Below are 72089 nucleotides of genomic sequence, written 5' to 3'. Positions count from 1 at the left end.
ATTCAGTATCATGTGACATGCTCACATCAGGTGCCTCTGCTCTCAGTCTTCCAGGCTGGCTGTATGTTTCACAGGAAGGCCTACAAGTAAATACCATTTCCAACCTAATTGTCCTAGTCATGGCAGCCAGTCAAGATTCCAAACACTGTTTCAATGGCCACCACTTTTGCACATAATTACAATAGGGCCTCTAGAGTATACCTCATATTCCTAGTTTCCAGATCAACCAGAATGAACATCCTGATCAATAGGATGCAACCACTCGTAGATTATAAGCTTTGCAAGTGAACCTTTCAGAGACATTTGTGCATCAAGCATATTCCAGTACATCATTTCACCTGTTTATAAACGACTTTCTAAGTGTATGTAACTGCATAAACGTCAAAATTACTCCTGTGTCGTATGAAGCTGTCACTGGACCGTCTGTCTCAAATCTGGGAACTTAGGAGTTCAGCATCTGGTGTTTACTGTGGAACTTGCCTCAAGCTATACTCGCTGGACTATCTCGCGTTTGGCCACCAGGAGAGACGGTAACTATTGGGGTTCCCTATTACCGAGTAAATCGCGCCGGTACTCTGGCAACTCCTCCCTGGGGGACCCTGCCCAACGTGCCTAAGGAACCCCTGGGTCTCCTATCTCACGGGAAAACCAACCTCTTGTCCGCCTTGTCTTCTCGTGATCGCTCCTTCCCGCGTTCACCCCCTCACTTTTCTCCTGGATGATGCTGGGCGATTGCGGTAATTATTCCTTGAAGGCAAAACAAAGAGTGTTGGAGATCATCCTCGGCCCGAGGCGATCATCAAATCTAGTGAAAGCGAAATATAAGAGCCATTTCCCACCCCTCCCTTCCTGTAGCCTCACCAGAAGAAACTTATTTCTCCTGGTTTTAAGAATCCAAGGGATTTGGGTTCTTGGGGTCCCCCCAAGGAAGGGTTGGGGAGACCAGAGAGAGGGAAAGGGAGTCAGGCCCTGTAAATTCCTGGCTGGTGGCAGCGAGAAAATATCCAAGCTGGTAGTGAGCTTGGGGGAGGTACAGTAAACACCCAGATTTTGTATGCTAAAGTCCAGATCTGGGACAGACGTTTGTTACAGCCAGAAGGTCTGACTTGCCACAAAATACCTCAGGACATGTTAGCCTTCTCAGAAGTTATACCACTGGTTCCTCAGTCCCTTCCAAATCTGCAAACAGGTCAGTCCAATTGCATACAAGTTGCAACTTGCCTGGTTCCTCTGCATCCACCCAGTATTCCATGCATCTCTCCTCAAGGGCTACACAGAGAATCCCTTCCTTAGACTAGTCTCACCTACCCCCTCCACCAGTTGAGATTCAGGGTCACAAAGAATATATAGTACATGAGGTTCTTGACTCCTATCTGTGATAAGATTGCCTCCAATACTTCATAAATCGGGAATGCTATCCTCCTGAGGAGCTATCCTAGGAACCAGCAACCCACAGCTAGTGAAGAAGTTTCACCAGACTCAGCCTAACAAGCCAGACCTGCACCACTACAGCGGGAAGCATGTGTGAAAAGGGTATTGGTGTAAGGATTTGAGGGTGCAGGTCTAGAACCCAGGGCTGTAGGGGGCCCTGGATCTCTGAGACTGCCGCATCGCCACTGAGAGAGATGGGCAAAGTAGTTTATCACCCCACAGGATGTTCTAACAGAGCACCCAAGGCCTGCAGTTGTCTGATAGCTTCACATCCACTCCTTAAGCCAGGAAATGACCTTGGTGGATTGTCTGAGCAACTGTGCAGACTTCCTGCTGCTGCCAAATCAGACCCTGCTCTTGCTTGCCTCCTACAATCCTAATTCAGTCCTCTTCCTGATTCCTGCTCTGCTCATGACCTGCTCTTCACTCCTAGTTCTTACTTTGCTCCTGCTGCATGCCTGATCCTTGCCTTTCTCTGGTTCCCACTCTTTCAGCCTGCTCCTGACCATCAGCTACCAATTCTAGTTCTGACCCTGGCTCTAATCCTCAGCTTCAATTCCTGGTCCTGACTCCAGCTCAACCCCCTGGCTCTTGTACTTGGCAGGTGACTCTGGCTCTGATACCTGCTTCCGTTCTCTGACCTGGACGCCTGTGCTACCCACTAGACTGGATGCCTGATCTGACCACTAGGCCAGACCACCTATATCATGGTTCTAACAGTATGTGTGTACGTGTGAGGTTAACAGCTTCTTGTGTGGTCCCTTCCGTTTGCACACCTATAGAGCAAATAGTATTGTGATGGGGCACTCTACTCACTGCTGGATGGCAGTTCTGGTGATTCGCTCTGCCAGGCTGATGCCCCTTCCAGATGCCACTCTATCTCAGTCTACAGCCCTTCTCCCACTCCGGAAGCTGCTACTTCCTCTTTGTGACTCAGCCCTCCAGCCAGGCCACTGAACAGTTTCTTCTTCTGGGGTGGTCTTTCAAGGTCTCTCTCCACAAGCAGAGACAGGTAGTTCTCATGCCAGCTGCCCTGACTATATCAGTCCCACAGGGACTCTGGGAGTCTTCCAATTCGCTGTCCTTAGCAATACCACACTGCAATGGATGGTAGGGGAACTCAGGCCCACACTCTACTGTGGGCTCCAGTTCAGGGCCCTGCAGTGAACAGTTAAGGTATGCAGCTATACTAACCTTACTGCTGTCAGCTCTGGACTCCTTCTTACCCTACTCCTGTTTCCCTTACCTCAGGGAGAGACTGCAGGCTTCCTCCACACTGTTGCCAGCCTCCTAACTTTACAGAAGCCTCCTCTGTTCCCTTACAGGTGAGCTTCCTTCTAATTACCTCCCTCTAAACAGCCTAAAGCCCTCCGTTTGCAGCTTAATTGTCTGATTGGGCCCATCTGGCCGAATTCAGCTCTTGCATGGCCAGTGTGTGGAAAACACTACATCACAGGTACATAGCATAAATCTAGCTCTTGTTTACATCACATATGGTTATGTCTCCATCTGGTGTTGTCTTCCACACAAAGTTACCTTTATGACATGGCATCTGTGAGGGTTGTTGCCATTTCTGATGAAGTTGCTCAGTTGTATGCTGCTGGGTGCTTATTGTGTACGATTTTCCTCATTGACCCTGCCGTCTAGATCCAACTACCTTTGGGGACAAGAATGAATTTTCCAGGGTGATTTTCTACCAACCTTTGATTCTACAATGTTAGGGTTTGTGCTCAAGTGAATTTTCACATTCCTTGATGTTCCTGGGATATTTCACATCCATATATTTGTGGCACACCTTGTTCCCATGTCTCCAAGCAGGCAGACCTTGCCAATAAAGCATGAGCCAGGAGAGCAGCTGTAACAAGTGACTCATCCTCTCATCTTGGAGGGTTGGGGGCTATTACTCACTAGCATCAGTAGAATAAAATTTAGGGTGGTGTTGGTAACTCTGCTGTGTGAATGTCCAATGTACTATACCGAACTATTAGCAGTGGAACTAGTTCTGTATCATCAGTTCATGCTGGCCTGGGTCAGGTTTGGCAAGGACTGCCTACCCAGCATTAAGTTCACTTCTATATTTGTTGTCAATAAAAGATGTGACTAATTAGACACTAGCCACATTTCTATCTTTATTTGCAGTCTTCGCCTTCATAATAAACATCAAACCTAGGATGATAATATTTAAATGTCAGCACAGGTTATGTATTGGACCAATACACAGGAATATGATGTATAATTTTGTCTGGAAGATGTGAAAAATAGTCTCCAGGTGCTTGTTTGACTATAAGGTTTGAAAATGTATAAAGGCTGCAGAATTCTGGTCAAAATGTATCAAGCATATACAAGATTTGCAGGATGTCATTGGTTGATTTACTGCAGGTGTTTGCCTTTTAAAGACTGTTGAAGAAATTATATCAGGAGACAAAAAAATTATGTGAGTAGCAAGAACATGCCTAATGAGATAGTGAAGAAAGGAATCTATATCTTCAGTGTCAGAAAGGTTTAAAGGTCTGAATGCATATTTCCTATTATTATGTATCAACTCAGAATCAAAGTTTTGAGCTTCAGTCTGAAATCATTTGTAAATGTGTTACACTGCCAGTTACAAATATTTTGTTGTGTGCTGGGATTTTCAAAAGAACCCAGGGAGTCAGGCAGTCATAACCCTTTGGAATTCAATGAGCCAGTCATATTCTTTGTATACTGTGGTTCACTAGATTCATTTGAGTAGGAATATTGATTTATAGTTCTATAGAAGTATGTCTTAGAGGCCTTCATCAGCAAACACAGCCCTTATAGATTGAAGTGGGAGTCATGCCTCCTTTAGTCCAGAGCTGAATTTAGCCTTTCTCGATATCTAAGCAGTAGAAGTAGTCAGTGGGCAAAATATTGTTGTCATAAACAGATAGCCAAGGGTTAATGTTTCTTTTACCTGTAAAGGGTTAACAAAGGGAACCAAACACCTGACAAGAGGACCAATCAGGAAACCAGATTTTTCAAAGCTTAAGGGAGGGAATTTGGGGGTGTTTCCTGGTCTTGGGTCTTTGTCTGTTCTGTGCTCTCTCAGCTATGAGAGGGTCTATTTCCAGTCCTTCTAATCTTCTGTTTCCCAGTTGAAAGTACAAAGGTAGCAAAAGTATAGTCTTTTAATTGTTTTGCTGTATTTGCATCGTGTATCTGGCTGGTGGTCTTTATGTGTTTTGGCTATAAGTACTTTAAACTGTATTGTTGGGATAAAGGCTGTTTATCCCTTTCTATTGTTTATTCATTTTCTATAAGTGAAACCTGTATCTTACCATCTAGATACAGAGAAACTGTTATTCTCTTCTTCTTTCTTTTTTATTAAAAAGTTTTGCTTTTTAGCCCTGTTGATTTTTTTTTTCTAGTTGACCCACCAGGAATTGGTGGAGAAAGGAAAGACGGGGGGAGGGGAAAAACTGCTCTCTGTGTTTAACTTCTCCTAGTGTCCGCAGGCGGAGAAGCTATAAAGGGGAAGAGAGAGAGAATCTTTTCCGTTTCCTTGTCTTTGGTTTGTCTCTTTGTGGAAGAGAGGAGGACATGCTTCTTGGTATTGTGATGTAAAGAGGTTGCATCAGTAACTGTCAGGTTAGCCAGAGAAAAAATCTGGGTGGGAGAGAGGGGGGCGGGGAATGATTTATTTTCCCTTTGTTAGGAGAACTCAGGCATCTGAGTCTTTGGGTCCCACAGGAAGTTTTGGGGACCCAAGTGTACCAGGCACTGAAATTCCTGGTTGGTGGCAGCCTATCATATCTAAGCTGGTAATTAAGCTTAGAGGCTTTCATGTTACCCAGTCTTTGGGACGCTAAGGTCCAGATTTGGGAATTATATAAGACATAAATCTGGACCTTAGGCCGGTCTACACTATGCGTTTAAATCGATTTAAAGAGCGTTAAATCGATTTAACGCTGTACCCGTCCACACTACACGCCCTTTATATCGATATAGACTCATACGGTCAGAAGGGACAATATGATCATCTAGTCTGACCTCCTGACAAGGCAGGCCACAAACCCTACCCATACACATTTATAAACAACCCCTAACCCATGACTCGTAGTTATTGAAATCTCAAATGTGATTTGAAAGACCTCAAGTCTGCAGAGAATCCACCAGCAAGCGACCCATGCCCAACGCTGCAGAGGAGGGCGAAAAACCTCCAGGGCCTCTGCCAATCCGCCCTGGAGGAAAGTCCTTCCAACCCCAAATAGGGCGATCAGCTAAACCCTGAGCATGTGGGCAAGACTCACCAGCTAGCACCCAAGAAAGAATTCTCTGGCAGTAACTCACGTTCCCATCCCATCCAACATTCCTCACAGACATTGAGCAGACTTATCTGCCGATAATCCAAGAATCAATTGCCCAAATTAACTATCCCATCATAACATCCTCCATATACTATACAAGCTTAGTCTTAAAGCCAGATAAGTCTTTTGCCCCACTACTTCCCTCGGAAGGCTGTTCCAGAACTTCACTCCCCTAATGGTTAGAAACCTTCGTCTATTTCAAGTCTAAACTTCCTAATATCCAGTTTGTACCCATTCGTCCTTGTGCCTACATTAGTACTAAACTTAAATAATTCCTCTCTCTCCTAACGTTAATCCCCCTGATATATAAAGGGCTCTTTAAATTGATTTCTGTATTCCACCCCGACGAGAGGAGTAGCGCTAATTCGATATTAAACATATCGGATTAAGGTTAGTGTGGGACGGAAATCGACGTTATTGGCCTCCGGGCGGTATCCCAATCAGTCACCACTGACCGCTCTTGGACAAGCAATCTGAACTCAGATGCAGCGGGCAGGTAACAGGAAAAGCCCCGGAACTTTTGAATTACATTTCCTGTTTGCCCAGCGTGGAGCTCTGATCAGCCGGGTGGCAATGCAGTCTCAAATCCAAAAAGAGCTCCAGCATGGACGTACGGGAGATACTAGATCTGATCGCTGTATGGGGAACATCTGTTCTATTCAGAGCTCCGTTACAGAACACAAAATGCAAAGCATTTGAAAAAATCTCAGGATACACAGCGCTGCGTGACAAGCGTAACGGGAAGCCAGAGACTCAAATGGACGCTCATGGATGGAGGGGGGTACTGAGGACTCCAGCTAACCACAGTCCACAGCAGTCCTCTGAAAAGTATTGCATCTTGGCTGAGCTCCAATGTCTGTAGGTTCAAACACAGTGTCTGGCGTGGTTCAGGGAATAGCTCCTCAGTTCCCCCACCACCCCCCCGACCACGTGAAAGAAGGGAAAGAAATCATTCTTGACTTCTTTCATGTCACCCTGTGTGTACTGATGCTGCTGTTAACGCGATGCTGCAGCAGTGAAGAGCAGTATCCGCTCCGCTCCCCTCCCCGGGGTAGAAGGTCAATATGACTGATACCGTCGTCGCCATCAGCCCGTGATTCCTGGCTGGCCTCAGGGAGGCTGGCCGGGGCGCCTGGGTAAAATGGGAATGACCCCAGTTACTCCCAGTAGCATGGTACAGAAGGCTGGTAACCGTCTTCATCATAGCAACTGGGGGCTGAGCTTCTCAGCACCCCCCTTCTTCTGGTAAAGAAAAGATTCTGTACTGCCTGGACTGCACTAGCCCGGAGGCTGCCTCCGCTCATTTTTATCTCACTAACAAGTCTCTGTTTCTTATTCCTGCATTCTTTATAACTTCATGACACAAATCGGGGGGGAACTGGACGTAAGCCCAGAAGGTTGGGGGAGGAGGGAAGCACGGGTTGAGTTGTTGCAGGGGCACCTCCTGTGAATACTGACACGGAGCAGCGTGCTCTGTATACACTGCTCCTCTAATACACTTGCCCTATTTCTAGGCAGGACTGACTCTATTTTAGAAACCATAAGGGAGGGATTGACTCAGTACAACTTGGGTCCCCCAAACTCCTGTGGGACCAAGAGACTCAGATGCCCTGAGTCTCTAACAAGGGAAATAAACCATCCCCCTCCACCTCTCTCCCACCCAGAATTTCCTCTCTGGGCTAACCTGACAGTTACTGGTGCAACCCTCTTTACATCACAATACCAAGAAGCATGTCTCCTCTCTTCCACAAAGACAAACCCAAAGACAAGGAAACGGAAAAGATTCTCTCTCTCTTTCCCCTTAGCTTCTTCCCGCCCCTGCGACACTAGGAGAGTTAAACACAGAGAGCAGTTTTCCCCTCCCCCCGTCTTTCCTTTCTCCACCAATTTCCTGGTGGTCAACTAGAAAAAAAAAATCACAGGGCTTAAAAGCAAAACTTTAATAAAAAAAGAAAGAAGAATAGAAGAATATGTTCCTGTAATCTAGAATGGTAAGATACAGGGTTTTCAAACTTATAGAAAATGAATAAAGCATATAGAAAAGGGATAAACGCCTTATCCAAAACAATACAATTAAGAAGTACTTATAGCCAAATACACTAGAAAGACTCCACCAGCCAGATACAACAGATGCAAATACAGCAAACACATTTAAAAACTATATTTTGCTACCTTTGTACTTCAACTGGGAAACAGAAGATTAGAAGGACTGAAATAGGACCCTCTCAGCGTGAGAGAGCACAGAACAGACATAGACCCAAGACCAGGAAACACCCCCAAATTCCCTCCTTAAACCTTGAAAAATCTGGTTCCTGATTGGTCCTCTTGTCAGGTGTTGGTTCCCTTTGTTAACCCTTTACAGGTAAAAGAAACATTAACCATTAGCTATCTGTTATGACAATTGTCCTCAGAGGTTGTGATAAATAAAGGTGTGGGATAGCTCCCTTTCACTGACACCCAGACAGACAGGCAGTTAGCTGCAAATCCCTCTTGGCAGCTGTTCTTTACTGCTTACCTGTAAAGGGTAAAAAGTCCCCAGGTAAAGAAAAAAAGTGGGCACCTGACCAAAGAGCCAATGGGAGGTAGAACTTTTAAAACTGGGAAAGAACTTTCCCTTTGATGTTTTCTCTGGCTGTGGGACACAGGCGGCATGCTATAAGCAGGAATCTGTGTAAGGTTGAACAGGTATCCATCAGATCATACCTAGAATTATTTATTTGGAACCCCCAAATATGTAAGTAAATTAGGGATGTGTAGCTAGATGAAAACAGTTTATTTCTTATTTGGCTGTGTGATCTCCTCTGTGCTAACACCAGAGCTTTTGTTTGCTTGTAAACTTTAAGCTGAACCCCCAAGAAAGCTACTTTGGTGGCTTGATTTTGGAATTGCTCCTTTAAAATCTAGCAAAAGCCTAAGTTCCAGATGTATTTTTTTGTTGTTTTTTAATAAAATTTACCTTTTTTAACAACAATATGGATTTTTGGTGCATTAAGAGGTTTTTTAATCTTCTGTTGTGTTTTAGATGGTAGCCACAGCTAATTTCCTTTTGTTTCTTTCTCAGCTCTTCCCCGGAGGGGCGGGGGTGTGCGTGAAGGGCTGAGGGTACCCAACAGAGGAATCTCAAGTGTTCCTTCCTGGGTTCAAAGGTGTGTTTTGTGTTGTTGTGGTTTTTTTTTTTTTTTTTTTTTTGGCAATTTGTATTGGAGCGTTTACCAAGCCAAGGTCAGAGAAAAGCTGTAACCTTGGGAGTTTAATACAAGCCTGGACTGGCCAGTATTAATTTTTTTAAATCCTTGTGGGCCTCACTTCTGCACTCACTCAGCCTTGACAGAGGTAAATGGTGTAAAGCCAGTAAGTGATAAATATTGACCCACTCACTCAGGCTGGTACAAATTATGCTTCTTTGCCACTTCCAGTCATGTATGCTAGTTTTATTACCATCTCACACCTACTGTGCAAGTCAAACCACCATTTACAGCTGCTTCATTTAGACTGAAGACTGTAAAGTGAACTAAGGGAATGTTTGAGGAGCTTGTTGCTAGACAGATTGCTAAAAACAACACTATCAAGTATTGAAAAAAGAGACTCTTTTCCTAAAACTCAGAAGTCCTGATTCTGCTCTAACTTACCCTAGTATCAAGAGTAACTCCACTGAAACCAATGGAATTACATCAGCATAAGGAAAAGAATCTGGCCCAGAGGCTGGAGCTATGCGCTAGGAAGAAGGCCTAGCACTGCTCCCTCCTAAACAGAGGAGTTTATTATACTGATCAATAAAAGAACAGGTTATAATACTGGACTGTGGTAGAGATTTGTACTACACATTATCAGGCATGACAAGTGAGAACCAAACTAACGCTCCTGGATGAAAGAGACTTAAGCCTGTGAATGACATTTTGTGTAAGCATTAGAAAGCAAAATAATTAGGTGCACCAGTTTCTAGTTAATGTATACAGTAATAAAAAAACAAAATATAGCAAGGAAAAGAAGCCAAGAATTCACTCATCACTACCATCAATAATAAAAACAGCAAAGAAAATTTACTTTTCTGCTACATTGTAAACTTACAAATATAGATGTTACTAAAACATTTTCTTAAACTCTGTTCCAAAAAAATAAATTAAGCCAATGTATTTCTGAACATGACAAATTGCCCTAGACGTCCCAGGAACCACTTAACAGTACACTAATGCGAAAAAGGAACAAGGAGAGTAAAAAGGAAGATATTAACTGAAATGCTTTGGGGAGCTGAGGGGAACTAACATCTTCTTCCTTTATACTTTCCACTGTTTGCGTTTTGTTTTCCTGTTCTTGTTCCTTTTTTGCATTAGTGTACTGTTAAGTGGTTCCTGGGACTTCTAGGGCAATTTGTAACATTCAGAAATACATTGGCTTAATTTATTTTTTTGGAACAGAGTTTAAGAACGGGTTGGAGGAGGGCCAGTCTGCCCCCTCAGTGACAATGGTACAGCACTGGATATTCCCTGGAAACTGTTTCCATCCTCTTATGCCATCAGAGCAGTGTGAATGGATTTCAACGCAAGAGAGTTGAGCTTTGGATGGATACAGTTTTCCTCAGATAAGATGAAGTGAAACCCTCTATCACTTTTGCCTCTGGTGGGAGTGAATTGGGGAGATAATTATTAAGCCGTGGAGAGAAAAACCTGCAGAACACATGCACAGCAGTTGGGTAACTATGTCAGAGTATTCACTGGTTTAAATTACTTCTGCATGTACCTTTGAAATTGCTGTTTGATTTTCTAGTGTTGGTTAAAATTGTATACCCAGGCAAAATGCTCATCAATTTGAAATAGAAAGATCTTGGAATCATCGTGGATAGTTCTCTGAAAACATCCACTCAATGTGCAGTGGCAGTATTTAAAAAAAAAAAAAAAAAAGGCAAAGAGAATGCTAGGAATAATTAAGAAAGGGAGAGATAATAGGACAGAAAATATCATGTTGCCTCTCTATAAATCCATGGTATGCCCACATCTTGAATACTGTGTGTAGATGTGGTGGCCCCATCTCAAAAAAGATTCAAAAAGGGGCAACAAAAATGATTCGGGGTATGGAACAGCTTCCGTATGAGGAGAGGTTAACAAGACTGTGACTTTTCAGTTGGAAAAGAGACGGCTAAGGAGAAATATGATTGAGGTCTATAAAACTGTGACTGATGTAGAGCAAGTAGATAAGGAAGTGCTGTTTCCTAGTGCTTATAACACAAGAACTAGAGGTCACCAAATGAAATTAATAGGCAGCAGATTTGAAACAAATAAAAGGAAGAATTTCTTCACACAATGCATAGTCAACCTGTTGAACTCCTTGCTAGAGGAGGCCAAGACCATAACAGGGTTAAAAAAGGAACTAGATAAATTCAATGGCTATTAGCCAGGATGGACAGGGATAGTATCCCTACCCTCTGTTTGCCAGAATGAGTGACAAGGGATGGATCACTTGATGATTACCTCTTCTGTTCATTCCCTCTGGGGCACCTGGCACTGGCCACTGTTGGAAGACAGGATACTGGGCTAGATTGACCTTTGGTGTGACCCAGTAGGGCCATTCTTATGTTCTTATATAGGACTGCAGGATTTAGCTCTGTATTAATAAGGCTGCTTGGTATTATATAAACAGAACAAGGATTCTGGTGGCACCTTAAAGCCTAACAGATTTATTTGGGCATAAGCTTTTGTGGATAAAAAACCCACTTCTTCAGATGTACCTGAGAGCTTATGCCCAAATAAATCTGGTAGTCTTTAAAGTGCCACTGGACTCCTTGTTTTTTTTATGGAGACAGACTAACATGGCTACCCCTGGTATTATATAGCTTCTTCCTTTTGTTTTGAGTGGCTAAAATGCGGTTTGAAAGTACTAATGTAAACTTTAATTGCTGAGACAGAATCAGCGTTTGCTCTGAGAAGCGTTGCTCCACATACTAATCTAATTTACTGTTATGACACCCACTTATTGTCTATTCAGCCCAAAGCATTAGAATCTTCAGGCTCAGAGACCTGTAGTAGAGATTTGAGGTGTTTTTTTTCTGTCAGACAGAAAAGATGATTGAGCTGCAGAGATTTTTTTACATCTCTTGTCACAAGTTTCATGGCAGAATCCAACTTCCAAACATACTTCAATTCCACAGCAATTTTCACGTTGTTTGTTCTTTTAAAATATGACATTTTTAGGTACATCAAGGAAAAGTGCAGTTATAGGACGTGTAGAGTCAAGTCTATTCATTATTGCTCAAGAAGCCAATATATTTCTGGAAAAGAAATTGCCCAGGGAGTCACATGAAACACAATATTTCACTGAATTATTACTCAGTTTGTGTCAGAGAAGGCAATTTCTAGTCATGGTTGGTAAGCAGTAGAAAATTATTTTTAATTATAGACAGACAGTACCATGCTAGTAAAGGTATTTCAAACCAGCCATTTATCTGTCTACTTAGCATTCTGGATTTGTCTGTTTCTGAAATGAAACTCATCTGGCATTCTTACAGTATTTAACATTATTTTCATCCCCAGTGGGAAGGCAATTTGATTGCAGAAGCTCCATTATAAATGACAAGCTGAATTGTTTCTAGAATCCGGGTGGATTCATGTACAGCATCAGAAGGCCCTTTTCTTATTTGAGAGTGTGAAGACTTGTTTAACTGAGTGATTTGGATTTGCTTGGTTTTATAGCTAAATTAGAGATGGGTGAAATTCATTATTTTTGCTATTCACATTTTCCAGGGAGTCACAACAGAAGAATCCTTGACATTTTGCTACCTCTGTCCACCCTAAAAAGAGTCCAAGTTAGACAGCTCTATAGGAAACAATTCTGAAAAAAAAAATCTTTGCTGACCCTTGTACCTTCATGAAAGCTGTGGATTTTTGTTTGCTGTCATTGGTAGACATTAGCCTTTTTGTTGTGGTTGGTATTCTTCTTTACAATGGTCTGTTCATTGACTCCCTAAAGTCTCCAGTGCTAATACAGCTTCAATTTACACAATATTTTGGAAGAAACATTAAGTTTGCGTTCATTGCCGTGGGGACTTCTATAAATTATCATTTAGTGCATTACAGCTTTGCTTGGATAAGGCACCTAGTACTAGCCATAAGCTAACTGGAGAGTCAGGGATTTGTTATGGGAGACATAACTGAGAGCTGGGAATACAGACCTGGTGATAAAATGTGGAAAAAAACCCAAACAATCTCCAGCTCTGTAACAACTACAAAAATAGGCCTCGAGTTAAGATATTTTCACTGGCCTTAGCTGAGCTGAAAGAGCACTTTTGCTGATCAAGACCAATATTTTCTCATAATAAAACATGCAAGAGAAAATTACACAAGTGATCAATATGACAACAGTTTATTCTGGTTCTTATGCATCTTTCATACAAACATAGGAATAGCCATGCAGCATCAGATTTGTGAAACAAATAGTTCAGTATCTCATTTCTGACAGTGGCCAGCTCCAGGTACTCTAGAGAAAGGTGTAATTAACTCAATAGGGGAGAATCATAGAATATAGGTAACCTGCTCAAGGCTTTCTTTGTAAACCCAATTGGTTAGTGGCTGGCATATGCCCTGAAACAGGAGGGCTTATCTTCTATAGAGGCATATCAATTTAATCATAACTGTAGATGTTTTCATACAGATGTCTAATCCCTTTTTGAATCCTGCTAAACTATTTACCTTAATGTTATTTTGTGGCATTGAGTTTCACAGGTTAATTATCCATTTTAACAATTTCCTTTTGTCTTTTTCAAATGTGTTGCCTTGCAATTTCATTGAATGTCTCCTTGATCTTTTGTTACCACAAAGGGTAAATGGGAGTGTCCAATTCACTTTCTGTGTTCCATTCACTATGGACTATTATTAATCTCCACTATAAATGGAATGGTTCATATCTTTTCACCCATTTGTCTCTTGTTCATCAGGTGTTTCATTATTCTGCTTTTAATTATTGCTTTTAACAAATTCACCTGTTAGTGAAGTAAGTCTCACTCATCTGTAATTCTCAATCAGCCCAGGGCATCTTTTAAAGTTACCTACAAGATTAGCTACTCCCCAGATTTCTAGTCTGATAGCAGATTTCAGTGAGTGATTTCATGTTGTTGCTAGCAGCTAAACTGCTTGATTAAAATGCTTTTAGTCCTGTTGGATGTATAGCATGTGCTCTTGGTAACTTGTTGCTCTTTAAATGATGAGTTTGTTTTGGCATCTCCTCTTTTGACACTTCAGTCAGTAACGTCTCATTGTTTCTAGGTGGAAAAGTAATCCCAAAATACTTTATGGCTGGAGGAAAGAGAGTTTGTTTACTGGGCTGTGTCTCTACACTGCAACCTTGGATCTGACTGCAGCAGGTGTAGACATGCCTGAGCTAGTTTGAATCACAACAGCAATGAAACTGCAGCAGCAGGGTTGGCAGCACAAGCTGTACAAGCATGCACAGGACTTTGGGGATATACTGTGGCAGTGAGTCCATGGTGCCATGGCTTCACTGTTATTGAATAGCTAGGCCAAAGCTGGCTCGCTTACATCAAAATTTGCTGCAGTCACACCTTGGACTGCAAACCTTGAGAGTTAGGAAGTTCTCAGTTAACTTCCATTGACTTTGCTGGGATCAGGATTTCACCCTCTGAGTCTATTCCCACCCTGCCACAAACTGGCCTCAATACTTTGTACTTATGTAGCCACAGCCCTGCTGTGTGTCTGCAGTCTTTCCCCTTTTCTTCTCAGGATTATGGGTCCTGGGTTCACCTACAAGGGTGCCTGGTTCCTCCACTCACAGAAATCCATCTTAATGCAGAGAACACAAAGGGCCTGTCACTGGGAAAATATTTAACACACAGTCTCATACAGAGGAGTGTCATTCAGAGCACACAAAAATCAAATAGCTATAACAATTCCCATGAGTAATAAAATAGTAATGGAGGCATAATTAGGTATGGGGAACTGAGAATAAGAGACACTGCAAAAAGAGATTAGGGTAATAAAAGAAAAAAAAAAACCAACAATACATAAGTCAACCCCCTCAACATTTGTAGCCAGTACACACCACCTTGTGCTCCCTTCCAGCACCTGCCTAGGCAAATAGAGAGTTTAGGCTCAATCTTTTGATCAGTGGTGCAGCACTGAAGTTGCCGGCCATTTTAAAGCAAAGCAGCAAGATTAAAAAAGAGGGGTGTTTTTACAAAGTGTCCACACCAAGGATGGTAAGATTATCCTTGTGGCTCTCTGGTTTGGATTCCAATGTGGAGTTAGGCTGGCTTTTGGTGGTCTGACTTTGTGACTGTTCTTAGCCTCCTAGTTTTCTGGTCTCTGCTGAGATGACACTGTTCAATGTCCCAGAAATCCCGAAAAGACCCAAAGTCCTTCTCCTGGGTAGGAATGTGGTGGATAGAAGGCTGTGATGCTGCTGTTCCTGCTGTACTACAAACACAGCTCCAAACCTGAAGTAAAACCAACCCCTTTGTCTGTGAGTTCTGATTTATGATAGAACTAGCTAGCAACATAAGCCAAACTAATCTCTGTCCTGGACCCCAGGCAATCTGGGAAACAGAGTCTTGAACTTCTGTAACCATTGTGGCTGTGCTCCAGGGCTGATTCCCCTGGAGGGTCAGTGTGGTATTTCAGAAGCACCATCTCCAAAGAGGTTACACTTAGAATTTTACCAAAAGTGTGTAGTTATGATTCACAAATATTGTCTGAGATAGATAAATAGGATTGTCCCAAATTTATAAATTAGGAAATAATGAGAGGCATAATTGGCCTGGCCTGTGCCTGGCCTGGCCCTGGGGTTCAATAGGTAAGGCATGGATGTACTCTTATCTCCCATTCCCAGGACTCCATATTTCTATACAGCAAACACATAAAAAACCTACAACAGCAAGTTTCAGAGCCTGGGTCTACAGACTTGGCCTTGTGCTGTGGTGCTAAAAATAGCCGTGTAGGTGTTCCAGCTCAGGCTGGGGCTTGGGTTCTGAAACCTAGCCTTCTCCCTGTGCTTCAGAGCCCAAGCTCCAGCCTGAGCCAGAATATCTATACAGCTATTTTTAGCACCATAGCACAAGCCGAAAGCTGTAGACTTGGACACTGCGACTTGCTGATACAGGTTTTTTTTTTTTTGTCATGTAGATATAAGCCATAAGATTTTCATTGTCTCCACTTGGTCAATCCAAAACATGGCTGCTAAACTGATCATCTTCCTGCCTGTCAATCCGCACCTCCTTTGAATCTTTTCATTGCCTCTCTTTTCCATACTGTATTGGATTTAAACTCGTTCTTCTTTCCTCCATAATTTTTCCTCCTTGTCCAGCCTTGTCACTTATCACATTACCACCTTCTGTCCACTAATGATGTCAACCATACTATCCCTATTCATTGGCTATGCCCATGAGTATGGGAGCCTTTTGTTCGTGCCATTCTTTATGATTGGAACACCCTCCCTTCTCTCATCCACCAATTCATTATCTTCTTAGTTAGGCCTCATTTAGCAAGGTATTTTAACATGTATATGACTTTAAGCATGGGATCAATGCTTTGAAGTCAATGAGACAATTTACATCAGCTAAGGATCTGCCTCAGTAGGATGAGTCATATCTGCTTATGTATCTTGCTGAAGCAGGGCTTCTGTCATCAGAATGCTCTCTCTTTGATCCTTGTGTGCATATTCATCGTTCATTACCTTGTAACTACTAGATAAATGTTGTTTGTACAATGAACCTTGAAACTAATATTCCCTTTCCAGTGGATGGGCCAGTTCTATTCATTATTTGTTGGGTACACAGTTTGTTTTTCCATCTCCCGTTACTTAATGTTTGCCACTTCAAAGATTGCTTTGAACCTGGATTGATGTTAATGGATGTCAGAACCTTTCTGTAAACAGCTTGGTAAGAATAAAGGCAGGCAGTTTTGTTCCCTGCAGGGGGATGTTTGCTGCCTTTGCTTTTGGTGATAGACAGAAGGTTCCACACTGTTGTTGGGAATTGTAAAGTTCCTGTATTTCCCTGTAATTCTCATTTCCGTCAAATATGAGTTCTTGCAGGTGGTGTACTGTCTGTCACAAGTATGCTAGAAATGACCAAGTTACCTTGCTGGTCAAGTTGTCACCTTAGCTACCTGCTTGTTATGCTATCAATACAACTTTTAAAAACATATTATTTTGACTTTTTTGTCCCCATTTTATACCTGAAATGAGTTTGTATGCCATATGAATAAAGCTCCAAGTCTCTAAGCTCAGATATGTGAAGAAAGAATTAGCACAAAAGTTAAAAATTAGCCAAAGTCATTTTGCTAGATTCCCTCTTCCCTCACCTCCCACACTGTTGCAAACTGTGGTTTATCAACTGAAACAGAGTTAGTGGGCTACACAGCCAGCAGCCATGTTTCTGCTGCTGTTGTCTTCGGTGTTCCAAACTTCCTGAAGGAGAGGATTGTACTGGGTTGCCATCTGTGCTGCACTCTTCCTGCTGCAAAATAAGTGGGGAATATGCTGAGGATTCTTACTGAGGCAGGAAAAAATTGCATCAAGGGGTAATACAAGAGAAGCTCTAAAGCAACTATAGAAATGTACTATGGTAATTAGGCTAACAGGCTGTTGGTGTCCTATGGGGAATAGTGAAAGAAATTGCAGTTTAGCAAACAAAACTGATACTCATCTTGCAAATACATCTTGAATAATTTGCACCAATTATACAGATAAGGCTATTGGTATTAAAAAAACTACTGAAAGGGGATGCACCTGCTGAAGGGGAAAAAGCAAATAAGGAGCAAAAAATCAAGATTCACAGCCAATTTGTCTCTCTTACTCATGTTGAGGAGTACCCTATACTATGGAATGTCCCAGTGAAATCAATAAGGTACTAAATGTAAATATGGCGTAATCTGGCCCTAGGACACTGGAATGTGGAAAAGCAGATACCATGGCACCATACATGAGCCTTAGGAGATAAGTCTGTCCTCATTCTCTAACTATTTAGCAGCATTTCTGAAAATAAAGTAGATATAATTATCGTGCTTAAAAACTTGAACCTTAGAGTTTTCTGAAGCATGAATAGTGAGAGAGTAAGGAGTTCTGGTGGTACAAGATAGGACTGGAGTTGCCAAAAGCCACTGATTTTTGCTATGAGTATTCACAGGAAGAAACAGTTGTTTTAACAAAGATGATGAACAGTTAAATTTGGATATTCATAACAGAGAATAAGCCTTCTGTAATAAAACTGATGGCATTAAAATCCTGGTTCCAAAAAAAAAAAAGTATGACTTTGTCACAGATGTAACTATGGAAGAGGCAGCTCTCTGTGAAATTAAAGTCTTCTGTCAGTGGAAAACTGTCTCTGGTGTTTCACAAAAATAGTTAACTGAAAGCCTGTGGCAACTTTCTTGTTTTCACAGGTGTTGAGAGAATTTTTTCCCATGCAGCTCTAGAAGGTGATCTTTGTGCTCCCATCAAAGGCAAGTATACAATGAATAACCCATCTATCTGATCAGGCTTGAAATAGGAATATTATATAGATGATTGGCTTAGAGATCTTGCCATTTAATGTGGGTAATGGGATGAATAAGAAAAAACGAAGTTAAGGAATAGGGTCTTTGAGCATGACAAGTAGTGGAAATAGCCAGCCCCTCCGTCGTCTCCCCCCCCATCGTGAAATGGCATCAATCAGCTACCTTTCAGCAGCCTGGTCTTGTCCAGTATGTTCATCTGTCCTCCTTTATTCAGGACTGCCCCAGTCTAGAGATAATGAGAAATGTCTCAGGTCACAGTTGTTTAGGATTAGATAGTTGGCTTGCAATGAAAAGGCAAGGAGGTGCTGATGCAGTGCTGTCCTTCTAGAGTCCAAGTGAGCAAGGCCAATTCTGTTTACATCATACCCTTTTTAACAAGAGCAGAGAGAGAAAAATCACTAGTCAGAACTTGGCATACACTGTAGTACAAGGTTCCACTGAAGGCTTCAAGTCATGGCTTACAGAAGCAGTATCTGCCATCAGGGCAACAATTCATGAGCAAATTAATCACTTGATGGTGTCTCCGTCACCAGGAGCATTATTCCAGTGGCTATGTCATAACTGTTGTAATTAATGAAACACTTTCCACCAGAGGGTAGGATTTAAGAGCTATACTGGGGAAATAATCAGTGTGCAGCTAGGCTGACTTTCTCTCTTCCAACTGGTGCAGGAACAAATGGTTCTGACCACAGCATGCAGAGGAGGAGGAGATGATTTACATTGTGTCAACTGGCCATCTTTGTCTTTGACCAAATTAGAAGGAACATGAGAGATTTATAGGTTTATTTCCTGTTATTTTACAGAATCTCTGGCTTCTAAATGAAGACTGCATTTAGGAACGCATCGTAATAGGGGGAGAGGGGGAAACACCACACACTACAGGGCAAATGCATCCATGGCACAATTTCACCAAAGTCAATGGGCCTGACTGCTCTCTTCTGGGCATAGTCTGCATGAGATTTACCCCCAACCACTCTTTTGGGGAGAGGGAGCATTCCTTTCATGGAATAAGCATCCAAGCCCTGACATTTCCAGGGTTCAGAGAGATGTCAGAGCTAGCAGCATGGAAAGGCTTCTGTCCCCATCCTGTTCTCCTCACTCTTTGGCAGCCTGGCTCCAATGAATCCCCACTGTAGAAATGCTATATAGGCTCTGGTGGTATCAGATTTTTCCAATGCAAGGTGGAATAAAGCATTGATCACTCTGCCAGCAATCTCCAGGCATGAGTCTCCCTTGCCTTGCACCTTGGTGCAGTCATTTTCACCTATGCAAAGGAAAGGGGTTTTAAAATGATACTATTCTAATTTGGCTGCATTTGCCTCTGTGCAATGAAAATCAGGCCATGTAAGTCCAGTAATAGAGTCTAGGATGAATTGATGATCTGTGTTCCAATGCCTTTGATTGATGGGATGGTTGGAGCATTTGTGACTTCCTCAGTCTCCCTTCCCCTTTTCCTAAATGGATTTTAAACAAACCGCTCTTCACCTCTCCACTTATTTCTTTCAGGCATTAGGATGACATGGTGACAGTGCCTCAGAAGGAGACATGAGGATGAGGGTTATCCACATACTGCTTTCCCTGGAGAGTCTCACTGGGCAGTCTCATGTAGATGCTGAAGAGGAAGGTCTTGAGCAGCTGTTGTTGGGTTACAGCTGTGAATGGCTGTCTATCAAACTCAAATGTTGCCTCCATTATGGCAACAAAAAGCCAATCAATTGTGATGCCTCAAAGAAACCATACTAATAAACCATGTGCATGAGAAGAGGGGGTTGAATTTTGGAAGGGGTGTAAGGACACTAAAGCTGGAGAATCAGTGTGGGAGAATAATGGGAGAGAAGGGGAATTTAACATCCTTAATTTGAAAAAGTAACACAACGTAACCATTGATGCTGAGCACTTCACTTGTATGTTACATCCCCCATTGTATGTCTTTGTCTTTTTTAGATTATATGTTCTGAGGAGCAGGGATTGTATCTTCCCCTGGGCTTGAATAGCTCCTAGCACATTTTAGGTACTAGTGCACTCTGTTTTTCTTTCTAGTATTGTATTTTCTAGAAATTGCACCTGTATTTGACTTGAAATAAATATCAACAGAAAAATAAAAAAAGGGACAGATGAGCAAAATATAGATTCTTTTCAGTCGCTCTGAATATGCCACCTGCTTCATTTAATTTAAAATAGCCAATATCCTTGAAAGGAACCATTGCATTCCCATTTACTCCTTAAGACAGGGACTACAATACATTATATGCAGCGATTGAGTAGATGTGTTATTTATCTTCCCAGTGACTAATTATAGCTAAAGAGAGCTTAGAGCACAGATAGGAGAAATGAGGAAGATGATGGGGAAAGATGGGATGTCTGTGCAAGTGTATCTTTCCCTGTCACATGTGTATAAAGTAAAACCTCAGGAAGAGACAAAGGTAGATCAGAGGTGAATGGCACTGTGGGAAGCAGATGATTAGTAGTTTGAAAGTTTGCACTTACACAATAATAAAGATACCATGGCATGGCAGGATACCAAAGCTTCTATTTCTTGGCAATTGTGTAAGTTAGATCGTGAATCAGATTCTCTTCCACGTTACAAGAAAATACCAAGTTTCAGGAAGGAGTGACATGACAACACGAATCCAGTGTGAGCCTGCAGATGGACTCTTCAGTGAATGTGGTGGTTCATTTCTACTGTAGAGCAGCAGGGCAAGTTCCCACATCGCTGATTTTTTTTTTCTTTCTTTCTTTCTTTCTTTCTTTGTGACTGGGTGGGGGGAGGAAATATGATATAAGGAGGGTGCAAAATATGGTGGCCTATTTTTGTTGTGATTCTACTACTAATTAGTTAGCCTGAGTAGAGAGATTTTTATTTAATACAGTGTTTCTCCCAAAAATAGTAGGTCTGCAGGTAAAGCTTTCACTCTTTCATGTTTGAAAGTAAGACCTTCAGACAATCAAATCAGTGAGTCTGATCCTTAGTAGTGATATGTGACTGCAGGCAATGGATTACTGTTATAACAGCTGCACTGACTCATGACTCTAGGGCAGCTTGGAAGCTAGATTCTGAAAAATGCAGCAGTGCAGCTCCTGGTTTTGCTTTTGAGAGTATCCCTCATTGTACATAACTGGAGTTACATGTGTGTAGTAAAAGGATTCTTTCTAGCAAAAGCAGCAAAGAATCCTGTGGCATCTTATAGACTAACAGATGTTTTGGAGCATGAGCTTTCGTGGGTGAATACCCACTTTGTCAGATGCACGAAAGCTCATGCTCCAAAACGACTGTTAGTCTATAAGGTGCCACAGGATCCTTTGCTGCTTTTACAGATCCAGACTAACACGGCTAGCCCTCTGATACTTTCTAGCAAAAGATATAGATATGTGATACATATTAATGCAAGTAATAAACCCTGCACTATCACCTCTCCCTTCCCAAGTGACTAAGAGGTAAGCATGATTCAAATGGGTGAAATATTCTATGCAGGACATCAGAGAATGTCTCTTTTTGGGATCTTTATTAATTCATAAAGGGGAGGAGTCCTTTTAAAACACTATAGTACAGTGCATTCAATATAGACTTTTTCCTTCAGGCATTAGTGCATTAAATGAACTCTACTTGGTTTTCATAATAAAGTGAAGCATATGAGACATAAATTTTGCATGCACATTTTAATGATTTAGGTTAAGCTCATAAACAGTCTCTACTGTAGGTTAAGATTCCTCTCTTACAACTGGGTCAACAATAAATTGCAAACATATCACATCAAACTAGCCTTACTCATTTCTTATCTGAGCAGAGATCTTTGGGTTCCACTATAGTTATGAACATGTTGATGAAAGATGGACAAAACAGTATAGTAGAATTTTGTGTTGACAGTGATGATTAAAATGACTTGACTCATAGAAGCTGATTCAAAGATAGATTTTCCATCTCTCAATCCTTCCACTGGCTTCTCTTCCTGTACCTTATCAAATCCAAAATTATTTCCCCAACCTCCATGGACCTTGACAATTTACCATTTCCCCACTTGTCTGCTCCTATACCTTATATTACCTCTCTCTCCTCCACTACAGTATCAGTCTATCACCCACTCGTCCATGTCTCTCAATCACCTTCCACACTGCTTTTCATGCAGGATTCATTTCTGGAGAATGATCCCATATGGCACCACCTTGTCATCCTTCAGATCCCTTCTCAAGGCTCGCCTTCAGTAAAAAGTCAGCTGATAATGGCAAGGCAGGTGGCCAGAAGGGACTACTGCAATCATTAATGTCTCTTGTTTATCTATCTATCTGCTGCAACAAGGTCCCTTTCAGAATTGCAGCTTCTCATATTTCTCCCTCCCACTGGGTATATGAGTTTTAGACTCTTTTTCTTAGCTGTATTTGCTTGCGTATTTTAAATTTGAACCTCACTTTGTTATTCTCTGCCCATACTTCTTGTTCAAATCTGAATTAGTTATCCAAAATTTGGCTCAGATTTAATAGCTATCCCAGCATGGATTCTCCACTGGAGACATTGGAGGATAATTTTTTTCCTACAAAAACTGGGAACCTTTATAATGTCACCTCTTTAGCTGTGTTGGTTAGCCAACATGCATCTGTATTATGTCCAGGCATGCAGTGTCTTTGCTTAGAGTACTTTGAGACTTACAAATTTATTTGGGCATAAGATAGAACTCACTTCATCACATGCATCTGATGAAGTGGTTCTAGCCCATGAAAGCTTATGCCCAAATAAAATTGTTAGTCTCTAAGGTGCCACAAGGACTCCTCGTTGTTTATGCTGATACACACTAACATGGCTACCACTCGGGGTACTTTGAGAGTTAGTCCAGGAACTTTTGGGTCTTGCTCTCCTGTCCCAGTACTTAAAGTAATTTCTCCTTTATCCTTTCATTCTTTATGCAGACATTTACCCACCACCTTATTGTTAAGTTGTAGCTTCCTAGTATTTTAAAGACACTTTTGACACCACATCATTTCCGCTTCTGTCTTCTCATGTGAAAAGCCAACATAGATGAGTAATGCATTATAAAAGAGAGAGAACATTCCACAAAACGTAGCTTGTAATCTCAGTTAATTAATATGGGTTAGGGTTCTGTCCCCCATATTCCTGGCTGCTTATACATACTTAAAGTGTATAACATACACATTCATTTGTTTGTTTCAGAACTCCAGCTTCTTCTGTGCTGGAAATACAGTGTCACTTGAGTTAAGTGAAAGCTTCCATTTCCATTTGCCCTTGCCCCACTCCATTTAATTTATGGCCTGAACTGATATTTATTGAAGCCAATAGGCAAACTCCCATTAACTTCAATGAGTGTTAATCAGGCCCTTAAAGTCTGTCCATCAGCCTCTGCCATTTTCAATCTATTAGTTTTGCATGACATACAGTGCTTGCAGCATTACCAATGTACTGTGGTTAGAATGGTTCTAGAGTAGAATAGAAGGAAAAACAATTAAAATAACCTGTTTAATGGAGAAATTATTCAATTACCAGGAAAAGTCATTTCAAAGTATAACCTAAAGGTGAGTTTGAGCTAATTCAGATAGAGTTTTTATATAACAAACCAAAAATCCACTATGGTACCTTTCAGTAGAAAATGCATTTCCATTGTATTCATGTCAACACACAAGGAGCTAAAGCATCTGATTTAGAAGTTATAGGAAGATCACTGGGCCACCTATATTGGGGGTAGTTTACTACTGCTGGATTCAGCTATTAATTTGCTTCATTCTCTAGCGTTGTGCAAGTCAGTAGTGGCATTTTACTTGATTTACTTGGTAAATTAGTTCCATGGAAACTTCAAGTGGAATTATAAAGGTGGTAAACTTTATAGAAAATTTACCTTTATGTTTTTTCTTTTAATACTCAAACAAGTATTGCCAATCTTTTTTTCTTTAAATGCCTCCACTAGCGTAGTTTTATTTCAAAGTCAACATGTGTTTAAGAACAAACCGAACTGAAATAACTTTGATACCACATCTGCTGAGCTGTACAAACTAATCAGATCTGCTTGATCACAGCTGTGCTATTACATTCATTGCCTCAAGACAGCTAATATTGCATTGGTTTCATAACATTTTGGTGCAGTGCTTTACTCAATGGCCCAGTTGTCATATAGCTAACTTACGCTTGTCAGAATGTGTCAGGTCAGTAGCGGAAGGAAAAAACAAACAGTGGATGGGGTTTTCAGGGCTTTGTGTTTCCCTAAAGTTTCAGAGCTCGTGAGCACAGGTAGTTTAAACAAGTCATATTTGTTTTTAAAAAAAGCCATGCATTGCAAAACCTTTCAACGCAGTGAAATACTTTGAAGATTGCCTGAGACAGACTTGTCAGGTGTGGATGGGAAAGCTATGGCTTGGGTCTGTAAAGGAAATCTGGATGCTTAAGTATCTCAGGCTCACTTCTGCTGTTCCTCATGATGTCTTCTGTGCCAGGGCTTTTCTGTGTTTTGAAGTTTTTACTCAATTCCTGAAAAGCTTTTTTGTTCAGTACAAATATGGAATGCACCTTGTTCTTCAGCAGGCATTCTCTAGGAGAGCTCAGATAGCTGGTAAGTTGTGTGGTACTGTTTGTGTCGTATGTTAGATCTTTACTAGCTTTAAGGCTGTCATACATCTCTTGACAGTGGCCCTTTACTGTGTTATGAAGCAAAGGATGTACCTACATTATTGTAGTATGGGGGTTCTCAAACTGGGGGTCACAAGATCACAAGATTATTCAGAGAGGCTCATGAGCTGTCAGCCTCCACCCCAAACTGCACTTCACCCCCAGCATTTATAATGGCGTTAAATATATTAAAATGTTTTTAATTTGGGGGGGGGGGGAGAGTCTCACTTGGAGGCTTGCTGTGTGAAAGGGATCACCAGTACAAAAGTTTAAGAACCACTGTTGTAGTACTTGTTACTTTAACCCAGTGATACTCAGACTGAGGCTCGGGAGCTGCAAGTGGGTCTTTAATGTGTCTCCTGTGGCTCTTTGCAACACATGATATTAAAACACTGTGTAATTTAATGATTAACTAATCTAAGTTATTAACCAATCAGGATGCCTTTACTATATTATTAACCTATTGTAGAATACTTGGTCAGTCATTTTTCTGTCAGATTATATTATATATAAAAATAGTAAATGAAACAATGAATTCGCACTACTGTGGCTCTTTCGGGTAATGTTGATTGCTGTACCACTGAGCTCTGAGTATCACTGCTCTAATCCAGTCAAACACAGCATACTGTGCAGCCATGGAATAAGAGATGTTTATGTAGTGTTTTGTTCTGATATGGTTAAAAGAGGTCAGTATTGTTTCTGCATTTAGAGCTGCAGGTCTTTTAATTATTACCAGATAGATTTTTCAAAGAATTGTGAAATGTCACTATTATACAAAGTATGTCGATATCTCTAAGCAGCTATATCAATTGGCAAATGGTCTTATTCAAGTAATATGGACTGAACATAGCCAGTCTGCTTGTATTCAGAGGAAGAATAATTTAAAAAAAAAGGTATATTTGCAAACTCTAGGCCTAAAGCATTTGACTTCAGTGAGCTCTGCCTTGGGTATAGTCAGCAATAACACAGTGCTGCTCTTTATACCTGTCTAGTGGATAGGCCATATATAAAGGCTTATGAATCTTCCGCTGGTTTTATGCTACTGGGTTGGGTTCTTTAGTTCAGACAGCAGGCTCCTGTTTGTTGATATAGGTGTCCTAGGTTCAATCCTCACCTATCATTGCCACTTAGGGCATTTTTCTTTCACCTCTGTGAATACAGTTGTGGGTTCTGCGATACTATGCTGGCATATGTAACCTCAGGAAAAAATAGGTAATGTGCTACAGGAATGCACAAAGGTGGTTGCTGGAGAAAAAAAAACCACAAAAAACCCACCTACACGTTACCAGCCTATAGGGGAAAAGAAAACAGAATAATGTCTTCGTGTCAAAAGAGAGATTTCTAAATGCCTGGGTTGAATAACCAAAGCAATCCCTTCACTCTATCTGATGAAAGTCAAACCTCATTAGCTGTTTTAAGCATTGGGTAATGAAAACTAATGTCTAACATGCAAAGTTTAGAGCGGAGTTGCACAGACTTAGCAAAGTGAATCAGCTCACTTTGCTGAAAAATGGTTGAATCCTCATTGGGGAGATGACCAAATACATTCAGGGAACAGTCCTGACTTATAGTTTAACAACAAACAAAAAAATTGAAATTAATTGTCCAGCTGTTATAAGTTTAAGAAAAAAAACTTGTAATTTTACTTGATTTAATTTTTTTGTGCATCAGATAAGGAAGTCAAGCTATCCAAGATGGGATGTACAGAGAAATAAAAAAACCCATATGCCTACTGATTCATAGAAGTAGGTGTGATATTTGCAAGATACCCAATAGCAGCTGACAAAACTAAAACAATGAAATGCCAATATATTTCTAGCAAAGTTATACATTTGTATAATAGTAGAGATTATACATGCATTTATAGACAGCCCCTGTACCAAAGACCTTGCAATCATCCAAGGAGGAGAAGAGACAGATAAATGTTGGAGAGATGGGGAAATGGAGGCACACAGATTTAAGGGGCAGATCCTCAGCTGGTATAAGCTGTCTTTGCTTCAATGATCTGTCAAAGATCAGAAGAAGTCTGTGGCAGAGTCAAGAAGCAAACCCATATCTCCTGATTGTGAGGCCAGCATCTTAACCACAAGACCATCCTTCCTCTATGAAGAATATTGTGATATATAGGCAGATAGGATTAAGGTATTACATTAACCACCAGATGCTACAGTAACAAGACAGTACACGTCTCTTTTTAAGACAACATTTGTGACGGTCAGGAATAAGGACGGTCTGAAATGATCATTGCAATCTTGCTGAATTTTCCTGATTTGAAATCAGTCAAAATTTGAAGTAGGCCTGTGGGCTTATCAAAAGATCCCATGTGTACTGCAAACCTTTCATGTGGACATAAGCCCAGTTTTGAGCAAGCCGACCTTTGTGGATTAGGTGTCAAAACCATGTGAAACCTAATAATTTTCAGTTGTAGTCCTTTGGAATCAAATTTAACACTTGAAAGGGGATTCACTCTTTAAAGACTATTCCTAAAAGGGCTCTATCAATTTTATAGACGAGTCAAAAGCCATTAAGCTGAGGGATGCCCGGGAGAAGTTTGCACATGGAGCAGGCCTTTCATTTGATGGAATTCCATAGAGAGGACAGAAGAGAAAGTAATTTTCCATTATGTTGTGGAGGGAAAATGCTTGAGCAGAGCTCTTGGCTATCGTCTCTGAGATGCTTCATGTCCCAAAAACAAAGGAAGACAGAGAGGAGAAGATTCTGGAATTGAATTGATGAGTAGGTAAGTGGTGGAGGGCTTTGGTTTTGGGGAACATTGGTCCACCTTCTATGGGGAGCGAGGGCTGTATAGCTTTGATGGCTTCCACCTCAGTAGAAGGGGGACAAAACTCCTTAGGGACAAGCTGGCTAGTGTCGTCAGGAGAGGGTTAAGCTAATAGCAAAAAGGGAGTGTAAGAAGAGGGAAGATATGAACACTCAGCACAAAATCGAGATGTTGAGAACAAAATTAATCAAGGAACCCAAACAAAGTGAAGAGAAAAAAATTCTCGAATTGCCTGTACACTAATGCTAGGAGCCTGGGTAACAAACAAGAGGGAGTGGAATTGCTCATTGATGAGCCTAAATTCAATCTAATTGTTATTACTGGAACCTGATGGGATGATTTGCACAATTGGAATGTTAAAACCAATGCTTATAACCTATTTAGGAAGGATCAAGTAGTCAAAATGGATGAGGAGTGGCACTCTACATCACAGATGGCATTACCTGTTTCCAAGTTACGGATAACTCAGAAGAAAATGCTCTTGAATGCTTAAGGATCAGTGTCCTAATAGATAAAGTACCAGATGGGGTTCCAATTGGTGTCTATTACAGTCCACCAAATCACACTAGGGAACAGGATAACTGCCTTCTTATGCAATTATAACATATAGGAAAAGAGACTCTGATCATGAGAGACTTCCATTTTAGTGACACAACCTGGAGGTCTCATGCTGCCAGTGATAAGACATCCTGAGAATTTCTAATTGTCATAAATGACAAAATTTCCTAACTCAAAAAGTGTTGCAGCCAACATGGGTAATTCTATATTAGACCTTGTCCTAACAAGGAAAGAGGAACTGATCACAGAACTAAAAGTTAACGGTAGTTTAGGTACAAGTGATCATGACTTGATCACATTTATAATGTGCAAGCAGAATAAAGTCCAGACCTGTAATATATATACTTGGTGCATTAAGAAGGCCAATTTCACAAACTTATAAACAATTATGGAGGCAGAATTAGGAAGCTGTGACGAGGAATTTAATCAGAAAAATGTGAATGTTAATTGGGAATCATTTAAGAACACCCCACTAGATGCCCCAAAAGCCACAATTCAACATTTAAGAAAGAAGACTGTGCTAGTTAAAAATCCAATGTGATTTTAAAGGGGAAGTGAAGGGATCTATAGAAAATACAACATAACAATGGAAGAAAGGGGAAATTGATATTAAAGAATATAGATCAGAAGTTAGGAAATGTAGAAAATTAATGAGGAAGCCCTGGGGCAGAAGGAGAAAACAATGGTCAGCAGAGTCAAGGACAATAAGAAGGACCTTTAAAAATATATTAGGAACAAGAAGAATCCTGACAATGGTATTAGTTCATTACTAGATGGGAATGATAGAATTATCAACAACAAAGCAGAAAAGACAGAAACGTTCAATAAGTATTTGTTCTGTATTGGGCAGGGGATGGGGGTGAATGATGTGGCAATCTTATCATATGATAACACTCTTTCCATTCCACTAGTATTTCTGGAGAATGTTAAACAGAAGTAAATAAAGTTAGATGTGTTTAAATCAACAGATCCAGATAACCTTCATTCAAGAATTTAAAAAGAGCTGGCTGAGGAGCATGCTGGACCATTAATATTGATTTTCAATAAGTCTTAGAGTACTGGGAAAGTTCCAGAAGACTGGAAGAATGCTAATGTGCCAATTTTTGAAAGGATAAACAGAATGACCCAAATAATTATAGGTTTGTCAGCCTGACACTGATTCTGAGCAAGATATTGGATGAGTTGATACAGGACTAGATTAATAAGAATTAGAGGAGGATAACGTAATTAACTTATATCAACATGGATTTATGGGAAATAGTTCCTGTTAAACGATCTTATTTTTTTGGATAAGATTACAAGTTTGGTTGTTAAAGGTTATAGTGTTGACAGACTTCTGTATGGTATTTGACTTGGTACCACAATATTTTGATTAAAAAACTAGAATGATATAAAATTAACATGTCGCACATTAAAGGGATTTAAAAGTGGCTAACTCATTGGTCTCAAAATGCAACTGATAATGGGAAACAGTTATTGAGCGTGTCTGTTTACAGGGGGTCCCAGTGGAGTCAATTCTTGGCCCTATGCTATTTAGCATCTTTAGCAATGACCTGGAAGAAAACATAAAATCCCTGATAAAGTTTACAGATGACAAACGTTGTGGCAGTGGTAAATAATGAAGAGGACAGGTCACTAATTCAGAGCAACCTAGATTGCTTGGTAAACTGGGTGCAAGCAAATAATATGCATTTTAATACCACAAAATGAAAATGTATACATCTGGGAATGTATAGGTCATACTCACAGAACGGGGGGTGGGACTTTATCCTGGGAAGCAGTGACTCTGAAAAAGAGTTGGGGGTTATGGTGAATAATTAGCTGAACATGTGATTCCAGTGTGATGCTGTGTCCAAAAGAGCTAATGCAATCCTGGGATGCATAAACAGGGGAATCTTGAGAAGGAGAAGAGAGGTTATTTCACCTCTGTATTTGGCACTGGTGCAACCACTCCTGGAATATTCTGTCCAGTTCTGGTGTCCACAGTTCAAGAAGGTTGGTGATAAACTGGAGAGGGTGCAGAGAATCCATGAGAACGATTAAAGCGTTAGATTCAAGGAGTTCAATCACTATAAGGCACGTTTTCTATCTATTTGGCTTAACAAAGAGAAGGTTAAGGGGTGACTTGATTACAGTCTATAAGTACCTCCATGGGGAACAAATGTCTAATAATGGGCTCTTCAGTGTAGCAGAGAAAGGTGTAACACTATCCAATAGCTGGAAGCTGAAGACAAATTCAGACTGAAAATGAGGTGGGGGGGTAATTAGCCATTAGAACAATTGACGAAGAATTCTTTATCACTCAATGTTTAAATCAAGATGGATTTTTTTTCCCTAAAAGATATGTTCTAGGAATTGTTTTGGAGGAAGTTCTATGGCCTGTGCTAAACAGGAGGTCAGATTAGATAATTCCAGTGGTCCCTTCTGGCCTGAGAATTTAGGGTCACTGAGGAACTCAAAACTGTTAAAACTGAATTGTTTCTAGTGAGTGATTATTAGATTATATCTGGGTTAAAGGAGGGGGTTACGTGTTAATTAGCAATTGAGAAACTGCCAAACAGAAACTTGTGTGTGTGTCTGTTTAATTTTGTGTGCTATTTCCTGTTAATACTTAACAAAATGCTTAATGGCAAAATTTAGAAAAGTGATTTTATAAGAGTTTGATTATTGTCATTTTAAAAGTTATGATGGAAACAAAGTTTTTTCCAAAGAAAAACCTGAAGTCATAATGGGAAATTGTCATGCATTATACCAGTGATGAAAGACGAATTAGAAGTCCACAACAGAGAAAATGGAAGTTGGATTAGAATGGAATTGTTGGTAAATAATTTAACATTGAATTGTAAATATTTAAGAATTAGATTGATTGGATTCCTGAATTTTTATTGCAACTTGTGCTGTATTGAGCAGGCTTCATTAATTAGTACCAGAACAGGAGAACTATTACCAGAGGGTGGCTGCTACCTCTTACTCATAGAGATGACCAGTGCAGCTGCCCCTAACTGAGGCATTGTTTGCCAAGCACCATTTACATCCAGTGCCCCCCTCGTGACTGGGTGGTTTGGCTTTTGGGTCTTAGAACATTGATCTTTTGCTTAGAATGAGTATCCTGTAAAACAAAGAAACTCACTGAATAAGTTTGATTGCATTTATATATATTGCATTGATTGCATATTATATTAAGGGTTAATCATATGTTGTGCTTATTTGGTTCCTAGTGTAACTTTATTACTGTTCTCAAATAGTCCCTGCAGAGCTGAATCTGGAAGCTAAGAAGAGAACGCAGTCTCCTCTGAAACTAAATATTAAAGAGGGACTGTAGCTCTGGGTGAGGGGAGAACAAGACATGGTTACACAAAGGAAGTGGAATCAAGGAAAAGATTTGTATGAAACCCTGCCACAAGACTCTTCATGGCTCCAGGAATTAATAGAATGGTCTCCTTAAAATAAAGTAAGTCTTCAGATAAAACAAGATAAAACACACTGAATCCAGAGCTTTGTGCTCCAACAATGTTAACTTTCAATTTTGTAGGTAATGTTTGTATTCCTCTGGGCTTCCTGATTGTAGCAGAGACTAGAAGTGCAGATACCAAACTACTTCAGAATAAGGCATTTTGCTGGTAATATTTTCAACTTTTCTAAAGCCAGGTATCTCACTGGAGGCCCTATCTGACATATTTCCTGTCTATTCTCCAGACCAAAGGGGAACAAATAGCCATGAAGGCTTCTTCTGACCTTTGGAGAATCATTTGTGACTAGTCACACAAGGCAAGATGTTTTAGCTCTCAGTACGAGGCTGTTAAAATGTATATAGTTGTGAAAAGGCATAAGTGAAATTAAGAAGCTACTGAGCACATGCCTTAATGATTTATTAGCCTCTGTGGTGTGGAACTAGCTCAAGAAACAGATCACAGGGATATAGGATTTTGGAGGTGGCATATAGCCCATGTGGCTTTTGAACCCTATATTTCCCCTGCTCTTATGAGAGAGATATATTAGAGAAGTTCTGCACATACTCACCTGATATCAAGATATGAACACGGGGGAAGGGGACAGAGTTAGAACTAGAGCTGACCAGATAATGAAAATTCCATTTTCTGGCAAGTTTGGTTTTGTTCTGCATTAGAACGAAATAAAAACCTTTCAGCCATTTTCACAAAAATAGAACTGTGTCAAAAGGGTCATTTTTGGATCAAAACCTGATCTTTTACATTCAGAGGACATATGCCCATTCCTTCTCTGGTGGTTAGGGCACAGCCTGGGATGTAGATGACCCAGGTTCAAATCCCTACTCTGCCTGTTTCAGAGCAGAGTTTTTCACTGCAGCTTACCCTAAATCAGGCAGAGCAGGGACTTGAATCTGGATTGCCACATCCCATGCTCGTGCTCATGCCACTAGGCTACAGAATGGATTTTGACTGTCTCATTCTCAAAGTCTGTTAAACTGATACATTGTGACAAATCAGCATATTCAAATGTAATTATGCCCAAAGTGTTCAGACCATCTCTAGTTAGAATTAGTGAATTTGAGCTCCTGTGGTCTTCATCATCCCCTAACCTCTCAGTTTGCCTATCATTAACATGAAGATGCTTACACCCTTCATTGGGGATGTTGTGAATTAGGTAATATTTGTACAGTGTCCTCGAATGCACTGACAAAGAAATTAACAAACATTTACGAATCCAGCTATAAACCAAAGAAGCAAAATCCTTTGGAGCGAATGCTAACAGAGGAATCAGGCTCCTATCTGAAATGTTTATCTATCTTGAAGTGCACCCTCACTTTTCTTTATTCACTGTTAGTCAGTCACCTGCTAGGCAAGACAGTCGAGGTTATTAAGTGGTGCTCTAGTGCCATGGAACTGATCTTCAAAGGATTCCATTTCACAATGTGTTTCACCATTTTCAGTGTCAGAAGCTTTCTAAGGGTCCCGCATTTAAGATGACCTTCCTGCACAGCTTTTATTTCTTTGTGTAACTGAAGTAGACTTTTCCTGTAAAGGGAACTAGAAATCTTGCAGCTATGAACTTTATCAGCTGCTCCTATGACAGACATTTATTCCTTCCTATTGGGTACAGAACAATTGGAATCCAAGGAAGAAGGCGGTAGAGGACATTAATGTCTTCCTCAGACTATGCTGCCTGGTGCAGCATTAGAGGAGCTATTTTTCCTAGGTTTGCCTATTATTTTTTCCTTTAGGGCCATCTATTATATTTTCCCATTGAGAGCAAACAGAGTCATTGAATCACAGGACTGAAAGAGACCTCGAGAGGTCATCTAATCCAGTTCCCTGCACTCATGGCAGGATCAAGTATTATCTAGACCAGAGGTGGGCAAATTACGGCCTCTGGGCCACATCCGGCCCACAGGACCATCCTGCCCAGCCCCTGGGCTTCTGCCCCGGGAGGCTAGCACCCAGCCCCTCCCCAGCTGTTCCCCCTCCCCTGCAGCCTCAGCTCGCTCCTCTGCCAGCACAATGCTCTGAGTGGCAGGGCTGTGAACTTCTGGGGCAGCGCAGCTGCAGATCTGGGGCTTGATCCAGTGCTGTGTGCTGCGTGGTGGCATGGTTGGCTTCCCCCCAAATTCCAACCCTTCTCCCAGGTCTCCCTGTTTTTAACTTACCTGTGGGGTTTGGTCACCTGCCCCCTTCAAACCTAGTTTAAAGCCCTCCTCACCAGGTTAGCCAGTTTGTATCCCAATATGCTCTTGCCCTTCCTCGATAGGTGGCCCCATCTCTGCTCAGCAGTCCTTCTTCCTGTAACAGCATTGCATGGTCAAGGAAGATGAAGCCCTCCTGGCAACACCATCTTCACAGCCAGGCATTCACCTCCAGGATACATCTGTCTCTGCCTGGGCCCCTACCCTTGACCGGAAGGATCGACGAGAACACCACCTGCACTCCCAACTTCTTCACCCTTACTCACAGAGCCCTGTAGTCACTTCTGATCTCCTGAGGGTCATACCTTGCAGTATTATGAGTGCCCACATGGATGAGGAGCATGGGGTAGTTGTCAGAGGGCCAGATGATCCTCAATAATCCATCCATGACATCTCAGATGCAGCCCCTGGCAGGCAGCATACCTCCCAGGATGCCATGTCAGGGTGACAGATGGGTGCCTCCATCCCCCTCAGATGAGAGTCATCAACCACCACTACCCTATGTTTCTCCTGGGAGCGGTGGCTGCAATCCTCCCAGCCTTGGGGGTTCATGGCTTCTCCTCCTCCACCTTTGGAGGTGATTCCTCATCATTCATTGTCAAGGCAGTCTCTTGGCTCAATAGTCTTCTTACCGTTCATATTAGTGATGGAGGTGAGGGGGAAGGGGGATCACACAGCTTCTTCCCTGCTAGCATTTGGGGGGTTGGGGGGATCAGGGGAGAAGACGACTACCTAATTCACACTCTACTACAGGCCACCAAATCCTGGCACTCTATATCCTGGGCTCTGTCCCCTCAAATTCATGCATTTGTCCCTTAAAATAGTCCTTTCAGGCCCTGCTGTCAGAGCTCCCACTTCATAAACGTGAAGGCCTGAAACAAGGATATTTGATTCCTACCTCAGTGCTTCAGGTTCCCAGCTCTGTTTCTGGAGTTTCCTCTAGTAAGGGAGCTCTGCCATCACCACTCCACACCTTGAGCCTCTCTAGAAGTCCCCACACACAACGTTGTTAGAACCTAGCTTCCATTTCCCAAGGCAGAGATCCTACCTTTTATCTCAGATCATGTGATCCTTCACTTGATCCTTCCCAACTGTTATGGGGTTATAACCTTGATTAAAGTAATCCTCAGATGCTCCCAGAACTATAGGGTTAACCCCTTCACTGCCAGCCCAGGGACAGCGTCTGTGCACCTCATCACAAGATTTTCAAGCAATAGGCCCAGATTAACACAGGTACTTAGGCCCCTAAGTCCCAGTTTTAGGTGCCACAGCTAGAGTTGCCACGTGTCCGGTTTTTGACTGGAACACTGGGTTGAACAGGGACTCTGCTGACTGGGCTGCTAAAAATCTGGTTGGCAGCACAGCAGGACTAAGGCAAGCTCCTTGCCTGCCCTTGCTTTGCGCAGCTCTGGGAAGTATCCAGCGTGTCCAGCTCCTAGACGCAGGTGTGGTCATGGGGGTTCCACATGCTGCTCCTGCCCCAAGCACCACCCCCGCAGCTCCCATTAGCTGGGAACTGCAGCCATTGGGAGCTGTGGAGGTGGCACATGCAAGCAGCACGCAAAACCCTCTTGCCCCTCCACCTAGGAGACGGACATGCCAGCTACTTCCGGGAGCTGCCTGACTTAAGTGCTGTCCGGAGCCACACCCCCTCCTGCACACCAACCTGGAACCCTCTCCCACACCTTAACTCCCTCCCAGACCCTGCATCCCCTCCCACACTCTGAACCCCTTGGCCCCAGCCAGGACCCCCCTCTTGCACCCTAAATCCCTCATTTCTTGCCCCACCCCAGAGCCCGCACCCCCAGCTGGAGCCCTCACCCCGTTCCGCAACCCAACCTCCTGCCCCAGCCCTTGGAGAAGGGGTGAGGCAGGGGCACAGCCTCAGGGAAGGGGCAGGGCAAGGGTGATCGGTTTTGTGCTATTAGAAATTTGGCAATCCTAGCTAGAACCACCTACAAAATCCCTGCTCAGCTGGCATCTAACCCTGTAAGCACCTAACCTCCCTCAGGTGTAGCATATAAAACAAAACCAAGCTGAAAAATTTTCACTGTAAAAATTCCTGCCTTTGGGCATGTGCACTGCTGCATCCTCTCGTCAGGCATCTAGACAGCTATTTCCTGCCTGAGCTGCAGCATGATCCACAAGTCTGGGGAAGAAAGGCACTCCTCTGCTTATCTTAGCTGTGGGGCCCAATCTGGTAGGTATACTCAGTGGCTTCCTAACTGTACATAAAACAAAGCCTGGGGAAAGAAGAGTAGGCCTCTCAGGTGAGTGTCATAACCACTGGACTAGAGACTACTTTACATTCTCTAGCCCAATTAATGTTTAATTATTCAATTACATAGGATGAATATAGGCAAACAACACAGGAATGCAGGGGCAAGATTAGAAAGGCAAAGGCACAAAATGAGCTCAAACTAGTTATGGGAATAAAGGGAAATATGAAGACTTTTTATCAATACATTAGAAGCAAGAGGAAGACCAAGGACAGGGTAGGCCCATTGCTCAGTGAGGAGGGAGAAACAGTAACAGGAAACTTGGAAATGGCAGAGATGCTTAATGACTTCTTTGTTTCGGTCTTCACTGAGAAGTCTGAAGGAATGTCTAACATAGTGAATGCTTATGGGAAGGGGGTAGGTTTAGAAGATAAAATAAAAAAGAGCATTAAAAATCACTTAAGAGTTAGATGCCTGCAAGTCACCAGGGCCTGATGAAATGCATCCTAGAATACTCAAGATTAATAGAGGAGGTATCTGAGCCTCTAGCTATTACTTTGGAAAGGCATGGGAGACGGAGAGATTCCAGAAGACTGAAAAAGGAATATAGTGCCCATCTATAAAAAGGAAATAAAACAAACCAGGAAACTACAGACCATTAGTTTAACTTCTGGCCAGGGAAGATAATGGAGCAAGTATTAAAGAAATCATCTGCAAACACTTGGAAGATGGTAGAGGATGGGAATACCAGCATGGATTTGTAAAGAACAAATCATGTCAACCAATCTGATAGCTTTCTTTGATAGGATAACGAGTCTTTGTGGATAGGAGAAGCGGTGGATTGTATACCCGACTTAGTAAGGCAGTTTGATACGGTCTCGCATGAATCTTTATCCGATAATCTGCAAAATACAATTTTAGTATGGGGCCTACTATAAGGTGGGTGCATAACTGGCTGGATAACCGAGCTCAGAGAGATTTTAATGGCTTCCCATCCTGCGTGAAGGTATAACAATGGGGTCTGCCAGGGGTCTCTTGGGACGGCTCTGTTCATATATTCATCAAGACTTAGATGTTGGGCAAGTAGAGCAGTAGCTTATTAAGTTTTGCCAGATGATACCAAACTGGAGGGATTGCAACTGCTCTGGAGGACAGGGTCAAAACAAAATGATCTGGACAAATTGGAGAAAGGATCGAGGTAAGCCGTAGAAGTTCAATAAGACAATGCAAAGTACTCCACTTAGGAAGGAACAATCAGTTTCCACACATACAAGACTGGAAGAGACGGTCGAGGAAGGAGTATGGCAAGAAGAGATTCTAGGGTCAAGTAGTGGACCAGATAGCTTAAAATATGAATCAACTAGTGGATACTGGTTGCAAATAAAAGCAAACCGTGATCTGGGATGCATTAACCAGGTGTGTTGTAAACAAGACACGAGAATCATTCTCCACTCGTAGCCTTGCCTGGTTTGGCCTCAACTGGGAGTATGCTGTCATTCCTGGCACCGCCTTTCACGAACGATTGGAGAAAAATTGGGAGAGGGGTCAAGAAAGGCATATCAAGATATATAAGGTCTTGAAACACAGTGACCATTCGAAGGAAGGCGAAAAGAATTGGGTGATTTAGTTTGGAAAAGAGAAGACTGAGAGGGGACTTGATAGCAGTTTTCAGGTATCTAAAAGGGTGTCATCAGGAGGAGGGAGAAAACTTGTTCACCTTAGCCTCTAATGATAGAACAAGAAGCAATGGGCTTAAACTGTGGCTCCCATTGTTGCTCCAGTGATTTTCTAGGTGCTTAAGTTCCTCTGAGGATCTGGGCATTCATGCTCATATAGGTTTCAGTTTAGGAAAGCATCTCCGTTCAGGAAATTACTTAAGCACATGCTTAAAATTAAGTACGTGTTTAAGTTCTATTAACTTAACAAGATTTAAGCATGTACTTAAGTGCTCTCCTGGATCAACACAGGGAGAGAGATTTATATTTTTTTAGTTCTGGGTGTTTGTACTCTTGAATTTTATGCATCACTTGGATAGCAGGATGCTAGACACTAATGCAAAACCCATGATTGTTGGAGATAGTTAAGACTGAGGTGTTTGTTAAAGAAATGATTTAAGATATTCAAATTGAGAGAGCAGGCAAATAACAACATTCCTGATTGCATCATGCAATGCAGGTGAGTAATGTCAATAGAATAGATACAGAATGCAAAAATTGCCAATTTCAGATCTAATATGCAAAATAAAACCAAGCTGAAAAATATCTTGAGATAAATTCATGAACAGAAATGATTCTTTCCATGTTATATATATAGTATTTTAAAGGTATTTGTAAGACCAGAGAATATTGAATCAGAGAAAAGAGATCACATGAATGGGAGGAAAAGAAAACACTAAATCCAGATATGAATAATCTGCCTAGATAGAAAGTCAGAAGGGTTGGCTCATACAAAAGCCAAGTCACAGCTGGGTTTTCCTATAGATATTTTTTATGAGTGTTAGGACATGAAAATCAGCTGGTAAACATTAATGGGCTAGCAACACATCAGCCATCTATCCTACTAAGGAGAAGTCCTAACAGATATTAAGAGAATCAGTACTGATTTTTAATCAAAATTTATATTCCATTTTATAATTAACCAAGAAATGTTATTTTAACAGTGGTAAGAAATAATCAGTTGAGAGCCACTTACCTCTTACTGTTTCCCTTGATTAACTGGATTATGTGGCAATCTTTATACTAAATATCACTTCTGTCTACCTTCAACAAGTTAAACTAGATTCAAAGGGGGCAGGTGACCAAAACCCACAGATAAGTCAAAAACTTGGAGACCTGGGAGAAGGGTTGGAATTTGGGGGGAGCATGGGCTGTTACAGCAGGGATAAAGAAGAGACAAGACAGAACTGTGGTGGGGAGGAGAAATCAAATCAGTGTCTTAGTTGTGTTTATTTACTAGCATTTTGAGTTCTTCCTGCTTATTCCTCATACTTCTCGCATTAGTATACAGACATCTATGACCTAGTTACCATCGTAGAGACCTGGTGAGATAATACTCATTACTGGAATATTGGTATAGAAGGATACAGCTTGCTCAGGAAGGGTAGGCAGGGGAAAAAGGGAGGATGTATTGCCTTATATATTAAAAATGTATACATTTGGACTAAGGTTGAGATGGAAATAGGAGACAGACTTGTTGAAAGTCTCTGGGAAATGATAAAACGGGTAAAAAACAAGGGTGATGTCATGGTAGGGGTCTACTACAGATCACCAAATCAGGAAGAAGAGGTGGATAAGGCTTTTTTTAAGCAACTAACAAAATCATCCAAACACAGGACTTGGTGATGATGAGGGACTTTAACTACTCAGATATCTTCTTGGGAAAATAACAGGGCACAGATTTTCCAACAAGTTCTTGGCATGTATTAAGACTTTTTTTTTTTTATTTCAGAAGGTGGAGAAAGCTACCAGGGCAGAGGCTGTTTGCACACGAACTGTCCTAGATGGATCCCGCTGGCATGCCCTGACAAGCTCCCAAGATGTGTTAATGTAGTCCCATTTCAATCAGTACTACAGTAATGTATCATAGGGAACACTTAGTGAGTGCCAGCAGGGTCCAGATGGGCCAGTTAGTGTACCACACGCTAATGCATACTAGAATTTATAACTCTCTAGTGTGGGCTAACGCACTGTAGACAAGCCTTCATTGACCAAATAAAGACAGATTACTTTGTTATTTAGGGTGACCAGATATCCTGATTTTATTGGGACAGTCCTGATATTTGGGTTTTTTTTTTTTTACAGGCTCCTATTACCCCCCACCCCAATCCTGATTTTTCACACTTGCTATCTGGTCACTCTATTGTTATCAGGGAGTGCATTGTAATGGATGCTGAATGGAGATGGATGACAGGACAGAGATCACTTGATCATTGCCTGTTGGGTTCACTCCCTCTGGGGCACCTGGCATTGGCCACTGTCGGTAGACAGGTTACTGGGCTAGAAGGACCTATGGTGTGACCCTGTCCAGCCATTCTTATCTTATGTTCTTATGTAATATTTGTCATAGTTCTTTGAAAGTGGCAGTATGGACTAAAATGGTAACTCCCCCAAATTCATAAAGTCATAGAAGCTAGTACATTAAAGTTTGTCTCCAATGTAACAATGCATAAAAGTTTTGTTAAAAATGAGTATTTATATGGAGAAAAAAATTTAACATGAGTTCCTTGCAACACTTTGCAAAATACATTTTTAAAGAAAAGGAAAGGAGTTCCTCACCTCTAAATTAATAATGTATCACGATACTGCCATAGAGATTCTTGTAGGTTCAAGATTCAGTTATAAAGGTCTAGTTCCAGAATACTGCTATCAAGACTTTAAAAGAAAACATTTTTTCAACTTTTATTAGAAATATATAAAGAAAAAAGGCATATAAAAACCTACTGAAGAGAGAAAAGATACTTTTTAAAAAGTTTCTCATATTAATTACAGTTCTCAGAGTCTTAAAATTATATGATAGAAAAGATTTAAGAATCATCACATTTCAATTTTCTTAACTCTCATGACAACACAAAATTATTAAAGCCAATCAAAGTGAAATATTTCCATTCTATTTCCTGGGAACAACGTCTATAAAATGAAGCCAATTTACCCAATTATTTCTAACTAGAATTAGGGAATATGTAATTCCATGCTAGATAATTGATTGTTTTAGTTGATTTGATTAATAGAGTTTGTAGTGAATAACAGAGTATTCTTGCTAATATCTATACTTATTTATGTGGCTCAATACAGTATTTTAGCTCTGTAATAGCTTTAGATAATGACATTCAATTATTAGGTCTATGACTGAACATTTTTTAGAATGTATATTGAAAGATCTAGTGAAAAACAATAGAGGATTAATGTGCTGCATCTGTACTGGCAGACTCCCTACAATCACACAGCTAACTCAGGCTTGGGCTCTGGGGCTGTAAACTTGCTGTGTAGATATCCAGGCTTGGGCTGGAGCCTGGGCCTTGAAAGCCCATGAGGGGGAAGGTCCCAGAGCCTGGGCTCCAGCCTGAGCCTAAAGTCTACACAGCAAATATTTAGCCCTGCAGTCTGAGTCTTGTGAACTCAAGTTAGCAGACGTGGGCCACTGCAGGTCTTTATTCCAGCGCAGACATACCCTCAGAAGTAATTTCAATCTAGTTTTATTTTGAGAATAAACTCTTCAGTGAATGTTCTTGGGTTCCCAGCAAGCACTCATGTTGAACGAGCGGCCAGTTCTTTAAATTTTTCATTTCTTCTTCCAGGAGTTACAAATCTTTTTCTACCCCCGAAAAGAAGTAATCAAGAGTTCTATCATTGCCGCTATCTATGAGCCGCAATGGTATCTAGAATGGACATGTAAGGCAGGGACGGGAGAGAATTCTGTCACTATGGTATCATCTCTTGTTGCCTCCGTTCCCAAGGATACTTCTTTATGGGTATATGGTGGGGTTGGGATTCCATGAGTGGAGAAGGATGAGGCCAGAAAAGAGCATTTCTGCATGATTTGTACACCCTCCCCAGAGACTGACCTGTGTAATGCTATTCTGGGGTTAATCAGCATTATGTTAACATGTTTGTCTTACTGCATAGGAGAGCAGCTTATTCTGTTACAGGGAAGGGAATGCCCCATTTCTGAACAATTAGGAAGAATCACTGATTTTCCACTGCCCTGCATCCTGTTTAGTCATGTACATCTGTCTGAAATAGAGCAAACTGAAATAGAGCAAATGCTAGTCTGATGTAGTATTTTACTCACACTTTGCACTGGTATATAAATGACACAAAGTGCAGAGGAATGGAGAATCAGGCCCTGGGTTTTCGGTCTTCTAAGTGAGGAAAACATCTGCATGGGGAACTATTCAACCCTAAGTCATTATAGTTTCTTAAGCTTTTACCACTGTGGAAAAGATTGTCAGACAATTCATGGTGAATATAGCTGACAATGATCCTTAAAAAAACAAACATCACCGCCCTGATAGTTGAATATATTCAAACTTCCTGTGCATATGAAAAATAATGAGAATAATCAATAACAGCTGTGAAAGAGGGGATTCAAAAGATTTCAAATGTTTTGAGGGAATTAGCTAATCGTCTAAGAACATTTATTTTAAACTAACTACCACTGGTCTGAAGAGTTTCTTTATTGTTGAGTCCACCAAGCTATTCAAGATTTTTTTTTAAAGTAAGGAAATAAACATAATGACAAATATTAATCAAAAGTATGCTTAACCCTATATATAACAGAGGAAGAAGCAGCCACCAAATTTACAACGTAAACAGATACAGAAAACTAAAGCTGAGTGAATAATTGACTTTTTGGTTTCGTGGCCAAACTGAAAAATCTGGAAAAAAAAATGTTTCCGTTCACCCCCAAACCAAAAACTATCCTTTTTCATTTCAGTGAGAAACATCTATTTAAATTTTTAGGTGGGTTATTTTTACCCTTTTGTGTGTGGGGTTTTTATTTTTAGTTAAATTTAAAAAACCCCACTAATTTTCATTTTGAAAATGTTGAGACAAAATGTTTCAATTTTTGTGTTTCCCTTTTTTTTTCCAGGTGAAACTATTTTGCCAGATTTCACTGAAATTCACAAACAGCTTTGGTTGACTCAAAACTGCATTTATTAGTGAGCATACTGAAAAAAACAAAAAAACAAAAAACTCAACTCTATAAAATAGATGAATTCACAGTCTGTATTTTTATAGTGCCATCTTCTTTATCCCCTCAATTTGGGAGTGTGACAGAATTACTAATGGAGGTGTTCCTCTGGTTTCCTCACACAGTTAAAATTCCCCTCACCACTTTTTTTTTAAAAAATACTACCACTTAAGCCTGGTGCTAAGCAGCACCATACATTCTTCTCCTTCAGCTGCTTTCAGTTAGATTTTCACCATTGATTTTCACTCCCCAAATATCTGCCCTCTTGCCTGACTGTAACTATAAACTAAAGATTGTACCATAATGCATATTCACAAGGGGGGCATATTGAGGTTCCACAGGCAACATTAATTCTGGCATTTCCTAACTTTTGAGTGCTTGACTTTGCAACTATAATGATTTTCTTTTAACACAGGGTTGTGGTGTGTGTGTGTATCTATATAAATAATACCTTAGATTAAAAAAAAAAAAAAGCAAACTGAAAAAACCTGAAATTCTATTATATTGATACCCACATGGATCATCAGCGTCACTGGAACCTTTTGATCCACCTCACAGATCTCTGCCATTTGAGCTAATGGAGTAACTAATAGCAGCAGTAGGTTGTCATCCTACTGTGTGGACCTGAACTACATGGGGATGAGACACACACTTTGTCAGTAAATTTTACAGATTTTGCTGGCAGCGGAGGAAGAGTGATCAAGGCAAGAACCTTGAGATCAATTCTAGGCTCTGGAGGGGAATATTCTGCAGTGAGAACAGACTCTTCTGCTCATTCTCCCCAAGCCTGACTTCTGCTCAATTCACTCCAACCTGTCACTGTCCAAGGCCTGTCTCTTCCCTACTCCTGACCAGTTCCAATCTTCTTAACAACCCAGTGCCAATCTCCCCTCCTCGGGTTCCTCACACCAGCTCCAGTCTCCTGACCCAACCAGTCCCAGCTTCCCTTCCCCGCAGCTCCCAGTCTCAGTCCCTTTGCCCAGCCAGTCCCAGTTTCTCTCTCAGTCAGGACCGGCTCTAGGCACCAGCAAAGCAAGCACATGCTTGGGGTGGCACAATTCCAGGGGCGGTATTCCAGCCATCCTTTTTCTTTTTCTGCCTGGGCAGCTGCGCTCTTGGAGCTTGGGGCAGCAAAAAATCTAGAGCTGGCCCTGCTCTCAGTATTTATGGTCCAAGTCTCATTAGACTCCTTGCCCCACTCTACTCCTTTCCCTCCTCCTCAGTCTGGACTTTATTCCCTTTGCATCAGATCCACACTGCTTGGGTACCAGCAGAGGAGTGTGTGTGAGGGGGTCACTGAAAGTACAGGAGAGACAGACTCCCTGCTCTCAATTTCAGTTCCCAACCCCACCCTGGCCCAGAGCAGCCGACAGTCTTATAATGAGCAACCTTAATATGTTATGCTAGGAGCCCTGCCTATAATAGAATACATTTTACAGCACATATATATGTAACCCTGTGGTAAACGTCTGTCTCAAATCTGGACTTAGAGTTCAACATCTGAGTGTTTACCTGAACCTCCCCCAAGCTCACTACCAGCTTGGATTTTACTTCGCTGCCACCAGATAGATTCAGCTTTATCGCCGGGTCCCACATTCCTTGTGGGACCCCCCTCTCTGCCTCCCAACTTTCCTGGAGACCCACGACACAACCCTGGGTTCTCCCTATCTCATCCCAGCTTCCCCCCCTTCTGGGGTGCCTGGCGATTCTCTAATTAACTCCTCTGATGCAAACCAAGAAGCTATTACTCCCCCGCTAGGCTCAAACTGTCCCAGCAACACACAGGAATTCACCCCTCCCTGCTCCGTAGCAGAGTAACTAGAGAAACACCTCAAACACAAGTTATTCTTTCGCTCTTTCCCGCAGCCGTCGCCTGGAACATAGGAAGTCAAACCAATGTATGCTTCCTTCCCCTCTCTGTTTCCCGTGAGATAGATACGGATACAAAATTTCTATCCTTGCTACTAGAAAGAAACTCCACAGTTAAAAGACTATCAAAAGCAAGAACAAATACAAACAATATCCCTCATTAAGAATCAATACGCCTGCGTGCTATTAGCAAATATAGGAATAACGTCTGATTTAAAGATTACCCCTTTCAAACCAGCTCCGCACAGCCAAACACATGTACATTACAACACAAAGCAATAACAGCCTATTTGGCCTTGTTGCCTCTGTACTCACACTTTTAGGGATCATATAGCAAAGAAATAGAGCTTACAGGAACTTTCTCCATAGCGCGAGAAGAAACAAGACCCAGAGTACACCAATTCCCGCCCCTGACTTTTAAACAATCCAAGTTCTCTGATTTCCTCTGGTCAGTGTGAGTTCCCTTTGTTCACCTTACCGTAAAAGAAAAGCTTAACCTATCTTACCTAGCTACTGATGACAACCCCTTCTTCCCTGAGTGCCAGAACAAGGTGCGGTCAGTTCCAGGGTTCCGTTTTAAGTAACACAATGCCAAACCAGCTCGCAGCCCACCCAGTACCTGGTAAATCTTACCCACCCTAGTGCCCAAAAGCAAACTTCCCCTCTCCAAGCACAGACTTGCGTTAGCAGAAAAGGTTTATTAATAGTAAACACAAGCACTAATGGGCAAAAACAACCCAACTAGAGTTCCCTAGACCAACCTACGCAAACACCCACCCCAGGAAATGGCTGTGTCTTTCCCTGGATCTGACCAGCACCCAAATCACCCACAGGTCCCAAAGTCCCACAATCCAAACGTCTCTGCCGAGTCAGTCAGCCACCAATTGAGTATCTGCAGACGGTCCCTCCCCCAAGCCTGCAGAAAGACACCTAAATGGTCCGTGGCCAACGCCCTGCCCTCCGCGGGTTCTTGCTTCTCGCATTCCTCCACTAAACTGCCCACTTTACCAGCGCTCACTCCTGTCTCCACCGCCGGCACTCAAAACCTGCTCGCTCACACTCTCTGCTCCACCATGTCCGTAGAGCTGCTCCAGTGTCCTGCCACTGCTCAGCTCCGCCGCTCATGTGGACCTCCCCCCTTCACCCAACTACCTCCGCTCTGCCCAGCTCTGCTCACCAGCTCCGTCCCGATGATCCCTCCAGCCTTCCACAAATTCAACTCGCCAACTGCTCTGTTTGCAGTTATAGCTTCAGCTCCCCACTATTAGCACAAACTCATCTCTCGCGCAGTAATTTCAGCTCTTGTGATTTCAACTCTAGTGATCTCAGTCATATAAGCCATGCAGCACATTGCCCAAGTTGAGTTCCAGCTCCATAACTGTACTCAGAGTTTAGGAATAAAAAATGAACTCTGACATTCACGTCGAAGGAGGGGTGGAACTGGTGTTTCAGGCCACAAGGAGACTCACCACCAGGCACAAATACCTGTCCCCAACCTCTCTCTATTCACAGGGTTTTGGAACTCATGTCCCTTGTCTAGCAAGTACCACCCAACTGAGGTTGAGTCATTTCTGTCACAAAGCAGTCCCACAGCTCGGCAGTCTGGGATGGGGTAGGCGTGCCTATGCAAATACACTCTCTGAAATTCTTTCCACCAGATGTCAGAATAGAGCTCATCCTGACTCTGCTTACATCTATAAGACCAAGACCCTGCCCCCAAAGGCCTACAATGTACGTATAGGTAAAAAGCAAAAACAAACAAAACAAGAGTGTTGAGTAGGTGTGATGGGGTGTGACTCAACAACACAGTGCCTCCTGCTGGCTGTCCTGGGAATTAGCACTGTGCTCTCTTCTGGTGGTGCCTCACCCACTGTTACCTGTGGTCCTGGACCCACATCATTCCCAGGACTGCAGCCTCCCATTGTCCTTCATTTTCTCAGCTTCTTCTCCTGGGCTAGCTTTGGCCCTACAACTAAGAGGACACTCCTTCCTCAGGTGCACCTGTTGCCCACAGGTCCAACACACCCATCTCCTCCTTGTTCTCCTCACAGGAGGGACTCTAAGCTCTCACACTTTCCAAGTCTCTGGGAGAGGCTTTTGTCCCCCACCCTGGTAGGGGCACTCTCTTGTCCAGTGTCCATGTTGTCCAAAAGCATAACATTCACTTGGCCCAGACACTGGCCCCGGCCTTACTGCCTGGCTTCCTCTCTTGCTCTCAGTGGCCTCTATGGACCTACTCCTGCAGCAGCTTAAGTATATAAAGGTATTGCTTGGCTAGCAGAGACATATGGGTCTGTAAGCACTCCTGTGCCTCGCACTGTCTCTGTTGGGTCCTGAGTACCTGCAGCAGCAGGCCCAGAAGCTGCCTTTGCTGTTTGCCCTTGCTGCCGTTATTTGTTGGCCCCTTGCTGCAGAGGAACTGACTTTGGAGTCCAGTCTGGGAGAGTATATAAGCCCTCAGAAAAAGCTTCCACATATTGCAGCTCCATTGTAGCTCCAAACTTACTGTCTCTCAAATAGTCTTTCAAATTCTCCTCCTATCAGGCGCAGCTGGCAAAGTCTGAGTCTCTCACTCAGTCCCCCTTCTCTCAAGGGCAACCAAATGCCTGCATTCTCCACCATGTGTGAGGGGATGCAACTCACCACTGTGTCTTCTGCTGGCTGTCCTGGTGGTGCCTCACCCGCTGTCACCTCTGTTCCTGGACCTATGTCATTCCCAGGACTGCGGTGTCCTCTTCAGTGACACTGCCCTCTGGCTGTGCCATACTATGTTCCCTTCCAGGAGGACTTGCAGTCTACTGTCTGGCCACTTCCTTCAGTGGCAAATTTCAATCCATGGTTTAGCAACCTGGCCCTGATTGGCTGTCTCCAGTGCAGTCTCTCTAGAGCTGCTTTCAACCTCTTTTCTGCCAGCGTGGGGCAGATGCCCCATCACAGAAGGGAAGGAACAATGAGGTTTACCTCAAGATGGTGGGGTTGTATGGAATGAGCATTTTACATTTAAAAAAAATGTTCATCATGTTCCATCTGGAATGATTGTTCTTTAACATTGTACAGTACATAGATATTTCACCCACTCAGGCAACTTCTTCAGTGGCTAAACATAAAAAAGAAGGTTACAGGAAGTGGAAGCTTGGACAAATGACCTGGGAGGAGTATAAAAATATTGCTCAGGCATGCAGGAGTGAAATCAGGAAGGCCAAATCACACATGGAGTTGCAGCTAGCAAGAGATGTTAAGAGTAACAAGAAGGGGTTTCTTCAAGTATGTTAGCAACAAGAAGAAAGTCAAGGAAAGTATGGGCCCCTTACTGAATGAGAGAGGCAACCTAGTGACAGAGGATGTGGAAAAAGCTAATGTATTTAATTTTTTTGGCTCTATCTTCACGAACAAGGTCAGCTCCCAAACTGCTGCACTGGGCAGCACAGCATGGGGAGGAGGGGACCCACCATCTGTGGAGAAAGAAGTGGTTCGGGACTATGTAGAAAAACTGGATGAGCACAAGTCCATGGGACCAGAAGCACTGCATCTGAGGGTGCGAAAGGAGTTGGCAGATGTGATTGCAGAGCCATTGGCCATTATCTGTGAAAACTCATGGTGATCAGAGGAGGTCCCGGATGACTGGAAAAAGGCTAATGTAGTGACCATCTTTAAAAAGGGGAAGAAAGAGGATCCGGGGAAGTACAGGCCAGTCAGCCTCACCTCATTCCTTGGAAAAATCATGAAGCAGGTCCTCAAGGAATCAATTCTGAAGCACTTAAAGAAGACGAAAGTGATCAGGAACAGTCAGCATGGGTTCACCAAGGGCAAGTCATGCCTGACTAACCTAATTGCTTTCTATGAGGAGATAACTGGCTCTGTGGATGAGGGGAAAGCAGTGGATGTGTTATTCCTTGACGTTAGCAAAGCTTTTAATACGGTCTCACAAAGTATTTTTGCCATCAAGTTAAAGAAGTATGAGCTGGGCAGAATGGACTATAAGGTGCGACAGAAGGCTGGCTAGATCATCAAGGCTTAATTGGGTAGGATCAATGGCTCCATCTAGTGTGGCAGCCGGATATCAAGCAGACTGCCCCAAGGGTTGGTCTGGGCCGGTTTTGTTGTCAATATCTTCATTAATGATCTAGAGATGGAGTGGACTGCACCCTCAGCAAAGTTTGCAGATGACACTAAACTGGAGGATGGTTGATATGCTGGAGGTAGCGATAGATACAGAGGAACCTAGACAAATTAGAAGATTTGGCCAAAAGGAATCTGATGAGGTTCAACAAGACAAGTGCAGAGTCCTGCACTAAGGACGAAAAATCCCATGCACTGCTAGAGACTAGAACCAATGCTGGCAGCTGTTCTGCAGAAAAGGACCTAAGGTTACAGGATATGATCACAGTGTGCCCTTGTTGCAAGAAAGCTAACAGCATTTTGGGTGTATAAGTAGGGGCATTGCCAGCAGATCGAGGATGTGATCATTCCCTTCTATTGGACATTGGTAGGCCTCATCTGGAGTACTGTGTCCAGTTGGGCCCAGAAGAAAAATTGTGGAAAAATAGAGAGGTCCAGAAAGGGCAACAAAAATGATTAGGTGGCTGGAGGAGATGCTGAGGGAACTGGGATTGTTTATGTCTGCAGAAGAGAAGAATGAGAGGGGATTTGATAGCTCCTTTCAACTACCTCAAACGGGGTTCCAAAGAGATGGATCTAGACTGTTCTCATGATAGCAGATGACAGAACAAGGAGTAGTGGTCTCAAGTTGCAGTGGGGAGGTTTAGGTTGGATACTAGGAAACTCTTTTTCACTAGGATGTGGTGAAGCCTGGCACGGTACCTAGGGAGGTGGTGGAATCTCCTTCCTTAGAGGATTTTAAGGTCAGGCTGGGATGATTTAGTTGGGGATTGGTCCTGCTTTGAGCAAGGGATTGGACTAGATGACCTCCTGAGGTCCCTTCCAACCCTGACATTCTATGATTCTAATTGGGGTAGGGGAAGCGACGCAGGCCTACCCATTACTCTGGGTGCCAGTCTAGGGACCTTATGAATAGCAGCCACTCGCTGCATCCTTTTGGCCACTCACAATTCTGATGTTTCTCTGGGTCACTTTTCCTTGGACACTTCACCTTCACATGCACTTCACTCATATCATAGGCCCGGGCATACAGCAAGTCCCAGCAGCCAGCCAAGAGCTCCCTCTTGCTTCCCTGGTCCCTCTCAGGAACCTATCTGTCCATGGTTCTGCAGTTCCCTTTGGTCAGTCAGGACCACTGTCTGCATTCCTCTGGCTCCAACAGAGAACTGACTCTATTCTGCAGCTCTTTTTATATGTTTCTCCTGGGCCCCGATTGACTGCTTCCCTGGAGCCACTCTGTGCCCCTGGCAGGACCTCTCTATTGCTCTTTTCTAGGACTAGGTTTTGTAAGACCCTCAGGCCTCCAGCAGGAGGCCTCTGGGCCTGGTACATCAAGTATTCCTAGTTAACAATGGGACATATGAAGAACTCCTCCAGTACTAAGATGACAAAAACTTACACTGGTTACTCTGCAAGGTTGGGTTACACAAAACTGCAAAATATTGTTTAGGCAAAAGTTGTTTCACTTTCAGCCTCTCCCCATTAGCAGTTTTGGATGACATATTGAAAGCTGTTGCAAATAAGATTAATTTGCTGCTGATCCTGTGAGGTCATCATTAGCATCTTCCACTCAGCTCTACCTTCTCAACTGTGATAAAGTTAACTATCCTGTATTCCAACATGTCCTCAGGTACTTAAATAGGTGCTCACTTCAATTCCTCCTTGAATCAGCTGATTTTGCACTGCACTAATGACACTTGCAAGAACACCCTGAACCCTTGTATAAGTTTAATACTGTGCTCTAAAGCCTGACAGTAGCAAATTTCTAGGGAGAAATGTAAACATATCAAGTACCAACTTCTTCAGTTTAGAACATTTTGCTATATCTATCAGCTTCTTAATCATCTTTTTCTACAATGTACTCCAAAACAAAAACTATGCTCTCTTGAGATGTCAACCAAGAAGAATGACTTCCCTCTTAGCAAACTGAAACCATGGATAGGCAGCAGCAGTAGCAAATAAATGATGTAAACTGATTTTTACCTTTTCATTTGAAGAAATAAATTTAATAAATAAATGGCCAAAACTTTTTGGAAGGTTTGTGCTGCTTTCTAGCCCTGCACTCCTTTGAACTATCCTATTTCAGACCTGATTGTCTTTGAGCTTGCAGTTCTTCTGTTTGTGACATTTAGGCTACGTCCACAGTGGCACACATAGTTGGGTACTTACCCATGGATATGGTCTCACATGTACCCCCATACCCACACTGAGTGTGCACATATGCTGTGGTGGACATGGATACAAACTGTATATGTACATATTCACACATCCACACTGATGCTTTTTGATATTAGTGTTGTTTGACATTAGGATTTCAGGGGCAGTATCCCAGGGTTCTGTGCATCACAGGAGACACCCTAAGAATGCCTGGCAGTTTGTTGTTGGTACTGTCTGCCATCATCACATATTTGTTAATGGCAGTTCCTGCTCACCCCTCTTTACAACTTGGTGGAAGACACAGAGCAAGTACCTAATGATGTATTTCTGCGACTGCTCCTTCTTGCAGGAGCCATGTGTGTGCACTGCAGCATGCAACCAGCAAGAATCTTGGGTGAATGGACTTGGTCCTATCTTATAAGCCAAAGACAGGTGACCAGGGGAGTGACTGATCCACTGTTGTCCCATGACACAGGCATGCAGGAGACTGCTGGTGTTGTGACTATATACCCATGGGTGGACAATCACTCCTGGAGCAGAAGTGGTGCATAGTGCAGTGTGGAGGGTGCCCGGTGTGGTGAGATCACATCATATTGGAAACTTGGGATGATGACCAGTGGCTGCAGAAATTCATAATGAGGAAACTGATGTTCATGGAGCCTTTTGAGGAACTGGCCTCCACCCTACAGTAGCAGAACACTTGGTTCCAAAGTCCCATTGGTGCAGAAGTGGATGGCTATTGCCCTTTGGAAGTTGCAGTACTGGACAGCTACCCATCAGTCTCAAGCTGCTTCAGAGTGGGGAAGACCACTGTCAGGCTCGTGGCAGTGCAGGTTTGCAAAGTTATCAACACTCCTCTACCCACAGGTGGTTGCCATTGCCAAACTTCCAGCAATTATAGCTGGGTTCCAGAGAATGGGGTTTCTGAACTGCTCAGAGGTCATCAATGGCACCCATGTCCCCATACTATGCCCACCAAAAGGTGCAAGTAGGGCAATCAAAAAGGCTATCATTCACTTATTCTTCAAGGCTTAATGGATCACAAAGGCAGGTTCATGAACACTAATGTTGGACACACAGGAATGCCAATGTGCTGGGGAGATCAGGACTGTACTTGAAGTGTGAAGAAGGGATTTTATTCCCAAGAAATGACATGGTTCTGTATGGTGTTTGTGTGCCCAGAGTTATTCTGTGGGACCCCACATACTCACTCCTACTCTGGCTAATAAAAACCTACCCTGACATCAACAACCTGGCAAAATGGGAAAGCAACTTCAAACTAAGCAGGGGATCTGGCAGCTATGCCAGAGAGATGTTTGTGCGGCTTGTTACCCCTGTACATATAACTGAATCAAGGGGTTAGGTGAACTGTGAAGGTGGACCAAGTAAATTTGCTCTGCCACTGAACCTTAGGAACCTTAAGCTGAAGTTTCAGCTGCACTAGAAATTTGTGGACATGTGCTTAAGGGACTGGGAGGCAATCTGAATGGAAATAGACTATATTCTAGGTTAGCAGATGGAGACTGCATGAAGTGGGGAGAAGAGAACTACTGCAAATGCCTACTCATCTCCAAGCCAGCTCCTGCAATGTCAGAAAATTCATCCTCTTTGTCCAGCAAAGAGTGGAGAAAGGAATGGGGAAAGAGTCACACAGCAACTGTACTTTGTTCCATGAACTTTCCGATCAGGACTGCAAGCCACTCACCTCCTCACTGCAAAGGGACATGGTATTGTATTTGCACTGCTGTTGGGGCAGGATACTGTCCCCTCCTTTCTCCCAGATTGTACAGCATGGCTCCAAGTGAGGAGACCCTGGACACCAGGGACCAGTAATACTTCAAAACACTTGTATAGTGACAGAGAACCCCATTGCATTCCTTAGAGAAGCAAGGTTTCCCCTTCTCCTTCGATATATAACCTGATACAAAAGCCACTCTATAACTTTATCATGTACAAATGTCCTGTTCCCCAACTGACATTTCTATCCCCTCCCTCACTGTCAGCCTGTTGGCCAACAAATTAACAGACCATGGGTCAGTATGATAGTGGTCTGATAACTTGTTCTACAGCTTCTGATGTGGTTCGTGGTAATTCAGTAAATGTTGAATTAGAGTTGTGTCTTGGTTGAGGGACCATTTCTGGTGCGGGGAAGGATGTGAGTGGCCTTCTAGTCCTTCATGCAGCCCCAGAGACAGAGGGAGAGCATGTTGGTGGAGAGGGTGGGATTGAATTTACCAGCCTCAGGTTTTGGATCCTGCTGAGTCTTGGGGTCCTTCTCTGGCTTGTTAGGAGGGGGTTGCTGAGCCAGCTTCTCTGGGTAGAAGTGCAGGATAATGTGCTCCTCTTCCTCCAGGTCTTCCAGGTCCTCCTCCTCCATAGTCACTGCTGCCTCCTTGTCCTGTCCCTCATCGGTATCCTGTCAAACCATGAGGCCGACAGACTTGAGATGGGGCTTGTGTGAGTGACTACTGGAGTCTTTTGCTTTCTGGTACCAGAGCCTGAAGTGCTTTATCCATTTCCCAGTACTGGGCTAGAATCCGGTAAATGCCTGCCTGCACCAACCTCACCAAAACTTCCCAGTAGAGATGGATGTTCCTCGTCCTGTGGGAGAAGTCATGGAGGACACCAAACTCTGACCACACATTGATGAGCACCCATGTGTGCTTGGATGACCAGGTGGCATCTCTCCGAGCGGATTCCATGTCCATGTGTACAGGTGAAAAGAAGTGTAGTGGAAAACTGTTCTGAAGTAGTCAGCACAGCTTGCTACTACTGGTGAGAATGGGGACAGAGGGACTGTTATAGATTTGGGTACAGGTCAGGTAGGAAAGGGTCAGTGCATTGTGGGAAAGGGGCTGAAGGACTATTAAACCTGGGACCAGGTACACACCCCTTACCCTGTCCACAGGACAAATGGGCCTGGGCACAAGGTTGTGCCACAGCCCAAGGTTTGCTCATATCTACACCCTCAAGTGTGCTATTATTCTTGCCCAGTAATTGCCTTGCTAGTGTTTGGATGTGGATAGTAGAGGGTTCTGGCACAACCACATGCATGACCTGTACCCAGTCAGCACTGTAACTGTAGCTTCACAGGCTAGAAGATGGGAACTTTATTGTGTTGACATGAGAGCAGAGTGGCTGCTGTGACAATGGAACAGACAAAATGGCCAACCTGTGGAAGAGACTGTAAAAGTGGCTATAAAGGCCTAACTAATGAACTATGACCTGAAAAGCCATCATCCTTAACTAAAGTGAGGGGAGGACTGACGTGATGCAAACTGAAACCTTGGTTTCAGAAGTGGACTTTCAACTATGTCAAGGTTGCATTGATTTTGAGATAAAATTGTTAAGGGGATTTTAGCACAAAGTTGGAAAGAGGACTGGAATAATAATGTTTGTGGTTTTCCACAGAGTGAAAAAGTATGAAATCAAGAGTTATCCTTTATTTTTTTGCTTCAAATTACTGGTCTAATGTGCATAAAGTCTATTGAACCTCAGGCCACAACATTGCTTGGCCGTAATGATATATCCTCGATGATTCTCTCCTGTTCTCACAATGCTGTTTCTGCTGAACCTCGAGAAAGTAGAACACCATCCCATCCAAGCATCAAGGAGGATGTAGCCTTGTCTCCTGATCCAGTGTGACATCAGAGAAATCTGGGATACATGGCCTTTTTGAGAATGGAGCCAGATTTTTGGCCTGACATTGGCAGCAAGCAGCACACAGCTACCCTAAAAAAAATGTATTTTCCATACTCTTTTATTTTTCCTCTTGCAATCGCTTTTGTCTTTGTTTGTGTTTGGGTAGGGGATAACCTATTACAAAACTTACAGCTTTATAAGTAAGCTTGGGTTAGAAGTGTTAGAGTTAGAATTCACTTTACATATTCATTATTCAAAAAGACGGTACAAAAGTGAAGACAGATTTGCAATTTACTTGCAATTTTCCTGCATGTCTAAGTTAATAACCACACACAAGTATACTTTCTGGATACTTTAGCTTTAAATCATGACACAGGATCATAAGAATTGAGGTTTTGTGCTAGCAAAAATGATCATTACAAAGCATCCAATTATTCCATTGATCCCAACAATCTTGCTAATAGTACTTTATTTTATATGCCTTTCCAGCATAAATAGGAACATTTGGATCTATATACATGAATGAGGTAGACATTCTGTGGAAAAATAATATCTGATTATGTAATTAAAGACTATACTGCAATGGATATGCACAAGGGAGACAAATTAAAGATGCATATCCTAACTTTTGAGTACTTGTCTTTGAAACCTTAATGTTCTTTTAATGTGGTTTCTAAATGGGTAATTTAGTAGATAAATCACATTGTACAGCACATTAGGTTAAAGAAACTATTACTAACCATTGGCAAATAGATGCAGTCCCTAAATATTTTCATGACAGTTTAATGGGAAGGTGTAATAAAAATATTGTAATATCCATACTCATCTACCACCTCAAGTTGTCAGGGGGGAATAGAATGCCAACCTCCCCCCTCTAAAAGCACAGGCCACTTGAGCTAAAGGAGAACTCCACTAGTTATTAGCAGTCCAGGGCTTGTGATATACAGCAGCATTATCACTGGCTCCCCTTTATGCTGCATATTTTAGTTAAGCATGGATTGTTTGAAAAGGCCCTTGGCTGACCTGTACTCAATACTTCATTCATCTTCATCTCTCCAGTGTCTCCACGTCTTCTTTAAACTGACTCTTACAATTGGAACAACCTTCCAAAAACTATTCATGAGGCCTCTGCCCTAGTCTCTTTCAAAGCATTTCCCAAATGCTCGAAATAAACAACACAGTTTTACTTGTAATGTTCCCTTGCTGACAAATGATGAACCAGGCATTTGGCAAATAAACCAGAAGAACATAAGAATGGTCATACTGGGTCAGACCAATAGTCCATATACCCATTATCCTGTCTTATGACAGTGGCTAGCACCAGATGCTTCAGAGTGAATGAACAGAACAGGGCATTTATTGAATGACCCATGCCCTGTTGTTCAATCCCACCTTCCGGCAGTCAGAAGTTAAGGGATACCCAAAGCATGGGGTTGTGCCTCTGACCATCCTGCATAACAGCCATTGATGGACCTATCCTCCATGAATTTATCTAATTCTTTTTTTAATCCAGCTTTACTTTTGGCTTTCACAACATCCCCCAGCAACCAGTGCCACAGGTTGATTGCAGGTTGTGTGAAGAAATATTTCCTTTTGCTTGTTTTAAACATGAGGCCTATTAATTTAATTGGGAGACCCACTCTGGGTTCTTGTGTTATGTGAAGGGATAAATAACAATTCTGTATTCACTTTCTCCACACCATTCATGAATTTTTAGATCTCTATCATATTTGCCCTTAGCCAGCTCTTTTCTAAAATGAACAGTCCCAGTCTTTTTAATCTCTCCTAATATGGAAGCTGTTGCATACCCCCAATTATTTTTTGTTGCCCTTGTGTACTTTTCCCAATTCTAATATATATGTTTAAGATGGGATGAATAAAACTGCATGCAGTATTCCAGGTGTGTGCATACATGTATTTACATAGTGACATAATGATATTTTCAGTCTTGTATCTATCCCTTTCCTAATGGTTCCTAATATATGCTTAGCTTTTTCAACTGCTGCTGCATGTTTAACAGATGTTTTCAGAGAACTCTCCACAATGTCTTCAATATCTGTTGAGTGGCAACAGCTAATTTAAATCCCATCTTTTTATACATAGTTGGGATTATGGTTCCCAATGTGCATTATTTTTCATTTATCAACATTGAATTTCATCTGCCATTTTGTTGCACATCACCCAGTTTTGAGAGATCCCTTTGTAACTCTTCACAGTCAGCTTTGAACTGAACTATTCTGAGTATTTGTGTATTGTTGGCAAACTTTGCCAGCTCCCAGTTTACCCCATTTTCCAGATCATGTATGATAATGCTGAACAGCACAGGTCCCAGTACAGATCCTTAGGGGACCTCGCCATTTCTCTTTCTTCAACTATGAAAACTGGTCCTTTACTCTTACCCTCTTTCTTATCTTTTAACCAGTTACGGATCCGTGGGAGGATCTTCCTCCCAATCCCCAAGACTCCATACTTTGCTTAAGATGGTGAGGCACCTTCCTAAAGGCTTTCTGAAAGTTCAAGTACACTATATCCACTGGCTCACCCTTTTCCAGTTTGTTGATCCCCTCAAAAATTCTAGTAAATTGGTGAGGCAGGATTTCTCCTTTACAAAGGCTGTGTTGACTCTTCTCCAACATAGCATGTACATGTATGTGCCTGATCATTCTGTTGCAAAAAAGCTATATAGCAGTAGCTACACATAACTTGGGCCATGTACCTGCTACAGTAGTGCCATAGTACAGACGCTTCCTACAATCCACAGACGGTTTTTTTCTGTCAAAGTAGTTAACCCATCTCTCTGAAAGGTGGTAGCTAGGACAATGGAAGAATTCTTTCACTGATCTACCAGTGTGTACCCCAGGGTTTAGGTTACCCTAACTACAGCATTCAGGATGCAAAATTTTTCAGAGCCATGAGCAACATAGCTAGGTTGATCTAATTTGTAAGCATATATCAGGCCTGAGTGAAAAGTTCTGATGTGATTCAGAAAGGTGTTTAAATTCCAGATGGATTAAATTATTATTTTATGCTTGCGCATCTTCTTGGGTATTGATCTTGCTGTTTAGTTTGCAGCTTTCTTCAGTATTGCTCTTAAGGAAATGCCAAAGTGATTCAAACAACTAATCATGAAATTTGTCAGGGTAGAAGTGCCAGCATACCTTTCCCTACTAGAGCTGGTCAGGAATCTTTTAACAAAAAACATTGCTTTGTTGAAAAGTGCCTGTTCGTTAAAAATGGTCAATTTTGACACATCTCCTGATTCAAAGAGTTTTAGAAAAATAAGTTTGAAAGTGTCAAAATGTTTCATTTCAATATTTAAATGAAAAATTCCAGTTTTGGGTCCAAAGTGACTTTTCATTTAGAAATTTAGGCTAATTAGATTTTAAAAGGTTAAAAGCAGAAGAGGTCTAAATTGGAATAAATTGTTTTGATTGACCCCACTGAACCTTTTTTTTATTTTGTGGTTTGACAGTCTTTGACATTTCAACTTTTTGTCACATTTTGGACAGAAAATAAATGTTTGAACTGTTGAAAATTTTTGAGGGATGGGAAACGTTTCCCACTCAGCCCTACTCCCTGCTCAGGGGGAAATACTTTCCAGATTGTCCAAGATAGTGTAGAAAAGCTTGTTGAGAATGGACATCTGGAATGCAGGGGAGGGGAAAAAAACAAAAACAAACAAAAGCAGCATTTTGGCCTATGGGCTTCGCTACCTTTTCCATGAAGTTACCATCTCTAAATTCCTCATTTTGAAATGCATTACTGTCCAAACTCAATAAGAATTGTAGCATTTTTAAAGGAATGTCATGCCTTTGTTGTATTTATAGAATAATTGGATATGTTAATAAATTTAATATTTTCCATTAAAACAAATTAACCTGTTTTTACTGTATCATCAGGATTTTTGGTGCATTAGGTGGGCTTGATTTTTACAATATAAATGCAGAGAGTCTCTTCTCTAGTTGATAAAGCTGCAGTACAGGGTCTCTACTAATTGCTTACAATCAGTCTACTATAAAAATGCATGCCTGCTCATGTTTTGAAATCCCTTTCTAGAGCAATGGTTCTCACTGGAGGCTTTGCAGATTCTCACTAGAGGGTAAATTGATCACAGAGATTTAGGGCTATTTACACATATTCCTTTTTTATTCATAAAATATAAACAAGTTTTGTTTACCTGGATCAGGGATGGAAAAAAGATTACAGCAAACCTACAAATGGCAATTCTGCTCACAAATCCCCAGCTGAGGTTGCCACCACATCTACCCCAAGATCCTGAAGAGAAGCACTCTCTGTGCCCAATTGTCTCTCAGTTCTGGACTCGATGCACCCTCTTTTCCCCATTTCCTGCCTACCGCCTTTAGAATCTCCTGGGAAGTCCCTCAGCCCAACGTCACACAGAACTGTCACATAGAGTTTGTTATTTTCAACCCTGAGCATGGATTAATTCAGATGGGCCAGGTGCTGGGTATGAACTCTCCTGCTGCTTTACGACAAAAGGAAACCCATCAGTAGAGATAGGAGGGAAACTGTTTTCCCATCCATGAACACTTTCAAGATTTTAAAATGCTTCCTCTCCTGGATAAGGACAAAAAGTAAAAGCCTCCAAAATTTTCACAAACTGATCATCTAAATTTTAAATGCCCCTCTATTACTCTTAATCTAATAGTTACCACTTGGTATAGTGCCTCTGGGGAAAACAACGAGGTAAAATATCATTAAGATTTCAGATTTTGACACCGTTTATATAAACCTGTTTGCTTCAGAGGTCTTAAAGTCCAAGGTCCTTCTGTAACTGCCCCGTCCCCTACTATCCCTAAAAGCTGGTTCCAGGTAATGGAGAAGCAGAAATTACTTGCACAGTCTTTGAACTGGCCTGATTATTGTTTAACATTCTTCTTGACACACATATAGTATTTGAGTTTTGGTGAGATAGTGACAATACACCTATTCTCCCCCTTCCCCAACAAAGTTATCTTGTAAAGACTTTCACACAAAGCTCTTCCTACTAATTTATCCTGTTTCCTTATTATCTTGAGCCCAACCTGACTGCATGATCCTGTGTAAAAGTAGCTTGACAATTACTAATGTTAGTCTTCCTTGTTTAAACTCTAGCTTAAAAGAATATAAGGGAAGTGAATCAAACTGACAGCTCTTTATCAATGCCCTCCACCAGACCATGCATCTGCTGCAAAGACTGATTTCTCCCCACTGACTACTCCATTACTCATTTAAGATGGTGGCTGAATTGTTTGAAATGCTGAGTGTATCTGGCTACTACTAAATATCCTATTGGCGCAAGGAAAAATTAATATACCATGGTCTGAGATTCAATTACCAAGCTTTAAGGGCAAGCTTGGATGTCCCTCAGCTTAGTAAATGCTCTAGTCAGACTGCTTGATGAGGGGAATTCATAGCAAGGAAAAATAAAACCCTCTGGACAGCGTGTGTAAAATTAAGTTATCTTTATCTGGAGACTGCAGAGTTGGCTATTGGCAATATTTAAACAGGCTTGTTTCATAGGTGAAATGTAAGGAAAGAAAGGGACCCATTTTCTACATCTGCTCTTGATAATGCTTGATTTTCTCCACTTACCTATTTTGCTGTTTCCCAGGTTTCAGATCAGTGCATTTATTTGTTGTAGTTGTAAAGGATATACGTAGCTAGTGGGAGCATACCCCATGATTTACTCCAGCTATCAATTGTCCCACTTACATTTTAGAACTTACTTAGGATACTTGTCCTGCTGCTGTAGTCCCCTAGCAATTTGTTCCACAATGCCCTTCTTGTAATGAAATTGTGTCTGAATTGCTCACAGGCTAGTTTTTTCCCCTATATCTGTAATTCATGGACTGATACTTTTAAGTCACTTACTACTTCAAATGGCTTAGAATTTGCAAAAGGGCAATGGGATACAAGGTTTGGGTTAGGATATCCAGACTTGCTCTCAGTAGTTAAATAGGGGAGGGAGGGGACAGTGGAGGTCTCTTAAGATATTAGACCAACTTCTGCTGTGTAATACTGCTGTGAACCCCAAGCAGCTCCAGAGAATTACTCTGAATGTACGTAGCATTAAGAGCAGAATTTGCTATACCATCTAAGAAACCTTGAGGAGAAAAAAAATTCCTATTTAGTACAAATCTGGATATTCTACTACAGACCCTGAAAAGCGTTACAGCTTCAAACATTGCTGATTTTGCATGCCTCAAGATTTGAGTGAACAACTTTGTATTTCTATACCTCTGTCGCTTTATTTAAAAAAAAAAAATCTTGTTTGTGCCTAACAGGCTTCACTCAGTATCGGATATTCTTGTGCATATAATATTGTTTACTTCTATATTAACAGTTATATTTTCGAAGGTCTTGGTCTAATAGCTAAAGTTTTGAAGAAACAGACATGGGTTGACCAGAGGGCAATTGTCAAGTTAATTCAGTTTAAGAGTTATGCTGAATTCATGCCTCAGTAGAAGAGTTGCCAACTGCACCTCATTTTATGTGAACATTTTGCTTTCCCCAGGAAAGTTTTTCCTCCAGCTGCTCTCAGATTACAATTTAATTGGTTCCAGCAATGAAGAGGCAGAATGTCTGGTAGACAACTTCATCCAGGGGGCCTAAGCCTAATCCCACTGAGGTTAATGGGAAATTTATCATTATTTCAGTGAGAACAGAATGAGGCCTGAATTCTTTTCCTGCAAAAGAGTATGTGGAAAAAATGATATAGGTGCAAACTTTCACTCATACCAATCAATTCAATCCTGTATAGCCCTGGTAGAAAGCAAGGATAGAAGAAGACCTTACTCAGTCCTGGCCAGATCAGACGAGAGAGAAATCAATCATGGATAAGACTGGTTCTGATACACTTATTCACACTGAGTAGTAACTTACTTCATAAGTAATACAAACTAAATTAACGGGACTACTCAGAGTAAGAAACTACTTAAGTGGGTAGAAGAATATTAGAATCTGGCCCTTAAGAAAATTCAGAGTTAAAATTAAAGCCTCAGGTAAGACAGATACTAGCAGCGAAAACAAAAAGGATGTAAACAAGATCTACTGCTACAGAAATGTTTTGAAAATTAGGTGGAGCCATACAGAAAATACAGTGCTAAAAAGAGTCTGACAAACAGAAAGGAGGAAAATAAGTTAGAGTTTAGGCAAAGTGCAATATGTAAATTCATGTGTTTCATACCCTTGTTCTAGGAAATAAATGCACTGCAGCCTTGATGGCGTGGGTAGCAAGAAGCCAACAATAGGATTTAAACTCGGATCTCAGCCAAGGCAGTGTGGTAGTAGCAGTAGGTCACAGAGTTCTGTTATCTAATTCCATAAAAGTGAGTAATATCATGAATCCAGCAAAATTCAAACTGGTATTGGTTACTCAGTTGTTATACTACAAGAAGGAAGCTGTTTTCATATTGGAGAAATGAAAGTCTTACTTTGGCCATGTCAATGGAACCATACACATGCATAAAGTTCAGCAAATGCTTATGTGTGTTGCTGCATCAGGGCATTTAAGAGCAAAAGCAGGCATGTGTATATCTGAGCTACAAATATAGAAATATAGTTATAAAAGTTAAAATTAGTTTTCAGCTGTAATAGTTTATATGAAAATGTCACATGTGGCATTTCTAAACCACGTTACTTTAACTTGTCCAATCTGTTCAAGTGCCCAACAATGAAGGAAGTTGTACAGGGAAGTTTTGAAAGCCCTGGACTATTCTCTAAGCCCCAATTCAACAAGGTACTTAAGCATATGCATAACAAAGCACATGTGTAGTCTCAAAGTTCACTGGGGCTGAATCGGGGCCTAAAGCACTGATTCTGTATCACGCTTGTGCATGCAAACTCAGAGCAAGTCTTACGTTAGGCCTAATTTTTAACTGCACACTACACAATATTGTTCTACATTATTTATTGTAACTCAGTAATCTGTGTGTGCCCTTACTTTGGAACATTAAAGATATGAAAAATGTCCTTGTGTCTTTTTTAAAAAAAATTCTGATTGAATGGCCTTTACCTGTATGCCAGAGATGTTCTTCTGCCACCCCATTGGAAAGTCAGAGAAATAGAATATACAAGAGGCACAAACAGGTATTTTTTGGTCATAATGGTTTCAGAGCAATGATTTATGAAGGCAGCAAGGAGAGATTTGGCCTCTAGAACTTGGAAAGAGGGTATTGTGGTCTTAACAGTTTCCACAGGGCTTTAGAGCTGCAGCACTAGTCACTGAAAAAGGGGCGGCTCTATGTATTTGCCCCCCTACGCACGGCAGTCAGGCGGCTTTCGGCAGCGCGCCTGTGGGAGGTCCACTGGTAATGCGGATTCGGTGGCATGCCTGTCGGAGGCCCAGCATTCCCACGCCTTCGGAGTACTAGTCGCCAAATTCCTGCTGAAACTGCGGGACCGGCGGACCTCCTGCAGCCATGCCGCCAAAGGAAGTCCGACTGCTGCCCTCATGGCAACTGGCACACCGCTCCCCACATGGGCTTGCTGCACTGGTGCCTGGAGCCACCCCTGCACTGAAATCCTGTAGACAAAGTTGAAAGAGACAACATCATAGAAAGGATCACAACTCTAAGGTGCCACAAGTACACCTGTTCTTTTTGCGGCTACAGACTAACATGGCTGCTATTCTGAAAACTGATATATACAAGACCTTGGCAGGAACTGATTTAGAGCCAAATCCTGCTTCCCTTACTCATGGAAGTACTGTGACTGTAGTCAAGTCTACTCTTTTTATAGTCTATAGAAATAGTTCCATGGAGGATTTGGCCCATATATAAAGCCATTTTTAAAAAGCATGCAGTCCTGGGATTGAGGATGTTTTGGGGCTGAAACTGCAGTTAAGTATTTGTATTATAGTTATGTCCAATAGCTCCAATCAGGATCAGGGCCCTATTTTGCAAATGGTCACATACATTTATTAAAAGACCATCCTTGCTCCAGGGATTCTAGTCTGAAAAGTGACTGTAAAAAACTGGCACAACGGAAGTTTATTGCCTCCTAGTTTGTCTCCCTTCTCTCCTCCCCACCACAACTACCAGTCCTGCAAACTCTGCTTGGATTCTGAGAGAGTTGTTTACTTGTCATTTATCAATGCCAGAAATAAAGGCTCTGCAGGCCAATGTTTTACCTTCAGCAACATCTATGCACATTTATTACCTTCAGTGGGTTTACCTAGGTGTAACTGACTGGAACTTTGGAAGAAATTCTGTTGTTGATGTACACGAAAGAACAAACTAGATTCTGTTCCAAAGTTGTGGGTTTCTTTTTTTTTTGATGTGCCAAGGGAATAAAAAGCAGTGTGAAGATTCATGGTCATTCTAATCTCTTGTGTGAGAGAGTTCCATAGTCATAGGTCAGATCCCAAGAAAACTCTGTCCCTGAGAGAGCCTGATACTGTCTGCGGAGAGTTTTGCAAGACCAGTCTTACATTCATGGCATACACAAAAAGAAATTAGATAACATAAATATACTTGCTGGAAGGTTGCAATGTAACAATGCTTCATTTCTTAGAATTTAGAACAACACACAGGAACCCCACACCAGAGACACAAAGCAGATTACTCCCTAAAACAGAGAAGCACAACCCATCTTACTCTAGGCTGGCTGACTGCAAATGTACTTGCCTGTGTCCAGATCTCACTTTCCTACAGACCCCTTCACCTGTAAGCAGAACCGGGAAAAGCCCCTGAATGTTTAAAATGAACTCTTACATTATTAATGGTTTTTGATACACTACAACCAAAACTGTGAATTTAATCTGGCGGAAACAGTTGACCCTTAAGAAGCTAGCTAATTCCATGGCAGGTCACAGTAGGAAAGTGACTAATTTGTACAGGTGTTTTGGAGCCTTTGGGGATGGACACTGTGCCAGTAAGGGATGATGGAAGGATTATTTGGCCTCTGCAAGTCAGGGTCTCAGAAGAAGCAAATTTTGACCTGCCTTGTCTCTCACCAGCCAAGCCTGCCCCATTCCTCATACATGTTCCTTCTTCCCCTTCAGAGTGAGAACCAGCAGAACAAACTGGGCTGGTTTGACAGGATGCAGAAGCTGAGCCTGCTGGGCCCCGCTAACAAAGAAGCAGAGTTGCCCATATTTGCTCTTCACCCCTCTGCACACCATACCACTTTTGGAGCAAGTGTGAGAAAGCCAAGTCTGTGCTGAGCCTTGTGGGCCCAAAATCTGCTTGACCCCAAACCCTGCTAAGACTTCAGATCCACTAACTTCTCCTTCAGCCTGACCCTGGTTACTGAGTGAGACGTGAGGCAAAATTTGAGATTGGAGTAATGGCAGGAAGTAGAAGGGATCAGTGTCCAGCTCTTAGTTGAGTAACTTGGGGAGTCTTCTGAGTAGCTGTTTTATGTTACCCCTGATTTGGGGGGTCCCTCCCATCTCCCTTTCTCCACCTGCTTCTTCTGCCCTCTTCCCATCCTAGCCACTATTGGGCTTAACTCAGGAATCCCCCCTCAGATGTGTTTCCTCTCGGTCAGTGCTTCTTTAGGATCCCAGCTTCATGCTGGCCTGCTGACTCCTTTCCATGTCCCTGGACCACCCTTCCTGCCAGCCAGACCACCCCTGTTCTCCTCCTAACCCAAGTCCACTTAAATCATACAACTTAATTTATTTTAAAAACTGTTTATGGAGACATGTTCTGCAACTCCCACCTCCCAGATGACTGAGTCTGCAGTGAACCCGAATGTATTTGAACTAGCCCTGAAGATCAGGCCAGAGACAGAGAGGAACTGACGTAGGCCTTGTCCTATGTGAGGAAATGGAGTAGAATAGCTATTCTGGAGTAAGTGGACATTGTTCTGGAATAAAAAAAGTTTTTATTTTAAAATAGTTACTCAACTTGAAAGTCCACAAATTATTGCAGAATAAAGTGAAGAGTGCGATGCTGTTCACTTGCTGGGAGCAGAAGGTGAGCTCTTCTGGCACTTGGTGTGTCAGAGTTACCAGTGTCTGCGTAGAGAGGTAATGGGGTGTTTTGTTTACTTAGTGGGAGAATCAGGAACTGGGAGGAATATAGCACTCCTGTTGAGGAGGTGTTTCAAGTATCTGAAGTATTTCAAATACTTGAATTGTAGTAGGGTCTAAAGGCCAATCAGGTTAGAAACCAATTATGTTAGTTGCTGTAAATCCAAATAATATATTAAACATTATACTTCAGGACTTAAGTCAATCTTCAAGTCTCCTACTGGCCTATAATACTTATGTTGGGGATGCGGGGGGGGGGGGGAGATTATTCCACATATGCCTCCTATAGCATTCCCACACCTTCCTCTAAAGGATCTCAGTGTGGATCATTGAAAAAATCGGAGAACAGATGTATGCTGCTGCAAGTGTTAAAGGCCTGGAACACCAGCCAATACAGGGAAGGGAAAGTAAGCTTGTTTTGTAGTTATAAAATGAGCTTTAGTAATCTGTAGTTAGAGATAGATGGAAACTGCAGGCATTTTAACATCCTTTCACTTGGCTGCCAAAAAACACAGAGAACCAGAGGAACGAAGAGAAAGTGGGAATCAATAGGGCTGACAAAGTTCTTTCCTCCTGCCACAACATGTCACTTTTACTCTGTATATTTATCTGCAGAATAACATTTCTGTTTAGTAGGAAATTGGTCAGTCTCAAAGCTAAGCAATTCAATTTTCTGTTGATTCATCCCCACCGCAGCTTCAGAGACTTCACATGTCTGGACAGGGCTCCTTTCCAAGATTTAAAAAAAAAAGCATTAATCTGTTAAACAGAGTTATTTTAGGTCTTCATGAAAGCCCAGAAATATTCTCAAGGACCTGCATCTGTGAAGTCTGTTTCTTATGTCCCTACAGCAATGCAATTTCAGGGAAGTGATGCTACTGGCTGTGCAGAATCAGGTAAAAAAAATTCCAGTTCATTAGAATGTATAAATAGCATCTGTCATGCTTCTCTTTTGTTATCTAGGGACATAAAAATATAGCTAACTTAAAGGTAGCATTGCCTTTTTTTAATTTGGAAGCTCTGTGTGAGCTGTCTCTTTGAAAATGGCTTTATGCCCAAGACAATTTATGTCAACACTGACTTATTAAATATACCTAGCGCCTTTTAGCATAAAGATGTAAAGAGCAAAAAATGAGCAGAGAAGTAATGAATCCAAATGGATATGAGAGTGTGTGAGGGGGGGCCGGGATGGAGTATTTTTTTAGTCTGATATAGTAGAGGCTGAGCTTCCTTTACACTTTCAGCTATATACGCTCTGAGCCTGCCTTTATATCTTGAGCTGCTTCCAACTGTTCAAGAAAAGCAGGCTGACATTTTTAAGAAATATATTTGAAGCCATGGAATTTACTTTCCCTATCTCAGGGTTGTCAATAGCAGGGAGTAGGCATACCCACTAAGGCGTGTTGGGAGTGTGGGAGGCTACACTATCCAGACTAAGCCTCATTCACAGGGGTTTTCATCAAAACAAGCCCTGCAGGTTTGCTCTCAGGTTTTACAGAGCCTCAAAAGGTAAAAACCAAACAAATGTTCCTGACTCACTGCCATCTTAGGCATCGCCCATCCCATCCTACCTTAACTTAGTTTATTTGGTGGTGTGCAATGGCCTGCTGCCCTATGGGACCAGGATCCTGATCCTCCTCCTTCTCAGGGTCTTTGGGAGCTGCCAGACCCAGCAGGGTCTCTCATGGAAGGGACCTTGCTGTGAGAAGATGGCATGACATCATCTGGAAGGAGGGTCCAAACTATGGGATCATTTCTCTCCACTGCAGCTTGATATTCTTCCCTGAAACTTGCATTCTCCTTAATAGCACAGAGGCTCTCAGGCTGGGGGTGGGAGAGCTTTATTGTATCCCATGAAGATTCATCTATATACCTCTGTCTCCCCAAGCTCCTGCAGTTTAGTCACTCTGATCTCATAAGAGCAGCCATACCAGGTTAGTCTAATGGTCCAGCTAGCCCAATCTCCTGTCTTCTGACAGTGGCCAACCTCAGCTGCTTCAGAAGGAATGAACATAACAGGTAATCAAAGTGTTCCATCCCCTGTCGCCTATTCCCAGCTTCTGGCAACCAGAGGCCAGAAACACCATCCCTGCTCATCCTGGCTAATAGCCATTGATGGACCTATTCTCCATGAATTTGTCTAGTTCTTTTTTGAACCTTGTTATAGTCTTGGCCTTCACAACATCTTCTGGCAAAGAGTTCCACAGGATGAGTGAGTTGTGTGAAAAAATACTTCCTTTTGCTTGTTTTAAACCTGCTGCCTATTAATTTCATTGAGTGACCCCTAATTCTCTCAAGAGCCCATACTGTGTGTCAGAACCATGAATTGCTTGCTCCGAATGCACATATGCCACCTGCCCACAAGGTAGGTAATCAGTTTGTGGCACTGAATGCAGCATATATGGATAGCCCCCATTTTGCTGGTGGACTTCTGCCTGCACTATTTTTTGGGGGGTGGGGGAGGGAGTTGCAGGGAGGGTGTATGTGTTTTTTCCTTTGTGGGGTGAAAGGTGTCAGTTTATCATCAGGTGTATCTGGCTCTCATGCTCCCTTTATAATCTCCCTCACAAAACTGCTGTTCACTAACTCTAATTACTTATGAGCTTGCTAACTCAGGGAAAATGGGTTTAAAAAGCTATGCCTCCTTTTCAAGGGTGCCTAAATGGATTAGGGACTCAAAGGATAGTGGGAATCAGCCTTTTTAGGAAGTTCTCAGCCTTGCCAAGTAGACTGCGAGGCTCAGTGCACAGCTCTCTAAACAGACCACACTATAAACATTAAGAAAGAAAGCTGACAGACAAACTTACTCCAAAGGTCATGGAGTCACGCCTCCTCCAAGTGAACTCCCTGCTGGTCCTGTTTTCTAGCTTTACCTACCAACCTCTCTACTGCAGCAACAGTGCATTCCTCAAGGTGGAAAGAGGCAGTCTTTTCCAAAGGCCTCCAGACTGTACCAAGAGGCCCTTTTTCTGTCTCTCAGCAACCATAGTGGTAGTCTCCTCCTGCTGCTGCTGCTGCTGCTGCTGCAGCAGCATCTGCAGTAGTGTTGCCTCACAGTGGTGTCTCAAGACCCAGGGCAATGACATCGGCCTCCATGTCTATCAGTTTGTTTTTCAGCTGAAGTATGTCTGCCTCCCTATTCCCTGCTGGGAGGAAGGAAGCTATGGTACTTTTGAATCAGTGTCTCAATGAGTTGTCATCAAGTAGTGCTCCCTCTTGATGTCCCAGAGACGGAGATTTCCCAGAAGAGCATACCACATGGATTCCCCTTGTCACTCCACCCCTTGAAGAGGGTCTCCTTTTGTTTCAGTTCTCTCCAGCAGGCATAAGAAGAGAATTACTTGGCTGATCTCCACATCATCTTCACTGACCACCTTTGTGGCACCAAAGTGCCATCAGAGGTCAATTAAATTCTTCATGCTGGGTGGATACAAATTTGGAGGCATGGCTTGGTCTGTCTTGCCTGGACCCATGGATGGTTAATCAGTGGAATAAATTTCCGAGGGAGCTCATTGGAGATTCCAAAGAGCATGTTAAACACATACCTGTTAGGGATGGTCTAGATAATACTTACTCCTAGTCCAGTCCCCTGCACTCACGGCAGAACTCTCAATGTCCCTTCCAATTCTGTGTAGAAGGCTGCTACCAAATCTCTCTGCTCATACAGATATTCCAGCATGTCAGAGATGCAGTTCCACCTGCTCACCACATCCTGCTACATCTAGTGGCATGGTAGTTGGAGTGACTCCTGCAGCTCTTTCATTTTGCAGTGCACTGCACACAGCCTTCTGAAGTGGCCATACAGCTTCCTGACTGTTGACAGCAGTACCTGCCCTATACCCTCATCCAGAAGTAGCATCACAGCTGTGTGACATTTGTTCCATTATCCCTTGCAGCAACGCAGCAGAGAGGTTGAGAAGCCTATGCCATTTGTTCATGACAGCGTACAGTTTGTACAAAATGGTCCTGAAGCTGTGCTATTTTTCAAACTTACATGGACTCTGTGGCATGCTGTTGACTGAGCGGGGGGTATGCGTGGTTAGTGCTGCTGGTCTTTCAGCTACTGTTCACCCAGTGGGCTGTAACAGACATAGCCAGTTGGTTGACCACTGGTCTGTGGGTCAGAAGTCAAGGGCACCCTCTTGCAATTCTCTGAACAGCACATCGATCTCACTGCATGGTTAGTGAAATAAGAGGAGCTAGAGATCTGTCACCAGAAGTCAACTGCAGTCATAAGGTGCATGAAGCTGTCACCCTTCACCAAAGAGAAACGAAGCATATCTACAGCCAGTATCCTCGCACACTCAGTAGCCAGGGTTATGGTAACCATATTTTTGCCCCCTCTGCTAATATTCCTCAATCAATCTTTCCTTGTATTTCACTTTGAACAACTTGCAACAGTATCTTAGAGGCATGTGATTCTAGGCTGATTGTTCTGTAGTCTTTACAAACCATTGTTATTCTTTGAAATTTAGAAAAGAATGAATACAAGGAAAACTTGATAAGGAAATAAACAAAACAATACAGCTTGAAACCTGGAAAGGGCTTAACACCACTATGAATCTGAAGCTCATATTAGAAAGATCAGTTGAAGTTAGGAAAAAATATACTTGTATTTTATTGACTTCCAAAAACATTTGACAGAATGTACCACTGCACATTGTTCAACATATTAAGATCTGTAGGAATTGATGGACAAGAACTCTTCGTAATAAAACAATTATACTAGAATAAGAAGGTAATTAAATGGGAGATGAAAATGAAAATCTAATAGATATCAGAGGAGTGAGGCAAGGTTGTATAATGCTAGTGGTTTTATTCCACATTTATAGCGAGTGTTTGATTAAATTAATTGAGGAAACAGAAGGAGGTATTAAGTTTAATGAAAAATGGGCCAACAACATTTATTATGCTGACAACAGTACTGTTGGCTGATTCAGAAGGAGGAGATCTAATGAAGTTAGTGATTATAGAGGAATATAGCGGAGAATATAGTCTAGAGTCTAATATGGACAAAACAAAATTATGTGGTTTGCAAGAATCCTGGGAAAACATGAAAGATTCCAAAGAATGACACAGCTGTCCAGAAAGTGAGAAATTTCTACTTAGGAAGCACTGTTACAAAAGATAGAAGATTGGATACAGAAGGCAGCACTAGAACAGCAAGAGCAAAAGAGTGAATTCTGACTTAAAACACACACACACACACACACACCCTGTGTTTTTTTAAAAAACAAACCCCGATCTGTGTTACATTATAGCTGTGAAACATGGACATCAAATCACTAACAAACTACAATCCTTGGAATTAATGTATTCTAGAAGAATCCTGGCTAGACCATGTAAGCAACAAAAATTATTGGAGACGTTTGGAACTCAGAAAGTCAGATCTTTTCGAAAAAGACAGACCAAATTTGATTTGCAGGGCATATTTCAAGAGGTTCATCAGGCAATGCAAAGGAAAGTTGATGGCAGAAGAACACAAGAAAAGATTTTGGATGGATAATGTGGTATCTGGGTGGATCAGGAGGAATATTCATTCACCAAGAGATTAGCAAGGATTGTACAGAATGAATTGCTATAGCTGCAAATCTCCAGTAATGGAGATTCCACACAAGATAACAGTCAGCTACATTCTGTTGAGTAATGCTGCTGGGTTTAACTAAGAAAATAATTGAAGATACAGCTGTCAAGCATTCCTCTGTAGAAGACCCAGTGGCTGTTTGCTTTTCTCCTGAGCTAATCAGTTGTGGCATGCATGCTCTGTGTGTTCTATGCGACTTAGCATGCCTGATGTTCCCAGCCTTTTGTGGTCACATCCACACAGACTCTACAATGGTATGGCTGGCAAATGACACAGTTACTGTCCCTAGTATCCACTTTAAGGACATTCTCCTGGCTTTGGAAACATTTCAGTGTGCTTGCCAGGAGAGGGTTGGGGAATTGTAGCTGGTGACAGTTACTGCTGAGTTAAATGCAGTGTGGAAACACTGCCGTCCCATCTAGTGTTCACACTAAAACCATGTCCAACAGAGAGGAAGGCTGTGACCTCTGCACCTGGGGCCTGTGACTAACAACCACATCCTTTCCAGATCTGAAGTAGTGACCGCAAAATTTCAGAAGGAGCTAATGGTCTCTGGGCAGTAGCTTGCTGGGAGTCAGCCTCTGCTTCAGAACTTCCAAGTCGTGCAGTGCTTGATTAGTGTCACAGCTCCAGTCAACCTTCTTCCCACTACCGCCACCACCGCTGCTGCAATCTGACTGGTTGGTTGTGCCCTGGGGCACATTCCTTTCCAGAGGAACTGTATGTCTTGGGCAAAGAGGATTGTCCCGACTCCTTTGTTTGGGGGGAGGGATGATCCTGGCTCCAAATCCTCTCCCTTTACTTCCTGTGTTTCCAGCTGCAGAACTTACAACAGCTTCTCCACTGAGCCATTCCCAAACCTGCAGAGGTAGTCTCCTTTTTCTCCACCCTAACTCCTACATAGAAGTGCACTGCTTCCAACCTGCCTTGCACTGGAGTCTGCTACTTCCCTAACACAGCTTTAAGACGGGG

Source organism: Chelonoidis abingdonii, chromosome 5 (genome assembly GCF_003597395.2).
Source record: "Chelonoidis abingdonii isolate Lonesome George chromosome 5, CheloAbing_2.0, whole genome shotgun sequence".
In the NCBI taxonomy this organism is placed as follows: domain Eukaryota; kingdom Metazoa; phylum Chordata; order Testudines; family Testudinidae; genus Chelonoidis; species Chelonoidis abingdonii.
Note: the sequence above shows the minus strand (reverse complement) of the source record.